We start from the raw sequence: 72,089 nt of genomic DNA on the forward strand, positions 1-72,089 counted from the left end.
TTAATTACGTTAATAAAAGAATAGTTATTGTTACATATATACTTCGTATATTAAGAGTGAAAAAAGTTCAACAAGTTAGCTAGTCTAGGACGGAAGTGATAGTTTTAATCAACTTTTTATTATTTTTAGTAATTTTAAATGAGCCCTTTCCCAAAATAATGTTGGGAAAAGACCCAATTCTATGTATACAGTCATTTTTTATTTAATTCCCACATTACCGTCCACGTTACCGGTTCGAGCAAGATTTTTATTTTTACGATTTTTACAGAAAACCGCTACTTCAAGTAGCGGGTTTCTTACGTAAACCGCTATTTTATCTCTCACTTACACCGCTACTTGAAGTGGCGGCTTCCCTTTTCAAAATACCCAAAAACCATTCTTTCTAACAAGAACACAAAAAAACAGAGCATGCTAACCGAATATGGTCTTTTCCTCAGCTTAGCGTCGCAACCTTTTCGGAGCGCCGAACCTCCCTCGTATCTGCTCTGAGTTGCCGGAAATAACTCGGTGGAGGCTACTCCGTCGGCTGCATCACTTGAAACTCCCTCGGTGCTGCTCTTTGTTGCCCTAATTTCTTTTTTTTCCAAATCACTTGTTAATTATAATGTTATTATAATTAAATTGACATTATTGATATCAATTCACCTAAATTTTATAGTAATATCAATTCCTAAATGAATCTATATTTAGAATAGTGGTCGATCTTTCGGGAGTCAATTTTTGTTTAATTTACCAACCGAAGCATAAGTATTTGAACACATGCAAGTACTGCAAATTTGTGTTCAGCCTTTTTAATTATTTATTTGGTGAGCCAGTTACATTATTTTTACATTGCATTGGTTGATGTTCAATATATTTATATGGCTTATTGAGGAAATAATTTCTGTAACAGAAAAGAAGTAGCGGTTTCCAGTTATAGAAACCGCTGTTTCAAGTGGCGGTTTCTTGTTATAGAAACTACTACTTGAAGTGGCAGTTTTCAAATGAACTGGCAAAAAAAAAATGGTTTTCTCTTACATGCTTATGTGAACGGTAATGTGGGAATTAAAAAAAAAAAGAGTCTTTTGCTAGCATTATTTTGGAAAAGGGCTCAATTTAAATGGTCAACATTATGCATTGGAAACCATGCTAAACATTCACTACTAGAAAATAGCCAATCAACGACGGAAAAAATCCGTCGGAAAACCCTGAAATTCCGTCGGAAATGCCCATTTCCGGCGGAAGGCACCGTAGCATTACATTTTGTAGGAATTTCACGATATTCCGAGGGAAAATCCGTCGGAAAGGTGTATTCCGACGGATGTCGGAGTCAAGTTTGACTAAATTGGGAAATCCGTCGCAATGTTCCGAAGGAACATTTTCCGTCGGTTTGAGTTACCTTCTGACGGAGAATTCCGTCGCAACCAGCCATGCTTCCGACGGAATTTACCGGCGGAACGTTTCGAACCTTGCGACGGATTTTTCCCTCGGAAACTTGGGAAGCTTGTGACGGAAAAAAAATCCTTAGGTAATTTACGACGGAATTGTCCTTCGGAAACTTATGTGCGTTGCGACGGAAATAATTTCCGTAGGAAAGTTACGACGGAATTAGACAATGTAATTGTGTTTTTTGGCGGGAAATTGCTACCATTTAATACCTATACCTCCTGCACCTAATATCACGACAAAATTAAATTATTGATTTTTTTACAAAAATATTTATATATATGTATAATAATAATTCCGTTGTATACAACCATAAAACGTAATCCAAATTTTGAAGTCATATAAACACTACATAAAATAAAGCTAAGCAACTGCCGAAGTACCCTGCCCTGCTCCGCCACTACCCGGGCCGTCGTCCCTAGGTCTCGATGAGGAGGTTGCAAGGTGGAACATGTGTCATTAGGGAAACGACTCATCATCCACTGTTCCCACCTCTCCTGGTTTCTCCTCTCCATGGCTTCCATTTGGGCTTGAATTGAGGCTTGAATCTGGGCTTCCATTTCACTCTGCATTTCACTCTGAAGAGCATGCACCCTGTTTTCCATCTGATCCTACATCTGAGAAACAAGGGAGGGCGTGTACTGCTAGGAAGATGTGGAAAGTCGACCCATCTGGCTGCCGTAGTAAAGGTCTGCACTTCCGCCAAGTCCCTTCACACACCCCTTTTTGTTCCGACCACCCACGGTCTCCCAATACAGCTCATTCGGACTCTTCTGAGTCCTTTGAGTGCTAGCCTGCTCAACCCTATTTTGGTAGGCCTCCTACAAGATATACATATGAAAAGGAGCAAACGAGTTAGTAAGTTATATAAATAAGCTTTGGGTACCATATTCATGAAAAATGAACCAAGTGTGGCATAGGTGACTTCTACTTAGCCCAATTTCTTCATTTCTTAGTGAATGAGCTCCTTTGTTCTCATTCTATATCAATTATACATAGTTTTAGGTGTGTAGAGCCTGAATTGACCCAAAAAAACAAACAAACTAAGTTTTGGGTCCATATTCATGAGAAATGAACCAAAACTGGCCTAGGTGACTTCTATGTTGCCATTTTCTCCATTTCTAAGTTAATGTTCTCATTTATCCTCCTAACATGTCAATTATAGATAGTTTTAGGTGTGTTGGCCTTGAAATGACCATAAAAAAACAAAGAAACTAAGTTTTGGGTCCATATTAATGAGAAATGAACCAAAACTGGCCTAGGTGACTTCTATGTTGCCCGTTTTCTCCATTTCTAAGCTAATGTTCTCATTTCTCCTCTTAACATGCCAATTATAAATAGTTTTAGGTTTGTTGGCCCTAAAATGACCCAAAAAAACAAACAAACTAAGTTTTGGGTCCATATTCATGAGAAATGAACCAAAACTGGCCTAGGTGACTTCTATGTTGCCCATTTTCTCCATTTCTAAGCTAATGTTCTCATTTCTCCTCCTAACATGTCAATTATAGATAGTTTTAGGTGTGTTGGCCCTGAAATGACACAAAAAAACAAATAAACTAAGTTTTGGGTCCATATTCATGAGAAATGAACCAAAACTGCCCTAGGTGACTTCTATGTTGCCCATTTTCTCCATTTCTAAGATAATGTTCTCATTTCTCCTCCTAACATGTCAATTATAGATAGTTTTAGGTGTGTTGGCCTTGAAATGACCCAAAAAAACAAAGAAACTAAGTTTTGGGTCCATATTCATGAGAAATGAACCAAAACTGCCCTAGGTGACTTCTATGTTGCCCATTTTCTCCATTTCTAAGATAATGTTCTCATTTCTCCTCCTAACATGTCAATTATAGATAGTTTTAGGTGTGTTGGCCTTGAAATGACCCAAAAAAACAAAGAAACTAAGTTTTGGGTCCATATTCATGAGAAATGAACCAAAACTGGCTTAGGTGACTTCTATGTTGCCTATTTTCTTCATGTCTTAGCAAATGAGCTCCATTTTTTTTTTATTACATGTCAATTATTGATAGTTTTAGGTGTATAGTGCTTGAAATGATAAAAAAAACCAAATTAACTAAGTGTTGGGTACCATATTCATGAAAAATGAACCAAGGAACTAAGTTTCGGGAATCTTTAACCGCAATTTCCTTAGCTTTGGGGTTTACTGGCACTGTGTCTTTCCCAGACAGATCCTTGAAGTGTGTCTTCAGAAACAACTCAGGAGCTGTTGGTAGCTGGCCCTTATTCTTCGCTGCCTTTTATAGAAAAAAATAGGAACACACGTTAAACATGTCACACCCCCGTTACATTGTAATACACACAAATGCCTTCTATTATACTTGCTTTATAAACAAACTTACCATCCTTTTTGCATGTTGGACAGCCGACAACGAACCCTGAAAGTGGGTTCCTTGGACGGGATTTCCGATGGAATATTCCGTCGGAACTTGAAATTTTCGAGGGAATTCAAATCCGTCGGAATAATTCCAACGAATTTTTCTGTCGGAAGGTACCTATTCCGACGGATTTTTCCAACAACTCCAATTTTCGCCGGAAATTTTGAATTTTCCGAGGGAATTGCGGTCTGTCGGAGCAATTCCGTCGGAATAAAGCCTATTTCTAGTATTTATATAAATAGAAAAGTATTTATACAATTGAGGAAATGCTCAATTAAATTACGTTGTTTTTACCTTGCCTCAAATTATTTTCCTTTTTATTCATATTTTGTAAATTATATGACATAGAATTAATAAAATTGAGTTTACGAGAATGAGTAATTATAACTTTGGAGGATCTAATAAATTGAGAAAGATTCAAAATTGATAAGTATTTTTGTATATAAAGTAGTCCTACAAATAATCTAAATAGATTGTATAATGATGTAAAATAAATCAAACAAATATGTGATATTTCTTTTTGAATGTATGTAGTCTAGAGGGAAAAATATGGATCTAATAAATTGCGAAGGACTCAAAATTGATAAGTATTTTTTTATATATAAAGTAGTTCTACGAGTAATCTAAAGAGGTTGTATGATGTGAAATAAATAAAAAAAATTTTAAGATATGAGAAGGAAAAAAAAATGGTGTGCACAAAGATTTGATCCTTAAACCACTAATCAAAATAATAATGCAATTCACCATCTTAGCTAAAGTCAACATATGTTTAAAAAATGCAAAAAATAAATAATATATTTAATTTAAATTTATTTGTGGTACATTGTGGTACGTTGCTTTAGTGGTACACAGCGGTACGCTTCATTTATCGTAGAATTTTCGCAACCCTTGTATCAGTTTGAACTACGTCCACTTTTAAGTCTTGAATTACACTCCTTTTTCTCACAATAATCTTTTTTTTTTTTTTTTTTTAAATGGTAAGAAGGGGCCTCATTTGAGGGGCACAATAATTCAATTGAGTCCCAAATAAAACCTAGGCAAGTTACAAGTACTTGTACCAAAAAATAATTTGATAATATCAGTAATTAATAAATTAATTAAATCACACTTTCACAGTTGTTAATTTTTATCCTCCATTTAAAACTACCATGCCACATCAACTAGGATGTTTATGTTAGAGTTGAAGTTTTTGTAGTATGTTGTTCGAAGATTGAACTAAATACCGGTTTTTTTAGGGGCATAGTAAATCTCAAACCTTTGTTTTGTGTAGGGTGATCCATCTCTTGATATTGCTTAGATATCGTGCTGATTTTTCTTGGTGGAATTTGGCACTCTTTAGGAAAGTGCTGTGCTTTTTTCTTGTAAGGAACTAGGAATTACATACAAAAATATTTGAATTGATCTTAATGGGAAGATAGGTAACCATATCTTGGACTCTTCCGTCCATCCTTGGGACTTGGATACAAAAAAAGTTGTAGAATGTTTGGATTATTGGGGTTAATTAACATCTTCTGTGTGAAGAATAAAGAGTTGCTCTTGTTTTTTCTCATTAGTATCGGAGCTAATCCTAGATTGTTGATGCTGTGCAGTTTGATTTAATCACAACTCGAACTCTAAGGCAGTTATAAAAAGGTTATTTTTAATGCTTCTCACCTATAATTGCTAACGTTTAGGCTTCTGTTCCCAGCATTTTACGTGAATAGTTGGTGGGGAGCAGCTGCCACGACCAGTTTATTTGTTGCTGCAGCAATCACAGATTGGCTTGATGGCTACCTTGCCAGAAAGGTATCTGTAGAATAAAGTTATATGCTGAGATGAATTTGTTTACTTCCCTTACTTATTGTTGTACTTGGGCGATTTCTTTCAGATGCATCTAGGTACGGCATTTGGTGCTTTTATGGATCCCGTGGCCGATAAGGTACTGCCTATAGGAAGAACCTTTGTAATGTTGTTGATAGTTGAAGTATTTTTTTAGTAGTTTATTGATTCATCTTCTTGTTTAATGCAGCTTATGGTTGCTGCAACATTGGTCTTATTATGTACAAACCACCTAAAATTGCCTTATTCGGAGATATCCCTTGGCTATTTCCAGTACCAGCCATTGCAACTATAGGGAGAGAGGTTTCTTTGCATGCCCTTTGCTTTTAAATTGACAATTTTTGCAGATAATATATATGTGATGTAATTGATTCTGCCTTATGTCTGTGTGTTCTGTTGACAAGTTTGAGCTGAAAATTGGAAACACATACCATGCTTTTAAAGCCAAGCATTCGTTTCTTTGAATTAATGTACTTCGAATAGTCTATCCTGAAGTTCCTTGGAATTCTTAGCTGAAAAATTGATGATTATGGAACTTCCAATTTAGTGCTTTCTAAAACACAGTGGTAAATTGATTGGGTATGAAATCTTAGTTCATGGAAAGAAAAAAAAAAAAAAAAAAAAGAGGGTTGGGGGGGGGGGGGGGTTTATGTGAGCAAGTTATTTAGAGTTGGAGGCTTAGGTAGCATTCCCTGTTTATAGGTTGCATTTCCCAAACACAAAGGCCTTTACAATTTGTGCATTTGTTCAAGTTTCAAGTGACTAAGTATACTAAAAAGTCTTTATTTTACATTTTGTTGGCAATAGAGTCCTGTAGAATGACCGTTCTGTTGTGATTTGTGACTTTGTTTACTTGTCAAACAACAATATATTTTCATGCTCTTCTATCCTTTGATTCTGATCTAAAGCAGTTGCTTGAATAAGCTCCTTTTATTCCATCATAAACTTTGTTACTACCTCTGTTTTTTTTTTTTTTTTTTTTTTTTTTTTTTTTTTTTTTTTTTTTAATTTGCTACAAATGGGTATTTTATGTGAGACATAAAAAAATTCATTTGTTGCAAAAAAAAAAAAAGAAATGGAGGTAGTACTATTTTTGGGGTGTCCTACTTCACATTTGCTTTTGTATGAAGTTTAATATTTTAAATTGTAGTATTTCCTCTTTTCTCATCATCCCATCAATCTTTTTTCTTTCTCATCCTTTAAACTAACTTCCTTTATACACGGTCAACCTTTACACTACACTCAACAACTATTCTTAATATTTGTGCCCAACCTCATGAGGTCCATTATAGGATACAGGGATCATTGCAGTTTCAGTTGGGTTTCTTGCTGCAAAGAAAATTACTGGTTCAGGGTATAGTTTTTGATGATCACAAAGTTTGACTTTTGTGGCCCCAGTTTTATAAGTGTTACCATTATCATTTAAAAAAATTGTTAAGGTACAACAATTTGTTAGTTTTGATTGTATGGAGTATGATAAAAATTGTTTTTTATTTGTCTGATTTAATAATTTTGAACAAAAGTTATCACTTAAGTATTTCCTGAAAGACAGTAAAAAGTTAAAAGGTACAATAATTTGCAGACAGAAAAGAATCAAATATCTTTTGAAGAGTTCTGTCAATAAAATTGGCCATTAAATTTCAATTTTTGGAATCTAGTTGTCATTAGGTATACAATCTTTACATTCTTTTCTAGTCAAATACTTGTAGGAAACTTCCGTGAAGCAACTTTACTTATAATCATATGGTTGAAATTCTGTTAAGAGAAAGAAAAAATGTGGGAATCAAATAGGTTGTTGAGAAAGACTGAAGGACTAGAAGGGAAGATTTGGGTGTGTAGTTGCTTGCATTTGACAAATATTTGTGTTTATATAATCTGTTCTGCATTGAAATTTGCTGAATTGTATTCAATATCACCATTTCCATGTCAATACAAGACACTATTTGCTCTATTTGTGTTTAGCAGCTTAGGGAATAATGCGCAAAGCGAAGCAAATCTCATCTATTTGGATTAATATGTTACGTTAAAAATATATGCCAACGATTATGATTTCTGTGATTTGAGGAGGCTTTTCTTTAAATGATTGTTAGTAATTAACAGTAATTGTGTCTTACTATTACTAGTTTTACTTTCTAGGAGAGTGGGATAACATTGGTTGACCGATGAATAATGCGTCAAATTAAAAGGTGGTCATAATTATGGTAATAATGAGCTGAATAAGGGAAAGTGAGAGGGAAGGATGATTGTTCAACTTCTTGGTCACCAATTAACGCACCCTTTGTGATATATGGTTGAACCTGGCTTTTGTTAGAAATTTTGATCACATGCTTGTATTGTTTACAAAAAATGAATAATCCTCTCTACTGCTTCCTTTTTTTTTTGGCTATACTTATACTCACTTCTACTCTGTTCCCTTTTTTGCAACCCCCCTTTACTTATTATTTTACCCTCTTATCCTACAAAATTTACACCTTACTCTCTCTTTCTCTTCAAGTACCTGTTTCTTACAACTCACCTTTTTCTCACACCCTCTCATTAAAATTTTTTTCTTCAGATTCTTAATACTCCCTCCGCTTTTAGTTATTTGCAACAATGGGAGGTTGCACACATGCCAAGACAAATTTTTTAGAGATTGATTAGTAGTGGAAAAGGGGGTAGTGGGGTATGTGATTAAAGAATGAAAAAGGGAGGGAAAGTTATTCTTTTTTTATAAGGAGAGAGAAAAAGTGAAAAGTGTGGAACCAAATTTAAAATTTGGGGGCAATTTTTTGCCCCAAATTTTTACCCCCCCCACGTTTCCCCCCCCCCCCCCTTTTTCCTTGTTTCAACATGCACACAGAAACATTAAGAGGGAAAATTTAAGAGGGAAACTTGAAATTTCCCTCCATATACAAAATCCTTACAATCCAAATTTTTCCCTCTATTAAATTCTGCATTCAACAGGGGGTATTTAAAGACCCTGCCTTTAACATCAGAATATTCAATGTTTACAAAAGATTAAAGGACACTTAGTCCTCTTCCCAATAGTCAAGTCTAACTAAAATCTAAAAACAAAAAATCTTAATACAAAGTCAGTTGCAGCTTAATCTTCTTCTTCTCTGGTTCAAAACATCAACCCAGTAAAAAAAAAGCTCCCACTCATCATCACCAGACCTGACAGCATCATAAGTACACTGAACATGTCAGGCATTTTTTCACATGATGCATTTTTTAGCATAGATCAGATGTTAAATGAGGAACTCAATATGGGAGACGTTCATGCAGACATGGAAGGGACAGGTCACAGTCAAAGCAACAGCACACAGCATGGGGGTGGATTTTAGGAACCCAAAGGAAGAAAGCAACTGACTGTTCATCAGAAAAGGGAACTAGTAGATGGTTATCTACTCAAGCTGGAGGGGGGGGGGGGGGAGTTGCCAAGAGGGTACTTATCACAACAAGCAAGAAAACTCAATGTGCACAGATCAACAATCCAGAGAGTTTTTACAGACATCAAAAACCAAATGGCAATGGGGAATGTCATAGATGTCAGAAGCAAAAAACTGGGAAAAACTGGACCCAAACCCAAAGAATACACTGATGAGTTTCTGCAGTCAGCACCTTTGTATAAGAGGGCAACTGAGAGAAGCTATGGAGCTGCTCTAAAGATTTCATCTACAGCCATTCATAAACTAAAGAAACAGGGGAGACTCAAAACTCATACAAGCACAAACCACCCAGCACTCACATCCAACCACAAAATAGCTAGGATGAAATGGGTCTTAAATCACATACTGCCTGCCACACAGAATAGGGACCCCAAGTTTATGGACATGCAACAAGTGGTACATGTTGATGAGAAATGGTTCTACTTGAACCCAGAAAATAGGAGGTTTTACCTTCTACCAAATGAGCCAAACCCTTATAGAGCCCAACAGTCTAAGAGGTTCAAAATCAAAGGGATGTTCATGGCAGCCATAGGGAAACCAGTGTTTTCCCCTAATGGAGAAGTACTTCATGATGGAAAATATGGAATGTGGTCATTTGTGTATGAAACTACAACCAAGAAAAAAAGCAAAAACAGAGATGCTGGTACTGTGGAAATAAAAGCCACACAGAATGTAAACAAAGAAGCTATAAGGGCAATGCTAATGACAAATGTTATTCCTGGAATCAAATCAAAATGGCCTTCACATCTGCCCAGGGACATATTCATTCAGTGGGATAATGCAAGACCTCATCAAATTCCAAGGGATGAGAGATTTGAATCAGCCTGTCAGTCAGAAGGATTCAACATTCAATTCATCTATCAGCCAGCATAGTCTCCTGACTTAAATGTGCTGGATCTAGGGTTGTTCAATGTAATACAATCCATACAATACCAATCCTTTCCCAAGAACCTTAAGGAGCTCATTGAAAAAGTGAAAGAGGCTTATGATTTGTTCAATCCAATGTTGAACAAGCACTGTTGGATAACTCTACAGTGTTGCATGGAAGAGATACTAAGGCACAAAGGAGGGAATAACTTTACCCCACCCCATAAAGGAAAAAAAAAAACTTGAGAGGATAGGGATGCTGCCAGAGATACTACACGTGGACAAGAATGTGGTTCAAGAGGCTGTGGATTACCTCAACACTCTATTCATATCAACAAGTCAAGAGAATGTGGAAGATGAAGAGATGCAAGTAGATGCAAACTGAACTGAAGTCAAACAAAGGAAGAAGGTTCTAGTGAGACTGCCACACATAACCAGTGAGAAGCTAAGAACATGAATGCAAATAGTATGTGCTGTGTTATTATTTTTTGTTTATTACAACATGTCAATCATTGGTTAGGTGTCTTTTGTTTTAAGTTATGCAAAGTATTGTTGTTAGGCAGTCTTAACAACCTATAAGTGGGAAATGTACAAGTTTTTGTCAACTTCTATAAGTCTTAATTACAAAGGTGGTTGTTTTTATTTACATGTACATAACAAAACCATCATCTACATGTGCAAAACAGAGACATAGCATCATTCCATCAGATGGTATATTTTTTTTTCATAGACATTGCATAACTGGTTCCCTCAACAACTACCATCTGGAGTAGTTGGAGCAACTCCAAGTTATGAATGTTAGCTGTCAACTGAGTCCCTTCATCAGTTGGAATTTACAGGCACACACAACAAAGTGAGGGACTCTTATGTAACCTAGGGACATATATGAGATAGGGGGACTCATACAGGAACAGTCATGCAGCCCACAAGTTCATCATCATTCACCATAGCACAAACCCCATTGCCAATTGGACATGAAATTACCAATAGCCCATTCACTGCCCACCAACAGCTACCATGAATATCAGACAAATCATACAGCATTTTAAATTTTTAAAACAGGACAACCACCAACTAAAGCTTTGAGCAAACCCACCATAAGGGCAACCAGATCAAAATTAGGGCAACCAGAGCAAAAATAGGGCAACCAGAGCATAAATAGGGCAACTAGAGAAAAATTGGGGAAACCAGAGCAAAATTGGGGAAACCAGAGAACAATTAGGGCAACCAGAGCAAAATTAGGGCAAGGACAGCAAAATAAGGACAACTAGACCACAAGTAGGCCAATCAGAGCACAATTACGCCAACCACAACAAAATAAGGGCAACCAGACCAAAATTAGGAAAACCAGATCAAAATTAGGGCAACCAGAGCACAATTAGGGCAACCAGAGCACAATTAGGCCAACAACAACAAAATTAAGGCAACCAGAGCACAATTACGCCAACAAGAGTAAAATTAGCGCAACCACAACAAAATTAGGACAACCACAACAAAATTAGGACAACCAGAGCACAGTTAGGGCAACCAGAGCACAATTAGGCCAACAAGAGCAAAAATAGGCAACCACAGCAAAATTAGGGCAACCACCATGAAAGACGAACAACAATTAACAATTTAAACCACATAATTGACCAGCATCAAGACCCACAATCAAAATTAGGACAACCAGCATGAAATACGAACAAAAATTAACAATTTAAGACACATAATAGAATGTAGGTAAAGAAATGCGTTACGCTGCTAGATTAGTTTGAGGTAGAGGTGAAAGGGGTGTACGACCCTGCACTTTCAACAGATTCAGCCATAGGGGACTTAGATCTCAAGCGCTTTCTCCCAGTCTTGACGTGGGTGCACTTAGATCTGACCTCACGCACCTCCTCCTTAACAGATCTACCCTCTACAGGGGTTGGAAATGGGGTATCGTCATCATCGCTATCAAGAATAACGATTTCAGGAGCCTTCTTGACGGAAACCTCAACGTCTTTGCCCAGATCTGGCTTCGACGCCTCACTACGCTCCTCATCTGAGTCGTAAGGAGTCAGTTTTGCACCCCACCCATCTCTACGTTTCATATCAAGGTACATAGCAGTACGCGTCCCTATCAAACGTGATTAGGGGATTTTGCTCCCACCAATCACCATCTGACAAGTGGACCAATTAGGTTCCGCCATGTGTCCGTCACATGGGCCAATAGGAGCCTGCCACGTGTCAAGCAATGATCCGTCCACCTTGGACCAATTACGACACGACACGTGTCCTTCCCATGACACCTGGGATAACCGGTCACCTAGGCCCAACTTCCGAGGGAAGCCCAATCAGCCCAAGGTTAACCTAAACCTAGATTGGCACGTTTCCCGAGGTTATAAATACCTCCCTTAATCCTCATTAAGGGGGAGGACAGGCTGATCACGCTAAAAAAGCAGATTACCTACATTAAACACTCTCACCTAGAGAGACCCAATCACTTTAATTTCCGCATTAATTACTCCTTAATCAAGTACTAACTTGACCGTTGGAGGCGGAGCTCCCACCACCAGGAGTCTCCGTTGTTTTGCAGGTACAGGCGTCCGGTTCCAGTCTCGGAATTGTAACTCTCCCGCAGGACATCAGAAAACCCCGAAACATTTGGCGCCGTCTGTGGGGAGAGTACTTCTGAGATGGCATCCACGTCTGTACCGACTCCTGAAGAGAGGCGTCCCCTAGACGACCCTTAAGTTCAGTCGGACCACGATACTGAGAATGAATTTGAAGTTGAAGCTCACACAGCTTCAGACGGGACCCTAAGGGCCCGACGTACCCGTCATACCGAAAGGAGGGAACGGAAACATCTTCATACAGGAAGCGAGCCAGCAGGCGCACCGCCTGTTCGGCAGCAGCCGACTGATGGGTCTGCTCCCATCACAAGGAACGAACTCATGACCTTCATGAGGGACTTCAAGGGAGAAATTCAAGAGTTGATCAAGAAGAAGCCGCCTGCTCTGGACAAGGAGCAGTCGGCTAAGAAACCCTCCACTTCACAGAAGAGGAAGCCAGTTCAAGGGCAAGAGGCGACCCCTCATCCTAAATCTAGGAAGAGGGAGCCGCCTGCCCTTGATTTCACAAAATGTTGTTTTCCTACTCTAGGAAATAGGAAACCTGTTCGTCATATTCAGGCGGACGGGTCGAGGAAAACATACACAGACGCTCGGCTACTGCTAGAGCAGAAGAAGAGTGACCGATTGTCAGAGTTGGCCTCTACTTCAAACTTCCAAGACAGTCTGCGAAATACCTCGATGAGGCATACTCAGTCGTATCATGAGAGTCAGTCAGGCGGCACCTCCCGTCAGTCCGGCTATCATAGCGACCAGGCGGTACCAAACTTACCGTTTGTACCGCAACAACAGTATTTCTTACAGCCACCTCCGTTTGGTGGACATGCAGCAAAAAACGTCCAACCTATGGACTGGCAGCTACGGTTGCTTAGACTTGGCGAACAGCCGTCGGCCTTCTCCAAGGAAATTACTGAAGCCGCTCAGCCAGCCAAAGTGAAAAATGTATTAGTAGGCGCCTATGACGGCACTACTAACCCAGAAGACCATCTGATGGCATTCACCAACCTGATGTACCTTCAAGGGTTGGATGATCCCACTTGGTTCAAGTGTTTCCCAGCAACTCTCAAAGGGATCGCACAACAATGGTTCGGCAACCTACCGACTGGTTGTGTAAATAGCTTCAGGACGCTTGCTTACTTATTCACCTCCAACTTCACCATGAACATCCCTGCGAAGAAGACGACTCTTGATTTAGGAACAATTCAGCAGGGAGAGAAGGAGGGGCTTCGTTCTTACATCAGGCGGTTTAACCTGATGAAAATACAAATTCAAGGGTTACCGGATGAAGTAGCCTATACTGACTTTTTCAGAGGTCTCAAAGACGGGTCGACCTTCAAATTTGATTTGGTCCGAAAGAGGGTGGCGACTCTTCAAGAGGCCTTGATTGAAGCGGAAGCCTATATACAGGCGACTGATTTTTGTAGTACGGGAAAACAGTCGGACGGAAAAAGGTCCGACAAAAGAGAAGGACGACAGAGGCATTCGTCCAACAAAGACGAGAAGAGAAAAGAGGTCTGGGCGGCTGATTCCTCTAAACAGCCGGCCCAGAAAAAGAAAAAAGAATTCAAACCATACTCCCCAAAGTATGCGTTTAACAAGGATAGCCAATTTATCCTAAAGGAAATCAAGGGACGGATCTCAATTGAGAAGCCGGTCCCCATGAAGGGTTCTGCAAACTATCGGAACCAAGAAAAATTCTGTGATTATCATGAAGATGTTGGTCATCACACCAATGATTGCATCAGTCTCATGCGGTATCTGGACCGCCTGGCTGAGCAAGGTGATCTTGACACTTATGTCAAGAAATCAACGGGGAACACTTCCTCAAAAAAGCAGTCGGCCAAAAAGAATGAAAAGGCCGACAGCTCTGATACAGATGATGCAGTCGTCTACACCATTGCAGGCGGCTTCTCAGGAGGCGGCCCCACTATTAGGGGCAACAAAGACAATATCAGGCGGTTAGATGTAAATTCCGTTCACCAAGAACGACCCTCCAAATATTCATTTCCTGAGATTGTCATCACTGAAGAAGATCTAGGAGGGGTAAGAGGGCCGCATGACGACCCTATCGTTATTGAATGTAAAGTGGCCAACCAGAGAGTTGGCCGAATCCTCATAGATACCGGAAGCTCCTCAGATCTCATTAGTAGCAAATGTCTGTCGAAACTAAAATATCAGACTGATTGCATACATCCGGCCTCCCACCCTTTAGTAGGGTTTGGAGGAGGAGTCGTCCACCCAGTGGGACGAGTGGATTTACCCATCCGCCTGGGCGAAAAAGGGGAAGGACGACACATGGTAGTCCGGTTCCTGGTAGTAAAAGAACTCTCGGCCTACAACATGATTCTGGGACGACCAACCCTGAATAATTCCAAGGCTGTTATAATCCCATCTCTTATGTTGCTCAAGTTTGAGAGGGATAATGGAACAATCGGGTCCCTAAGGGGAGATCAGAGGATGGCCCGAGAGTGCTATCTCTCGGATGTCAAACCCACTGTTATGGCCACTGGGTCGAGTGGTGGAAAAATAGACCTTGACAATGTCAAGGAGAGTGCGCCTGTTCAAGAAGCAGGCGGCAAGAAGAGAAAGGCATCCCAGACAGGGGCCACAAGAAAAGACAGAAAATAGCAATCATTGGCAGAGGAGCGGTCGGATGAATTCCGCCCTCAGCCGGCTGGTGAGCATACGGACCTGATCTTTGACGACTCGCGTCCTAACCGAACAGTCAAAGTTGGGACGACTGCTCTGAGAGTCCTGGGTGACGACTTTCACACACTATTGAAAGAATACAAGGACATCTTTGCATTCGAAGTCCATGAAATGCCAGGCATTAGTCCTAATCTGGCGGTACATAAACTGGCAGTGGATCCGAAAAAGAAGCCGGTACGGCAGAAGAAACGTAACCATGGCGAAGAAAGAAGTCAGGCGGCAGCCGCCGAAGTTAAAAAATTACTTGATGCAGGGTTCATTCGGTAATGTTACTTCCCAGACTGGGTTGCAAATGTGGTGCTTGTTAAAAAGCCGAATGGCACCTGGCGAATGTTTGTAGACTACACAGACTTAAACAAGGCGTGCCCCAAAGACAGTTACCCTCTGCCTAAAATTGATAACCTGGTCGACTCAACAGCCGGCCATGCTTTAATGAGCTTTATGGACGCCTACTCTGGTTTCCATCAAATTCCTTTATGGAAGAAAGATCAGGAGAAGACGGCCTTCGTCACTGATCAGGGGCTATACTGTTACACGGTCATGCCGTTTGGTCTTAAGAATGCCCCGGCCACTTTCCAGCGAATGATAAACACTGTGTTCTTTGATCAAATTGGGAGAAATGTCGAGGCATATATTGATGATATGATTGTCAAGTCAAAACTTCAGAAAGATCATCTGTCGGACCTCCGAGAAACTTTCGCCACACTCAGGCGGCACCATGTCATGCTCAATCCCAAAAAATGTGTCTTTGGAGTTGAGTCTGGGAAATTTCTCGGATTCCTTATCAATCAGAGAGGAATAGAGGCGAATCCTGAGAAGGTGCAGGCGGTCATCGACATGCAGTCGCCTCGTACCATCCGAGAGGTTCAGAAGTTAACAGGTTGTCTGGCGGCCTTGGGAAGATTTCTAAGCCGATCAGGCGACAAATGCCTATACTTTTTCCAGGCAATTAAGAAAAAGGCAAGGTTTGAATGGGGGCCGGATGCTGAGGCCGCCTTCCAGAAATTGAAAGTTCACTTGCATTCCTTGCCGAGGCTGGTCAGCCCTTTGCCCAAAGAAGTACTCTACATGTACCTGGCCGTCTCTGATCATGCGTTAAGCGCTGTTCTCCTTGCTGAAAGAGACGGCTGTCAGCTCCCGGTCTACTTTGTCAGTCATGTACTGAAAAATGCCGAGTTGAGGTATCCCTTAGTGGAGAAATTTGGTCTTGCACTCTTCATGGCTGTTAAAAAATTGAAGCCCTACTTTTTGGCACATGCAGTCGTCGTGTATACAGACCAACCTATCAAGCGGCCACTGACCATCATGGAGTCGTCAGGCCGAATGATCAAATGGGCCATAGAAATACAGAGCCTCGAAGTTACTTTCGAGCCTAGAAAAGCAGTGAAGGGGCAAGCCTTTGCTGACTTTATTGTTGAGATGACTCGTCCTCCTGACTCTCAAGTTACAAACCAAGTCTGGAAGGTATATGTGGACGGAAGCTCTACTTCAAATGGTTGTGGAGCAGGCGTCATATGTCAGTCGCCAGAGGGCGACAGGTACGAGTATGCTCTACGCTTCAGTTTTCAGGCCTCAAACAATGAGGCAGAATATGAAGCTTTACTAGCCGGAATCCGCATGTGCAAGGCGGCAGGGGCAAGAAAAATAGACGCTTGTTTCGATTCACAATTGATAGTGAGTCAGTACAATGGCGAATACGAAGCAACCCATCCGGCCATGATCAAGTATTTACAGGCGGTCCGACAAGCAGTCGGCTCCCTTGAGGATTTCCATCTGATCCAAGTGCCGAGATCAGAAAACAACCAGGCGGATGCACTGTCAAAATTAGCATCATCCGCCTCCTGTGATACTCCTCGAACTGTTTTATGGGAAGTAATGGAGAAGAGAAGCATCGAGGAAGACCCTATTGGAATCCTAGACAGAAGCTCAACCTGGATGGATCCAATCAGGGCATATCTGACAAACGGTTCCCTGCCGGATGATCATCATCAGGCGGCAGCACTGAAAAAACGAGCAACCAGTTTTGAAATAATAAAGGGAGAACTTCACAAAAGGGGGTACCTTCAACCCTTCTTAAAGTGTGTTACTCCAGAAAAGGGACGAGAGATACTAGACGATCTTCACTCTAGTTACTGTGCTTCCCATATAGGCGGTAGGACGCTTGCTCAACGGGCAAGGCGGCAGGGCTACTTTTGGCCTACTTTAGAAGCAGATGCGATGGTGATGGTGAAAAAATGTGACAAGTGCCAAAGGTTTGGCAAACTAATTCACCGTTCGGCTACTGACCTCACTACCATTCATAGCCCACTACCGTTTGCTAAGTGGGGCATGGATATTCTGGGTCCATATACGCCTGCTACAGGCGGAAGGAGGTACATACTTGTTGCCGTCGACTACTTCACTAAATGGGTAGAGGCGGAGGCTGTAAAGGGAATCAAGACGAAGGATGTAATTTCATTCATTTGGAAAAATGTCATCACTCGGTTCGGGGTTCCCATGTCTATGGTTTTTGATAATGGTCCCCAATTTGAGACGCCTGTTCTCAAAAGCTGGTTGGGTGACCAAGGAATTGCACACTACTTTGCATCTGTCGGCCGTCCACAAGCAAACGGCCAGGTAGAAGCCTTTAATAAAATCATCTCAGACGGTCTCAAGAAAAAGATTGAACGAGCAGGCGGCCTATGGGCGGATGAATTACCACATGTTCTCTGGGCCATTAGGACGACTGAAAAAGGGGCGACTGGAGAAACTCCATTCCTCCTAACTTATGGTGCGGAAGCTGTTCTTCCAATAGAACACTACGAGCCGACTCTTCGAGTAATGCTATATGACGAAGAGGCAAACTAGGAAGCCATGCGCCTGGCATTAGACTCACTTCCTGAAAGGAGGGGCAATGCTGTCTTGCGCCATGAAATTTACCGCCTGAGAATGACTAGATCATACAACAAAAAAGTAAACAGGCGTCCACTCAAAGTGGGGGACTTTGTACTTAGAAAAATGGAAGCAGTTGGTAGGGCTAATGAGTCTGGCAAACTAAATCCCAACTGGGAAGGACCCTACCGAATCTGTGAAGAGGTCAGGGACGGTACCTACCGTCTGGGAACACCACAACCGTTGCCTCGAACTTGGAATGTAGATAATCTTAAGAAATATTTCTTTTGAATGATGTAAATAGTCAAGGGCTACTTAATAAAAGTTTGCGTACTTAATATTCAATTTTGTACTAAGAGGGGCACGCCTACTAACAAACAGTCGGCTACTCTCCATGTTTAATTTTCTCTTCAGAGGGGCATGCCGTCTGTACCTTTACTGTCGGCTACTCTCCATTGAGTTTTACTCTTTCAGAGGGGCATGCCGTCTGTACCTTTACAGTCGGCTACTCTCCATTGAGTATTTTACTCTCACCATAGGGGCATGCCGTCTGGACATATAGTCGGCTACTCTCCATAAAAGAGGGCCGACTGGTTCCAAACACACGGCCACCCCCCTTATACTTAACTAAAAATGATCAGGGACTGGCCGACCCTGTGCCTAACAGGCGGCTACCCTCCTTTTACTTACCACCTACGTTCACCAAGAACTAACCAAGGCCACAGGCCGAATGATCAGACCAGGCGCCAAGCCAACTGATCAAATCTTCAAAACTAATACGACCTGTCCCAACATCATAGCAGGCGTCCGGCGGCATCCCTCCGGATGAAATTCGTCGCAGAGAGCAGCTCCCTTTTGGGTGGAACATTGCTCTATAAACTAATTACACGGCACCTATACGACTGTCCCCAAGGGCAACCACGTAGCCGTTTTTGAGACAAGGATAACTCTATCACTAACCAAACCAGTGGTAGCAGTTGACATCTGAGTCAGATGACCGCCTGTATTACTTGGGATAAATGCAGGGGGTACCTCTTGAGTTAATAGCCAACAAACATTGGCGAATCAAAAGGATCAGCCGGTCTCCGCCGCCTGGTACCTTTACTACTCAAGCAGGAGTGACGGCGACTGAGTAACTCCAAAGTTAACTCATAGTCACTCTCTCAAACTTAGTATGGAGCCTAAAAGGTATGAGTCTTCCGCCTGTTTTTAGCTAACAGGGGCTCTCAACCACTACTCCTGCTAGGTTAACAACCTATGAGTTAAAAGAAAACGAACATTGGCGAATAAAGGGGAACAACCGGTACCAACCGCTTGATACCTCTACTACTCAGTTACTTGGCGACTAGGTAACAATCATGTTTACTTGGTCAAACCACTTTCCTACTTGGTTAATTTTACAAATGACAGGACCGCCTGCCTAAAGGGGATCCAGTCTTTAAAATGGTTCGAATACTGATTGGATAAATGGCCGACTGATCGTCTAGCTTGGAAACAGACAACCAGTCGTCCAGGGGCATAGGCGGCGTGACTAACTATCCGTACCTGTCTGCAACTATCGGCCATGTAAAACAATCGGTATAGTGTACAATTGGATATCAGAATATTCTATACTTGAACAAATTTGAAGCAAAACAAAAATATTCATTAAAAAGAAGCCGGTCATTAAAGACCGGCAAAATATTCAGAGCCCCGGCCCCCTGGCCGGGTAAATACAAAACAAACGGCACGCAGGCCGTGGAAAGAAGACATAAAGCTTAAGAAGGGGGCAGATCTTCAATATCAGCAGCTGCCGCCTGGTCAGCACTCTTCTTGATGGACTCGGCTTCAGCTGCATCCTTCTTTGATGCATTACCCCCAAGCGGCACAAGCGCCACTACCGGCTGCTCCTCCTCCTCCAACGCGTCCTCCAACGCCTCTTCCTCAGCAGCCGCCAGGATCTCTTGATTATATCTATCAGAACACTGGCGGTACGTTTTTTCCCATGAGGCAAAGTCGGCATTGGGGAAGAGGCGGCCCCAAGTCATGCGCTGGATTTGAGCAGAGTCTTCCATCATCTCCCGGACCAGCTCTTTCTTTTCTTGCTCGGCCTTTCCGAGAGCTCCTGAGTAAGACTCTTCTCCTGGGTCACCAGGCGTACCTTTACGCTCGCCAAGGATTTCTCCAAGGTTTCGTATGAGGACATCTTTTGGCGAAGAGGTCTCAGCTCGGCCTTGAGGCTGTTGATGGTCGCCTCCAGCTCGCTATTCCTCTTCTGGGCCGCCTCTAACTGAGCCCGTATAGCGGCGGTAGCCTGCGCCTGATAATAAAGAATATCAATGGTCAAAACTTCATTTTGGGCAATTTGAAACATTGCCTTATCACAGTCAGAGGCGGCCATAGCTTTTGCAGCCTTTACCTCTTTGTTCTTCCGGTCAAGCGGCTTGCGAAGGCCGTTCACTCGGAGCAGGGCCTAAGTAAAAAGGGGAACAGGCGTCAGTTTCCAAACAAAAAAGGAAACAGGCGTCCTGGAATTCAAATACTCAAAAATATGCTAAGTATACCTCAGCAAGGACCCCTGCAATCCCGTCTAGGTCAAGGGTGCCGACACCCCTGACCGCCTCCCTTTCAGCTGGAGGAACAGCCTTGATCATAGACTTGGCCACCTCAACCAAGTCAGGCTCCTGAGGGCCAGCTGCATCAAGCATAAACAAACGGATTAGACCTAGTAAAGAAGGGAGCAAGTCTAAAATTTACAAGGACAATTTCATAATTCTAGGTGGCCCAGCTAGAGTTTTAGAAGAAGTGGCTGGCTGTTTCTCAACTGCCGCATGTTTCCTGGAAGAACCAGGAGAGCTCGCAACAGTCGTCCTCCGGGCCTTGGGGTCCGGCTGTTGGGAAGAAGAAGCTCTTGGAGCGCCCGTCTAAAAAAGAAGAAGTCAGTAAATGCATAAACACAACTCCAAAAAGAGGGTGAAAGGTTCGAAGCCCACCAAGGGTGCCCCCTTGTTGGGGGAGTCGGTTGAAGACTGTTGCATGATGGAGGCCCGCAACATGGCCGCCGCAGTCTTGGAGGCGGTAATTTTGCTCATAGCGTCCGCTGCAAAAACAAATAGCAAAGTTAATAAGTCATAACAAGAAATGCATGGAACAACAGAGTATTCGACAGGCCGGCTACCTCTTGAGCACCGACTGCTGAGGCCACAGGCGGCCAAAAAGTACTCGTCGTAGAGCCATTTGAAGCTCGGGACGCAATGCAGGGGTACTTGCTCTCGTACCCCTGAAGTAGAGTTCACCTTCGACTCTACTTTGAAGAGTCCTTTATCTAGGATCTCTTTCTTAGCCTTAGGGGGAACAGGCGGCATGCTGCGGCCGCCTGCAAGAAGGGGCGGATTCCTGTTCCACCTGTTGAAGCGCTTGTTCAGCTCTGTGTCTGAACTCTCAATGATGAGGAAGGTGCTCCGCCAGTCCTTCCATTTGTTTGCTTTACCTCTCGTCATGAGGTAGCCCCTGTGGCTCGTCAATTGATACCATCCGGTACCGCCTGCCTTAGGGGTCCGGCTGAGGTAGTTCATGTGGGCGAAAGCCTCGAAGCTCGGCTCCACCCCGTGCAGTTCGCACCCGGCCACATAGCCGAGTACGTTGACCCAGGAGTTCGGGGCTAACTGCCATAACCCCAACTCATACCCATCCAAGATCCGCTGAACAGCCGGATGTAGTGGGAAGCGCAGCCCAGCCTTGATGGCCGCCTCGTAGCAGCCAAAGCAGGCGCTATCATAACTGGTACCAGCCAGCCACACGACTGTGTCTTCTGGATCCGGCACAAACACTAAAAATCCGGGGCCCATTGTGTGGTTTGCGATAAAGCTCTCCACTTTCTCTTGCATGGCCGTGATCCGGCCCCGAGGTACCGTGCAATAGTAGAGGGTATTTTGCTCTCGGTAAGAGGCGGATGGCTCCGCCCAATCGTCCCCCTTCTCAACTGCGTGAGAAAGCCTCGCCTCTTGCAGGCGACTGTTTTTCTCTTCTGTGTCCAGAGAAGCATGGCCAGAAGAGATAGACTCGGAATCGTCCTCTGACGAGTCCGAAGAGGACGACTCTTCCCCTCTCCCGGAGGGGCCCGCCTCCTCTCCTTTAAAAGGAGCAGGAGAGAATGAAGAGTTGTCAACTGTAAAATGGGAAGGGGTCACTTTGACTCCTCCCTCAGAACTGCCGGCTTTCAAGCCGCTTTGTTTCACCTCCACATCTGGCGCCTGGTCAGATGTTTCACTAATCGGCACCCTGTGGGAGGAGCCGTCTGAGTTTGAGATCCTGGCAGTCTTTTTTGTCCTAGCCATCATGCTCTGCATAGACACAGATACAGTCGGACTTTGTATAAAGGGCAAAGATGGGTCCGGAAAAGGGCAGGCGGCACTCCTAGTCCTAGATTCAGCCGTCCCTGGTGACCGGCTGATCACTAACCTAGGTCGTGTCGTGTGCTTTCGTGGTGCCATTTCAAAAAAGAATAAAGTAAAGAGAAAATTAAGAGTAAGAGAACCGACAGTTACCTGAACGAGTGACGATTGATGAAGTTCTGAAAATCCTTTGCAGTCGGCTTGTCAGAGCAGGCGGTAGGCAGAAAGGGTCCAAAATGTCAGAGCAAGTTCAGGGGTCCGAATGTTCTCTCAAAAAGTTCTCAAGTGTGAAAATGACTGAAGTCAACACTCCCTTACATAGGCGAAGTGAGAAGGCGAAGGGTCACTTCCAGAATTCATAATTTGGGCGGGAGAATCTCTCGGCCTTTCGCCGAGTGACACTTGTAGCAGGCCGTCGCCTGTTACAGTGCGACACCTGTCACAGGTAACACGTGACCAGTCACGTGCCACCTGTGAGGGGCAAATGATTAGGGGATTTTGCTCCCACCAATCACCATCTGACAAGTGAACCAATTAGGTTCCGCCATGTGTCCGTCACATGGGCCAATAGGAGCCTGCCACGTGTCAAGCAATGATCCGTCCACCTTGGACCAATTACGACACGACACGTGTCCTTCCCATGACACCTGGGATAACCGGTCACCTAGGCCCAACTTCCGAGGGAAGCCCAATCAGCCCAAGGTTAACCTAAACCTAGATTGGCACGTTTCCCGAGGTTATAAATACCTCCCTTAATCCTCATTAAGGGGGAGGACATGCTGATCACGCTAAAAAAGCAGATTACCTACATTAAACACTCTCACCTAGAGAGACCCAATCACTTTAATTTCCGCATTAATTACTCCTTAATCAAGTACTAACTTGACCGTTGGAGGCGGAGCTCCCACCACCAGGAGTCTCCGTTGTTTTGCAGGTACAGGCGTCCGGTTCCAGTCTCGGAATTGTAACCCTCCCGCAGGACATCAGAAAACCCCGAAACAAAACGCATCTTTCCAGTGCGTTTCTGGCATTTGTAGGTGGCCACAACGTCAGGATCTGCCTTGTTACGGTTAGGGGAACTCATTTTGTAAGAGTTTTGGAAGAATTAGGGACAAGGACACCCAGATCTGCCAAAGTTAGGGTTTGGAATTGGAGAGAGAGTGAGAAAAGGGACGAACTATATGTGAGAAGAGAGAAAGTGCGAGAGTAATAAACGAAAACACAGAGTAATTCTGTGTTAGTGACAGAGGTGAACCCAGATGAACAGCCATCATTAATGGTGGTGGATGAGAGATTCATTGAATTGGGTAGTTGGGAAGATGAATAGGTCTTCAGAATTAAAATGGGATGGTGTAGGATATTTTTTGGTGGGAATGGTTATGTTAAATGGGTTGGGATTAACTAAAGTTAAGTACAATTAGACAATTGCTTAGAATATAATTTGTTTGTTTAAGGGACAAATTTGTAATTTCACATATTATAAAGTTACTAAATTTGGAAATAAATCAGTTTGTTGCAAATAATATAAAGCACCCCGATTTGATAAATGTTGCAGATAACTAAAAGCGGAGGTAGTATATCTACCTACCACGTATAATAACTATGAAGAACAATGTAAACATTAGAGCCTTTTATTTACACCTGAGTACACATAGAGGCAGGTGCCACCAAGGGTGGTTTTTTGCTCATTTGTTTTTTTTTTTTCCTTTTTTAGAGCCAAAAAAAAAAAAAAAAAAAAAAAAAAATAAGCAGAAAATATCCTTGGGTGGACCTTGCTCCCGGGTGCATAAATAAAATTAATCAACAAACAAAGGTAGTCTTTTTATTGACCTGGTGTATCTTTTGGTTCCACAGTACCACATTATACAGTTCTATGTTTGATCTTGGCTCTATGATTTACCCATTCTTGAGTTTCTGTTGATTGATTTTTCATTTTTCCTTCATAGTTAAGCAGGCAGTTGCATTTTCAATGCATTATTTATTAGATACTCCTTAAATTGTTTTTGCTTCATGGATAACTTATAGTGGTACTCTTCATCAGGGTTAGCATAGATATTAAAAATAATTGCTCAATGTCGAATAAATTTTGAAAGTGGGATATAGAGAAATCAAGAGATTGTGTTGGAAAAGAAGATTGTCAGGATAGTGTGAATTTTTTGAGGGATAAGCTATTTGTTAGTTTGTTACGGAGCAGAGACTAAGTATAATGATGTCTTCCTCTGATGATTAGTATACGTGTTGCTTTGTGATTTGATTACTTTTGCATGTTCTTCAAATAGTATACTTGTTATGCTTTGTGATTTAATTACTTTTGTCAAGTAGGCATCTCACTACTAGCATTATTCATATTGTACATCTGTTGACTACCTAACTTTTTGATTTTATTACTCTTTCTAGATAACCATGTCTGCAGTTAGGGAATGGGCTGCCTCTCAAGATGCTAAGCTTCTGCAGGTTTGATATTCTTTTGGCTTTTCTCATCTGTTGAATTACTTGAATACATAGAAATACAATGAGATTAGGTGAACTGATGTATATGATCATGACTGTCACTCTTCCTAGGCTGTTGCTGTAAATAATTTAGGCAAATGGAAAACTGCAACACAGATGACTGCACTTACTTTGATCTTGGCTACTCGAGACAGCAGGTATTTTCTTGCTTGAGTTGCTTCCATCTTATATATATATATATATATATATATATAGTGTATGTTCTAACTGTCATATTTCTGCAGTTTGTTGCCAGCCAAGGGGCTCTAGCAACTTCTGGTGTTGCTCTGCTCTATATATCAGCCGGGCTTGCAGTATGGTCACTAGTAGTATATATGAAGAAAATTTGGAAGGTGTTAATGAGATAAATAGTGATACGCTCAGAGCTTGCATTATGTGATTAATCATACGGCCCAGCCCTAGGTTGGCAATTAAATCAAGGTTGACAATCTCCAAGTCAGTGAGTTGTGCTATGGTCAAGATGCGGCATCGAAGTACAAAATACAACGGCAACAAGAAAGGAGGAAGTTTGAGTCAACAACAAGGGCAAGATGACAAAACTCATTAAGAAGGACTTGAGGAAAGCAAGCAACAAGCTTCTACAATGTCTAATTATGGTTTTGCCATTTTAGCTAATTAGTCACATGAATCTATCCTTAGTCTTAGAAGTCTTGAGTATAAGTAAGTTAGTAAGTTTGGCAATTAGGATTATCCAGAAATTGAATGTATTGTAATTGAGAGTTGTAGCCTCAAGCTACATTGTGAGATTAATGGCCTCAAGCCATTGCTATCCTACTTCCATTAATCAATGAAATACTCAAGCTTTCCTCTTAATTAGTTCATAGTTCTCTTTTGCGTTAACTATTACAACCACTAGTCCATAACAAATTGGTATTAGAGCGGTGTTACTGGTGGTGGTCTAGCGTCGGAAAACACCCACTTGAACCTCTAATTATTATTAAAAAATTGTAATTGAGAGTTGTAGCCTTAAGCTACATTGTGAGATTAATGGCCTCAATGATGTGGTTCTAAGGCATTAATATTGTTATTTTAATTATATTTGTGTTATTTTTAATTTTATTATTAGGTGACCGAATTTATTAGGATATTTTTGTTAGTTTAATTCGGTTAGTAGAAGATAGCTTGACTTTAAAAATTATATTTGCAAAATATTATCTATACAAGTTAGGATAAGTTTCCTAGTTAGATTAGATTTTGTTCTACACTAATTATTTAATACGTGGTTAAGAATTAATAAAAATCAGATTTGAGTTTTGATTATCATATGAAAAACGTGAGCTTAGCTTGTGTTTATGGTTTGTTAAACCTTGCCGTTGTGTTAAACTTTGATTCTTGAACCAAGCCTTCAAGTATTGACTCTCGACCGAGCCTTAGGAGTTCTATGTGTCACAAAAATTCTTTAACTCGTTTTTCCTTAAGAAAAACGAATACATTCAACCATAATCGTATAATAAACTTAATAAAATCCAATAAAGGTTTCAAAATTGTTTCTTTTATTCAAGAAACTCAAAATAGCTGCGTAAATATGCATCACTCAAGCCATTGCTATCCTACTTCCATTAATCAATGAAATACTCAAGCTTTCCTCTTAATTATTTCATAGTTCTCTTTGCATCAACTATTACAACCGCTAGTCCATAACAAATTGGTATTAGAGCAATGTTACTGGCGGTGGTCCGGCGCCAGAAACCACCCATCTGAACCTCTAATTATTATTAAAAAAATAAAAGGTTCAAATACTCACACAGAGTTGCGACACCATAGAGCAGAGGCTCGCAATTATAGAAGAGCAGTTGCAAGCTCGGGAAGAAACCATGAAGAAAACCATGGAGGAGGCTGTTTAAAAGCTCAACGGTCAAATCGTTTTTGCACTCAACAAGAACTAGAGAGGAGCCAAGAAAGAGCGAACCAGTTGAAGTTTGAAGAGGAGCTTTGTGCTCTCGTGGCTACAATACCCAGACCGCAAACCAGAGTTCCCAACGAAGACGAAGCCGAATGCTCTCAAGCAAGGGAGAATTCTACCAAGGAGGTGGTGGTGGAAATCACTGGAAGCACCACAAACTAGAGATGTCGGTGTTCCAGGGGACAGATCCGGATAATTGGATCTTGAGGGCGGAAATGTTCTTTGAGTTTTACCACTTGGATGAGAGAGAAAAACAGGAGGCAGCGGTGATAGCCATAGACGACCCGACACTTAAGTGGTATCAATAAGAGCAGAAACCTCGACCATTGATGGGGTGGACGGACCTTAAAAACCGGCTTTTGTACGAGTTCCGACCGTCGCATTCGGGAAATATGTAGTTGTGGCTAGCGTTAAGCCAAGAGGGGACGGTGGAAGAGTACCATCGACGAAACATTGAATTGGCCGCTCCGTTAACGGGTATCTCCAAGGACCTCATGCTCGGCCAGTTCATTAATGGCCTGAGAGGGGACCTTAATTCGGAACTCCGTATGTTGAATCCCACCACGTTGGAAAAGGCTAAGGAACTGGCTGCGAGAATTGAAGAGAAGAATAGAGTGTGTCTTAGAAGAAAGGGAGGAATGGGGTTAGCCAGAAATAGGCCGGCCCAAACAACCCAAACTTATAACTCTAATAGTGGGTTTAAAAGGGAGGTGGATTGTGCCTCGTACAAAAGTATGGGCTACCCAACCAGACGGCCCCAGCCGAACCTTGGACCCGGCATTTCGAGTCCCTAGGTTCCGTCAATATGGCTGGCACCGTACCCGGAACCACGACCAGCTCTGCTAGCTCACCCAAAACAACCATGACACGGAGGCTCACCGAAGCGGAACTCCAAGAACGACGACGAGCGAAGGGGTTGCGCTGTGATGAAAGATGGGGTGTAGGCCATCGATGTAAGTGAAAGGAGTTGAGTGTACTCTTGACCACCGGGGAAGATGAGGGCAAAGGAAGCGGAGCGTTCGGAGATGAAGTTACTGAAGAAGAAACGGAGGAGCCACCGGTGGAGGTGTCCCTATACTCCGTGGTCGAAAATTCCAACCTATAAACAATGAAGTTAAAGGGGGTGGTGAAAGGAGTGGAAGCGGTAGTGATGGTGAATCCCAGTGCGACACACAATTTTATCTCGATGAAGGTGGTGGAAGAAGCAAAAATTCCGATCACCCAAGGTGGTGAGTTTGGGGTATCCTTCGGAAACTGGGACACCATGAAGGGGAAGGGAGTGTGCCAAAGCGCACGAGTCAAGCTAACCGGCGGGTTGACGGTGGTAGAAGATTTTTTACCACTTAATTTGGGGAATGCGAATGTAATTCTCGGCATCAGTGGCTTAAGAAACTTGGGATGGTCACCACCAACTAGAAGACTCATGAAATGAGGTTCCAGGTGGCCGGCGTACCAGTGGTCCTCACCGGGCACCCGTCGTCATTGGAGAATACGCAAGTTGAGGGACAGGAGAAACCTTGTAAGTGTAAGGCCCTACCAATACGCTCATGTGCAAAAAGATGAGATTGAAAGGCTAATCTGGGAGATGTTTGAGGCCGGAATTATCAAGCCTTCGACGAGCCCTTTTGCAAGCCCGATTTTACTTGTAAAGAAGAAGGATGGGAGTTGGCGTTTTTGTGTTGACTATAGGGCCCTCAACAAGGAGACCGTGCCTGATAAGTATCCAATACCGTTTATCGACGAGCTACTGATAAATTTCACGAAGCTTCCATGTTCTCTAAGTTAAACTTAAAATTTGGCTACCATCAAATTCGGGACAAACACGAAGACACTCACCAGACGGCTTTCCGCACTCACAATGGGCATTATGAATTCTTGGTGATGCCCTTCGGTTTGACGGATGCCCCAGCGACTTTCCAGTCCCTCATGAACGACATTTTACGATCTTTCCTAATGCGGTTTGTGTTAGAGTTCTTTGATGACATCCTTGTGTATATTAGCAACGAAGAGGAACAACAAGAATCACTTGAGTAAAGTGTTGACCAAGTTGGCCGAACATTCCTTGAACGCCAACTTTAAAAAAAATGTGGCAAAGAAAGAGTGGATTACTTGGGCCATGTAATATCCAAACAAGGGGTGACAGGATGAAGACAAAGTCAAGGCTATTCCTGAATGTGCCAGCCCAAAGAACTTGAAGGAGTTAAGGAGCTTTCTTGGGCTGACTGGGTATTATAAAAAGTTTGTGGCCTAATATGCAGACATTGTTAGCCCATTGACTTCTCAATTGAAGAAAGACCCTTTAGGGTGGAATGAAGAGGCTAGCAAGGCTTTTCAACGGTTGAAGGTCGTCATGACTACGACACCGGTATTGGCGATGCCGAATTTTGAGAAACCTTTTGTTCTAGAAACCAATGCCTCCGGGTTCAGATTAGGGGTCGTTCTTATGCAAGAAGACCGACCCATAGCTTATTTTAGTAAGCTACTTGGAGTGCGAGGGCAAGGCAAATCGATCTACGAGAAAGAGTTGATGGTCGTATGTATGGCTATTGAGAAGTGGAAGCATTACTTAATGGGTAGACATTTCATCGTGAGGAGTGATCAACAAAGCCTACGATGTATCAAGCAACAACAAGAGGTCGGGGGTGAATATCAAAAGTGGATGAGGTAATTGGTGGCTTTGACTTTGAAGTGCAATACAAGCCCGGGGCCTCAAACTGAGTAGACGATGCACTGTCAAGAATGTGTCAACCTGAGGCCCAGCTCGCGGCCCTATCACACACTCCACTCGTTGATTGGGCTGAACTTGAGGAAGAATTCCAAGCAGATACATGGTTAAAGGAAATCAAATTGGGCCTTAAGTCCAATAAAGAAGGGCCTAGTGGGTTTACATTAGAAGGAAGAAGTGTGCTGTATAAGGAAGGGTTGTACTCCCTAAATCATCTCAATTTATTCCAATACTCTTTCATGAGTATCATAACACGCCGACTGCCAGCCACGGTGGGGAAGTCAAAACCTACCTTAGGTTGGCAATGGACTGGTTCTAGCCCAGAATACGTAAGATGGTTGGAGAATTCGTTCGTAGGTGTGAGGTACGCCAACGGAGTAAGGTTGTGCAACAACACCCCTTAGGGCTACTCCAGCCACTGCCGGTGCCCACGGCGGTGTGGGAGGATGTGTCAATGGATTTTACGAGGGGTTTCCAAATTCTAAGGGGGTGGACAGTGTATTGGTAGTTGTGGATCGATTCTCTAAATACAACCACTTTATCAGCCTCATACACCCATTCAACGCATTAAACGTGGCCGACCACTTCGTCAAGGAGGTAGTCCGACTGCACGGGTTCCCATCCTTGATAGTTTCGGATCGAGACCTGGTGTTTATGAGTGTGTTCTCGAAGGAATTGTTTTGCCTACAAGCTGCACAGTTGCTCCGAAGTATGGCCTACCATCCGCAAACCGATGGTCAGACGACCGAGATCGTTAACAAGGTCTTGGAGACTTACCTTCGATGTTTTGTGGCCGATCGGCCAAAAAGTTGAGCACAATAGCTTTCGTGGGCAGAATACTCCAATAATACGGCTCCTCATACGACCACTAAGTTGACAACAATCAAACATTGGTTGACACACTCGAAGTGACATTGGAGGAGAGGGATTTGGTTCCAGATGAGATGCGGCTCACTTTGTTAAAAGCTCAGAAGGTCATGAAGGAAAACACCGATAAAGAACGGCGTGACAATACATTCGAAGTTGGGTAGAGGATTTATCTCAAGCTTCAACCATATCGGCAGCGCTCCCTAGCCATGCGGCCGAATGAGAAACTAGCGGCCAGGAACGGCGTGACAGTACATTCGAAGTTGGGTAGAGGGTTTATCTCAAGCTTCAACCATATCGGCAGCGCTCCCTAGCCAGGCGGCCGAATGAGAAACTAGCTGCCAGGTTTTATGGGTCGTTTGCGATAGTGCGGAAGGTGGGGGTGGTGGCTTACAAATTGGATCTGCTGCTGGGGTGAAAAATTCACCCAGTATTCCATATTCCCAGCTCAGGGAAGCGATTGAGTCCGCTTTGACTAACCTGACAGTAAGACATGGAGTTAGTAGTTCGGTCGGAGGAAGTGTTAGAGGTGTGCTTCCAGTCCAAAGGTGCCAAGGTCAGCGTCGAGGTTCTCATCAAGTGGAAAAACCTTCCGGCATTTCCACCATCATTGAGCGTTTTCCGTCCTTCCACCTTGAGGACAAGATGAATCTTGAGTCGGCGAGTAATTTGATGAATCATACGGCCTAGCCCATACTATACCTCACCCCATACAAGTTTACACCCGAAGGCCCAAGGTTGGCAATCCACAAATCAAGGTTAACAATCTCCAAGTCATTGAGTTATGCTATGGTCAAGATGCGCAATTGAAGCACAAAGAACAACGGTAGCAAGAAAGGAGGAAGTTTGAGTCAACAACAACAAAGGGCAAGATGACAAAACTCATTAAGAAGGACTTGAGGAAAGCAAGCAACAAGCTTTCACAATGTCTAAGTATGGGTTTTCCATTTTAGCTGATTAGTCACATGAATCTATCCTTAGTCTTAGAAGTCTTGAGTATAAGTAAGTTAGTAAGTTTAGCAAATAGGATTATCCAGAAATTGAGTGTATTGTAATTGAGAGTTGTAGCCTCAAGTTACATTGTGAGATTAATGACCTCAAGCCATTGCTATCCTACTTCCATTAATCAATGAAATACTCAAGCTTTCCTCTTAATTAGTTCATAGTTCTCTTTGCATTAACTATTACAACTGCTAGTCCATAACACATTAGTTGCTGCCTATTTGGTAAGTTCTACACAGTTATGTGGATCTGAATTGGTCTGTTCATTGTTGGAGACATCCGGATCCCATCTTCCTGATGTTAAGAATGAAGATATTGTGCTCTCTTGTATACTACGCATTCTGCTGAATAATCTTCAGCCGAGTAATTGAAATCGCTTTTTACGGGAATTCTTGTTCATATAGTGGAGTTTTGGGAAGATTCGTCACGGATTGACTTTGAAACTATAACACAGGCCTAATCCCAGTATATTGTTTTATGATTTGGAGATTCTTACAGCAACAAGCATTGGTTCAGATGGTGATAGGTAAGGGTTATTAGTTCTTGTTTAATGGTAGTAATTTATTGAGGAAATTATTTGTTGAACTTCAAAGATACAAACCTGTAATATACTTATATGCAGACTAAACAAAGCATGAACAACTTTGTCTTATAGAGTTTTCAACTTTGTCATATGTTACTCTCTCCGTTCCTTTTTGTTTGTGTGAGGAGGGTGTGCCCATCGTAGGGGATCCTTCTCCTCTATGCCCATGGCCCTTTAAAAGCCTAGGACTTTACACTTTTTAGGGTGTGTTAGGATTTGAATTTCTGACTATTTGGGGGACCTTGAATTATAGTTGATTCTATCATTACGCTTTTTTGTAAGAAACTAATAAGGAGTCGCCAATAAGTTTTATGAAAAATCATAAACTTCGTTCATGCCTTTCTCCGAAGTAGAGTTCAAGAGATATTTAGCATGAATCATAAGTTTACCCATGCCCAAATTGGTCTACTTGTACCAAAAATGAGTTCGGGAGCGAGGGCACTAAAATAACGTTCCTTTTAGGGAGGAATCGCCATTCTATCCCAAGTGCGGCCTTTACTAGCTTTTCCATTTCCACAATTTCATTACTAAACAATATATGCAACGTGATACCTAAAACTAAGTTAGTTGATTTTACTTACACGCATTAATCACATAGGAATTACATTGAAAATATCGTTATTCTTATTTATTCAAATTCATGAAAGAACAAAATAAACAAGATTCGCCTTGTCTTAGGTGATAAAACAATCAATTAATTATTCAATTCTAGTCTTTAATTGACGCAGGAATACTATGTGATCTAATTAATTAATTAAAAGTTATTTTAAAGTGATCAAACAACACTAATTAGTCAATTAAAAGTTGTTTAAACAAGAAAAGAAAAGGTGATTTATCTAAGTGCTCGGGAATTTACCACTTTTCCTTGCTAGATCTTCGCTTAGAACACTTATGGACTCCTTCTTGTTCGGGAACCTCCACCGTAAGAACAAATAATAAAAAGGGTGAGTGTTTAGGACAAGAGGGATGATTAGAACATAAGTTCACAAAGTTTCTGCTGACTTTAGGGTTAATATCACCTCTATTTATAAGGAATGGGTGAGTTTAGGGTTTTGAACATTCTGCCGCAGCAGGTGGCGCGCGCATCTCAGAAGCTCGCGCGCGGCTACTGCGCACAAGTGATTAGGTTGCGTTGCTGAAGGCAGCGTAACTTATTGTCTTGCGCGTGGCTTTATGGTAAGATTCGATTTAGTATTTTCATAAAATTCTGGATCTTTCGCAAGCGCACCCTGGAGGTTACGCTGTTGTCACGCGCAACCTTGCGGGTTGCGCGCGCCAAGCGAGCGCGACTCCTTGAGTTGCGCGCGTATTTTCTTGCGGTAACCTCGGATTTTAACCTGGGCGCCTCTAAATCCGACAAAATTAGGTTTAATCTCGGGTTTAGGCCTAATTACTTATCAGGCTTAGTTTTAGTTAGCTTTGGTTCATTTTGTATTGGGTCAAGGTAGCTGTTTTATGTGTTTAAGTCTTAATCAGCAGTCCATAAGTATCCTTCACGTTGATCCAACTCAAAGATGGTTTTATTTATCGTCATAGCACTTCCGGTCGGGACAGGGGACTAAAAGTAGATGTCTATAGTTTGCTTCACTATTTACATTTATTTATCCCCTTTTGGTCTCCTTTCGATTTTTGGATAACGTACAATCTTCTCAGTTTACCTTTCTTTGCTTTACTTAATCTCTTTTCACCTTACTTCACTCTTTCGTCTTTGAGTTTATTAAGTTTATTTCTTGATCTCTAGGCTCTATCTACCTTCACCATGCTTCCCTTCCATATTGGAATTGTACTTTTTCTCTCATTTTTAGATACCTTTCTCTCTTCTCGTTCAAGCAGTATTGTCAAGTTGGATTGGTAAATTTTCTATTTTTTTAGAGTGAGATTCACATATCCACACAAAAATCGACATCAAATTTTGCTACCAAAACATTGATTCTCATATCTTCAGAGGTACATGGTAACAGATGATGATTAACATAATATAGTTAAAATTACCGACTGAAAACCATCCATGAATTTTTTTTTATACTTTCAAAAGTTCCTAATTAGGGTGCTTTTGGTAAGGAATATTTTAATCACTCATTTAACAAAAATGATAAATATGAGTTTATTATACATTTTCACTCTTTTTGCTTAGTCTCTCGTTAATATTAAGTTGTAAAACACACTTTAAGTGGTCGTTTGATTAACATATGAAGGAAAAATTCTCATAAAATTCAATTTTATGAAAATTAAATTTTGTATAATCAAATTCATAGGAATTTCCTAAACCTATTTGATTAGCAATAGGGAGAGTAACTCTCTACATTAATTTCTATTTTGGCAAAGATTAGGTACATAAATTCCTACATATTATAAATAATGAAAATTCCTATGTAGTGCTACTCAAAATAAATTCAATCAAACAGCTCAGATAACTTAAGACTCCCTAAAATTTATATATTTCAATTTACTAGGGATTTCAATGTGCACATTATGGCCAACCCTTTGAGAAAAATTATTATTGGTGACCTTTATATCCTATGCATTTTTGCGTACACTAGTTGTGGACCCGCGCGCGATGCACGCGGTTCCTCAAGTTATCAATGTATATTCTCGACTGATTCTGTTATCGGTGTTGTTTCTCTAGTGATTTTTTGACGTTTTATCATCCATCAAGATTTGTGGTTCCCCAAGTTATCAATGTATTATTTTGACTGAATTTGTTATCGGTGTTGTTTCTCAAGTGATTTTTTTTACGCTTTTATAAAATATGGTACGTAAGGAAAAATAAAATGGAAATGAGGTTCACAGACAAGTTTTGTCAAAGCAACCTAACCAATGTCGAGCATCTTCACCTCCAGATATTCAACCAGTAAAGAAGTTGAATAATTAGATAAACAGCCACAAAACATGGAGATGCCAAATATCTTTACTACCAAGATTATCAAATTCTAGCAAGCCACTATCCAAGCCTCCTAAGTGACACTATTAGCACATTGTGATATACTTATAGTAATTTTTACCTGTCTCTTTTTTTTTTTTATCCTTTTTTTTTCCTTTTTTTGACAATCAAGAAAACAAAACAGACTACACCCTTCCTAGCTGCTATAGCTAGTTCATGGGCCTCTTTTACTTTGAGTCTACTGACTTTTACAATTACAAAATTATCAAAATTTTTGACAGCCTGTTTAATATAAAGCTTAACTGCTTTATCTCCCTCTTTGCTTTGCTGTTGTCAGTAAAAACCTTCACCAAATCGCTTGAGTCTGTGAGCATAGTGACTTTCCTCCCTGTAAGGTTTGAATTTTTTATTGCCATAAGAGCAGCCATGGCTTCAGTTTGGAGCGGGGTAGAGGCGAACACAGGGGCTTTCCCTCTGTCAATCACTACACCTTTTTCTTTACTAATCCATCCTACAACAGCTTTCCAAGTATTCATCGAAGGTAGATCGTTCCTCTTCCGGGCACCATCAATAATCACAGTGATATGATCCTGACTTGTTCCACTTGAGTTGTCACCATCTGTACTATGCTCATTGCTTTCACCATCTGTAGAATCTGCAGTTATTGGTGTCAATCTTGCTGTTAGGAGATTGCCATTGATCCATATGTTCTTCCAATGTTGGGCAGTGTAGATTATGTTGAGTGGATTACACTGTTTGTTGTTGAAGGTAGCTTTATTTCTTGTGAGCCAAATGCTTCAGAGAACACTCACAAAGTCCATAACACTATCTTCTTTGTTGCTGTCCAGAGAAAAGAAGAGATGAAGTTCTGAATCCAAACCCTGATTTTGAGCTCTATGCCATTGTGCTGCATTTCCATACTCTTCTAGAGATTTCGCAATCTCTAAAAATATGCTCCCGCGATTCATCTTCAAAGTGACATAACCTGCATACATTATAAGCATTAATTCCCCTTTTCATTAGATTATTAGCAGTAGGGAGTGCATTATTAATTTTTTACCAGTCAATGATAACAATTTTAACTCTTACAACATCATCCACTCTTAATACATCCCTGACATAGTGACATCTTGAACATAATCCCATAAAACTTCCGAAACTTGTATTAAGCCAGTAAAATGATATTTTCCTGCATAATATAAGTTGTATACATCCAGATGCCAAAAAATACGGTAAAAAAACAATCACAGTAACAAAAGGCTCAAGCATATATATACCATCAGGGAAGCGCAGATTGAGAAAGGCTCCATAGTCCTCAACTCTTACCTCAAAGATATTCCCTTCTTCGATTTTCTCAGAGTACCAAATTGTGTCTTAATACTGCATCCTCTTGGTAATTTGAACTAACCCCTTTGGCCTGTTAGATGACTTGAAGGCATCCTGTGTCTTCCTTACCTCTCCACGAAAGGGTAATTACAGACAGCTAATTCCACTTGCTTATGATTGATGACAAACCTTGAAAAATTGGGGTATATGGTTTTGTTCTTGCTGTTGATGTTTGCCTAGTACTCTTCTCTTCTCCTTCCATTCTCTCTTTCTCTTAATTCAGTAATTTAGAAAAGAGTTTACCGAACATACAAGGTTGTATTGGCGTTTCCACTTATATATAGGCAATATAGTATGAAAATTAAGCTACCAAATTATTTATTCCATCACATCATGGAATAGTATTTTTATTTACTTTTATGGTTTATGATATTTATATATAGTTTCTACATCAGCCCATATAATTTGCAAAAAGTTTACAAAGCCACATACACCTTCTGCCCACTAATTCAAGAGTTATTTTACGTGATTGTTAGTGCGTTGAGCCTTCACATAAGATTCAATCAAACATATTGATCCAATCTCCTTACACAGGTAAAGATATAACTTCTCCCAGAAAAGGGGGGGAAAGTAGTAGTAAAGATTTAGCATGGTTTGAGAACAGGGATAAGAATGAAATAGCAGTGTTTCAGCAAGATAACATAACCAAATAGCTTTTTTTTGTAAAGCACCAAATAGCTAATCTTACTGGACTTCACCTACAATTACCGAGCAAAGAAGGTAGAGATCCTCCCCTTTTTTCTAAAAAACTATATGGCACCAAAGGCTATTCAGGGGTTACTTCCATAAATATCGCACCCTTGATATTGTTTAGGTTTATTCTAATTGCTTCCAATAATGTATGGAGGAGAAGTAACACAACCACCTAAAAATCACTTATAACATTTTTAGTTCAAGGAAACAACCAAATTGCAAATTAGATTAACCTTGTAGATCGACACAGTCGTCAATCATAACAGAGCAAAACAGATAGATAGGTTTGTACGTCTGGCTATCATACTTTGCACCAGTATGAGTTGATCATGCATAGTACCACACTTGAATCAGTTGCGGGTTTTGCAAGATTTAAGCTTTGTATATTCTTAATTATCTTTCTTTAATCCCACTATACTACTCCCTCCGTTTCACATTAGTTGCAACAGTAAGCTTGGCTCATAGTTTAAGAAAATTATAGACTAGGCTTGTAGTCTTATAATATAAAGTATTGTTAGTAAGAGATAGAAATTATAAAAAAAAAGTAGTGTGGGTAGGGTTAGTAGGAAAGAGAAATAATAAAATATTTGTGGAAATGGGTCAGTGGGAGAGATAAATTATAAAAAAAATGGTGGGTCCTTTACAAATTTAATAGTGTTGCAACTGATATGAAACGGTCGAAAATGAAAAGTGTTGCAACTAATATGAAACGGTTGAAAATGAAAAGTGTTGCAACTAATGCGAAACGGAGGGAATAACATAGTAACACAACATTGTTTAAACACTCTATCATTCATTAAATTTGGTACAATATCAATCATTTTCGGTTATACTGACTCCTTAATTTTATAATCCATATCAAAGAAATATCAAATAAGATAAATTCCGTCAAATGATGCATTAGTACTAAATTACGGTTCCTATCTGATAAAACCCAGCTTATTAAATTAATAAAAAAAACAACATTAACAAATCAGCTTTCTCGTTCACTTACTTCTCTCAAAATAATATATGTATCAAGATATGCTGACAAAATAATTTCTTTGCATATATGCTAAAGAGGTTAGAATACAGATCGTTATAATTTTAGCATCCTTACGATAAAAACTGATAAATTCTAATATCATCAACCTGCAAACTAATCCTTACCAGGGGAGGAAAAAAAAAAGAAAACTTACACATCAATTCAGTCAACTAAATCATATATGTAAAATTTGATAGGCTGACGATTGCAACTTGCTATTTGCCAATGTCCTGCACCAATCAATCACGAGAAATGTCAGAAACTACTTTTTTACCATCTAACCTGTATATTAAGCAGAATATATATGATTACCTAGTTCAAGTAGAAGAATTTTAAGTTATGCCTGCTAATTTAAGAACTGCATAGGACACTAAATTCTTAACTGCGGTCTCTGAATACTGGGATGGTGGCATTGTAGAAATAACAGTGACCTTTGCAGATGTTCGTGCACAAGAAAGTGCCACATATAACTGTCCATGTGAAAAACAAGGGCGCGGAAGATAAATTGATACTTGATCTAGTGTTTGCCCTTGTGCCTTGTTTATTGTCATAGCAAAACTGAACTTTAATGGAAACTGATTCCTCTGAAATTTGAAAGGATATTTCATAGACGGTGAAGGCTGAAACTTGATCCGAGGGATAAAGACACGTTCTCCTTGATAGTGGTCCAATTGCAATTTCACATTCTATCAGATTTGGGTAAAATCTTTTACATATAAGTCGCGTGCCATTGCATAGACCAGAAGAAGGAAGTAGGTTCCGTAACAATATTACCGGACAATCTTGTTTAAGTACAAGTTCATGAGGGCTCATACCTGCTGGACATAATGTGTTTATGAATTCCATTGGATAAACATTGCAATAGTCATCAAGAAGTACATCATAACTCTTGTACACAACTGGTTGTCCTGGAAATTTTTCTATGACAAATGAATTAATTGTATCAACATCATCATTTACTGGTGTAACACTGCCTTTTTTGTAGAGATCGCGGGATCTAGCTCATTTGTGTGTGACTCTGGAAAAGATGATTCTATTAATTCAATGATTGGATTTTCATCAACAGCAAAAGGCCTTGCTATTTGTTCTGGCAAATTTATAAATTCACTGTCTGTGGATTGCAGCTGACCATTACCCAAAGCAAGTAAGAAAGCTGAAAAGGCAGGATCTTCTCTAGCTCTTAGACTTTCGGTTAGCTTAAATCTGATCAGCTTAGGCCATAGATATGAACTAACAATGCTTGCTTCAACAGCCTCTTTCTGTGATTTTTTTGGGACCACAGGCAACACTTGCCGAAAATCTAAAAACAATCACCTTCCCTCCAAATAGAGTGTTGTCACCACATATATTCCGAAGCAATAAATCTAAATATTACAGATTAGATTTGACAGTCATTGATGTCTCATCCCATATGATCATTGTTGTTTCTTTAATTAACGCTGCTAGGCTACTCTGCTTTGATACACTACATGTCAACATGGATTCATTATCAATAGGAATCTTGAATCTTGAATGAGCTGTTCGACCTGACGGAATGTTTGCTGCAGCGATACCTGATGTAGCTGTTGGTAAAACAATCTTATTCATAAGACGAATTTCAGCGTAAAGAGCATTGTATAAAAATGTCTTTCCGGTTCCACAAGGACCATCTATGAAAAAAGCACCAGGTTTTTCTTCAATAACATGTTGCATAATACACTGAAAAGCTTCTTTTTGAGTTGTATTTAAACAACTACGAGTGTCAATACACTCTTGGAGAATAGGTGCTTCTAACGCATCTAAGATGTCCTTGGTTATACGAATCTCATTATCATTCATTTTGTTTAGTTCTCCAGGCCACATCCTTCAAGCGATTTCCCCATGGCTTCTAGATGCTGCTCAATTGATCTGATAGTGAGCTGCTTAATTTTACTTTCCGAACAAGGATATTGCCGAACAAAATCTTCTGATAAAGAAGGTAATATTTTTGCCATAGAGCAGAAGGATTGCTTGGATGACAAAAGATAAGAATTGTTGCAAAAAGACGGCGTAAGGCCATGAGTAGCTGCACTTCACATGGTTCAGACAAACACACATTTGCTGCATCTTCTTCTTCTAAAAGGCCTAGTTTGTAGGCGGCTTCCTGGAAACTTGCACAAACATGGCCCCCAACTGTACGAAGATCATCGAAAGACCAGGGACTTCTTACATTCAACAATTGCAGTCTTAAGAAGAAGCATTCATCTTCCACTGGAGATACAAATGCCATACGGCCTATCACAATTTTTTTAGTCTTCTTTCTCTTGAACCATGCTTTGGTAGAGGTATCCCACCTGTAATGCTCACAAAATTCTACATATAAATAACCCATGCCATTCTCAGTAGCAGCATTCATGGTAAAAAAAAACTCATTCAATGGAGTCCGAGCTCGGTATCCCATTGCCACAACCATATCTAAAGGCTCGTATGGGTGCACACATACCATTTGCCTATTAGGCAGATGCACTGGGAGAAGTAGTACATGAGGGTGCATTTCATATAAATCAAAACAAAAAATTCTCCATGCTGCCTCACACGAAGATACCCACCTGCCTAACTGGTACTGTGTAATTTCATCAGTTGCTTATCTGCCATCTGGTTTTATAGTAAAGGACACTTTATCATGGCCCTTGTATACATACTTATATAGATACTTTACTGCTTTTATGGTGGAGTAAACCTCTACATTAAGATGACAGTCAAAAAGTGTCGAAAGATATGGGTTGTATGGGACTACCCATTGATTATTCAGCTCAGCATTTCTGATCTTTACTTTTTCTCCCGTATCTGTTCTACGATAGCAAGGATAACCGTCTTCGTTGGTAGTGGTTTGATCAACAAATGGCTTTGGATAGCTACTTTTGCATACCAATTCACCTCCTTTCTTCTGCATACAAGAACATTGTGGATTCATTCGACCACAAGGCCCATGCATCATGTGCTTTAATACAATCCTACGCAATGTAGGATTACTTAATGGAGGAATTTCTGCAGAAACATACTTGTCATAATCAGCTGGACTTTTCAATTTGAACTCCGGCTTCAGAATCAATAAAATATGAGCATGAGGTAGCCCCCTTTTCTGGAATTCCAAATACCTACCTCACCAAATACCTTAATCTCCATAATCTACTTCTTCAGAGCTAATAATTTTGCTCTGAATACCCGAGCTACTAAATCTGGTCTCTCATGTGCGATTTCCCCAAGGGTAAGCTCTGCTTTAATCTCTGGCCAACTTGCATTACACGTCATTGTGCTAAATAATCCGGCTTCCCAAATCTGTGAACCAGAGCCATGGCATTGTAGTAACGCCTTTTCAAATCCCTTGGACCACCAAGGAATGTAGGCGGTAAAACAAATCTATGGCCAACATTTGCTGGATTAATCTCTCCAGCTTCAACTGTATCTAGTATGCCTTGATATAGATTAGCTCTAATACTATCTTGATGTCGAAGGAAAAAATCAAGCCTCGTATTTTCAATCTTCACATACATGTCTACAATGTACTGGAGAAATGCTGTTCCTGCCCTTAAAAGCATGTAGTTCGGTTTGATCTGCAACTTATATGCATAATATTCTCTTGGCGAAACAAATTTATAAGCCTTTGTATGTCTACCAGATGCATCTATATAATAAATATAAGCATGGTAATGGTAAGATATGAAATCCTTAGACAGCAGTAACATGGAGCAAAGTATGATTATCTAAACCCTTTCATCTTTAATTCACTTTAAAAAAAATTAAAAAAGGGCTTACGTGTAGCTTCTTGAGCAAGCAAATCTTCTACATTGTGCACAGCACAAGACTGAACAGGGTCAACCTCGGTATCAGCTTGCCTATGTCCACCGTGAGACATTTTCTTCAGCCCTTGATTCCATTCTCCCCGTGGAAAAAGCAAAGGATATTGTAGTGGATAATAACAACCGTAATAATGCTGAATTCTATGAGAGTCAGCTGATTTACCTGATACAAGAATATGTGGGCCTAAACTTTCACTTGAAGAAGTTTTATTAGGCCAAATCACAGCAACTTCATCACAAGCTGGGGCATTATATACTTGTTGATCAAGCACGGTATTTTGATTTATGACAATCTTAGTATCTTCATTTACTTCTACTTATTTCTAAGATCGAAAAAATCTAGCATAAGAATTATCTTTAGACGTTCATTAAAATGTCTGTGACTTCTTGTCAATTCAGGAAAACATCCTAAACGATTCTCAGTCTCATTCTGGCCATCATAAAAATAAAGTTGTAGATACTTAGGGTTACTATCAGCGGGCAAAAGATCAGGGACAAAATGATATAGTTGTCCATGCAATTTAAACACATAAATGCCCTTATATGTATCAGCATCAAAATTCCCTCCTATAGTGCTGAAGGCAAATAGGTTATTATATAACCTTGCATACTTTCTAAAATGCATAGCAATTTCTTCTTGCGAAGGTAAATGCCTTATAAGTTCAAAAGGTATTCATTTGCTGCAATTCGAACATCACCATTTCCACAACAAAAATGCAAAGACTCATAAGCAAATTTCTTAGCATTGCACTTGGAACAATATTGTGGGTCAGGCATTGTAAAAGCTTAGAGGGTAGAGGTTGCCCAACTGTAGCAGGCTAGCAGCTGGAGCTCCTGATATTAATAAAACGAATCCAAAAGGAAAAAGCAACCTCAATAAAAAAAAAGGCTTTGAATAAGACTAACATAAGTTAGAATTAGCCTAAACTTTGGTGCTTTCTGGCCACCTACTACTGATGTGTATTAAACTTCAGTTTTGCCAGCAATATTTATGGGCTTTCTTCAATTCTTCTGCCTTATTTTATTTTTTCCACTTAGTTTTACTTCAAACTAGTGGTTTAAATTTTCAATAGTACTTAACTATTGTGAGAGCAACTCAAGAAACTGTACTAAAGCATTTAAATATACAAATTTCTCACATTACATCTAACAATATATGTGATCGGAAGCTACCCTAACATGCCCATGTCTACACAAAGCATTTAACAACAATTCAAACACATCAATTTCCAAAGTAATAAAAAACAAAAAAGCATTCAAATGAATAGCATTTTATATGTTACCTAACGAGCATAATCTCTAATCCAAACCCCTAAATTTTCAGCGGAAACTAAATCAGACCCATCATCCCTCTAAATCTTATTCATCATTGTCATCAAGACCCACTTAAATGCAAGGATATTTACCATTGAATTAAAGAGACGAAGAGGGTTATTTACCCAATTATTTTCAGCTACTCGTCGCCGATGATCAAAACTACTGCAGCAAGCTAGCCTAGCGAATTCACCACCCCTACACCACCACAAGCACCCCCTTTAGCTCAAGTGCCCACTTACAGATTATTAATGGACTTAATATTGCAGGAGAAGAAACAATTAGTTGACGACAACATGAGCAAGGAAGAAAATGGAGAAGAGAGAATTAGATGATACTATGATTGAAGGCTGGCCCCTTGTAAGTTTTATTTTTGTGTGTAAAGTTAGCATTCTAGATTGTAGTTTAGTGGTTGAGCGCTCTAAAATAAGCATAAATACTCCATCCGTGTTTTAATAGAGTGCATCTCTGCGCATAGTTAACTCTGCAGTGCTACATTATAATGTACAATTATATATGTATAATGTACCATTAAAGTATAATTTGTCTTAATAGTACTTTTTGTGTACTATTATGCATGTAGTTGTATTTTTTGCCATCTTATAGGTTGAATATTTTCCCTTAAAATACTTAGACCATTCTCAGCAGTGAGGAGAAAAAAACCCTCTCAATCTCTCTCTACCCACTTTCTCACTCTTCCCATACAATTTCTCTCATTAAATGTTTTTTTCACCACAGCAATGAGGAGAAAAAAAACCTCTCATCACTTTTTTTTTTTTTTTTTTTTTTTTTCTGATTCAATGAAATGCTTAAAAGAAACCACCCAACCAATGCATGGTAGTGGGCCCTCAACCAATGCATGGGACGCGTGTCATCGAATGGAGGAAGCTGCATGCATTTTGGCTGAGCTTAATCAGGACATGCGTACAGTAGTGGGCCCTCCTCCTCCCACTATTCATCTTCAAAAACAACAAAAGCAGTGGGGGCCACATGTTACTGTTCATCACCAAAAGCCCTAAACTCTTGAGGGTTTTTATTTTCACTCATCGGTGAGTGTTTTTTTCACTCACTGATGTAGTGTTCGGATTTTTTTTTTACACCCTTATTTTTACTCGTGAGGGCTTTTCTCCTCACTGCTGGAGTGCTCTTAACACCTGTCACCTATTATGCATGTAGTGGTACATTTTTTCATCTTATACGTTTGCTAACAAATAGCAGTTACGCGCTAAGGGTTAACCGTTTTAATAAATGTTACAGTTTGACTTTGTCACTATTCACGTAGTGGTTTTGACTTGATTAATTTACTAAAATATAAAAAGTAAATGTTATTGTATGATACATTGTTGGATTCATTATAATGTATACTTTCATAATATCAATTTTTCTATAATTTTACTAATATATAATTAGATAAATCAATGGTCAAAGTCGTGTCTTGACATGCGTGTTTGGTCATACTGTAACACTTATTAAAACACGGAGAGAGTATAGGTTAAGGATTTTTAACTATTTACATATAGGTGATAAATGTGTTGGGAGTTGCGTAGCTTTACAATGTTTGAACAGTTGTATGATGTGCATAACAATAAATAATTAGATAAAATTGCTCCTAGGAAAATTATTCATCATGTAAAAATCTATATAAATAAAAAGAATAAAGCAAGTTTAGGAGAGAAAATTCCCTCCAAAAAAGATTTTGCTCTAGTATAGAGTAATAGATTAAATATTGTTTAAATTCCAAATAGGAAAAACAAAAGGGAATAGAAAAAAAGTAAAAGTTGGCTTTAAATATTGAATAAACAAAACTTTTTATTTAGAAGTAATTAAACAATTTAGGGAATTAAGAGACAATTTTAAACTTTGAAAATCAAATGAGAGCAAATATGTAAAGGAACATTTTTTAGGGATATAAATTAATGTCCAAAAAATTTTTTAAAACTTTTTATAAGGTAGGAATTTAAGGCATACGGCAGATACCACTGATATATGATGGACTACCACAACTTTGAATGGATTTTAAGAGCATTTATACAAGCAACACCATTAATAAATATTGGCACCATCAAAATACTTTGTAATTATCAAAAAAATAATCCAGACCATTTCGAAAGGATTTTAAGGAGCATTTATATAACATCATTATGAAACATTGGACACCACAAAAAAATTAAACCTCAAATTGTCTATTATAGTATCCTTTGTTTTTACATGCAGATCTAATCAGAGGATTTAAAGTCAAGCGAAAATGATTAAAAAATCAAAATACGAGTTTCTCGCCTGATGGTCATATTGGATGATGAGGTATTATATCTTTATAAATCATTTACATTTATTAAATTTTTTAATAAATCTTTTTAGTTCATGTGATTTAGGTAGCTTAATCAAGTCATTAAATTAACTTGATTTTTTATTTTTAATTAGGGTGATCACATTCATGCCTCAATTAAAGCCAACTTTGTTCAACAATTTCGTTCAAAATTGATTGAAGGGAAATTTTACTCCATTAGATACTTTTCAGTTGTTATGAATATGAAGCAATATCGCACGCGTTGTCAGCGACAATAAAATAATGAATAGCATTTTATATGTGATCGGAAGCTGCCCTAACATGCCCATGTCTACACAAAGCATTTAACAACAATTCAAACACATCAATTTCCAAAGTAATAAAAAACAAAAAAGCAAACTCAAATGAATAGCATTTTATATGTTACCTAACGAGCATAATGTCTAATCCAAACCCCTAAATTTTCAGCGGAAACTAAATCAAACCCATCATCCCTCTAAATCTTATTCATCATTGTCATCAAGACCCACTTAAATGCAAGGATATTTACCATTGAATTAAAGAGACGAAGAGGGTTATTTACCCAATTATTTTCAGCTACTCGTCGCTGATGGTATTATTGGATGAGGAGGTATTATATTTTTATAAATCGTTTAATTTATTAAATTTTTTAATAAACCTTTTTAGTTCATGTGATTTAGGTAGCTTAATCAAGTCAATAAATTAACTTGATTTTTATTTTTAATTACGGTGATTACATTCATGCCTCAATTAAAGCCAACTTTGTTTAACAATTTCGTTCAAAATTGATTGAAGGAAAATTTTCCTCCATTAGATACTTTTCAGTTGTTATGAATATGAAGCAATATCGCACGCGTTGTTAGTGACAACAAAATAATGATTCAATTTTCCAAAATACTATTGTTCGTGCGATTGGAGACGATGAAAAAATTTCAATGCATAGATTTGATTTTATACAATTACAATTTTTAGATCATTCACTTTTATTAGAGGGAAGAGATATGGGTGTGAACAAAGTTTGTGATTCTATCGAAATAGAAGATAAATAGTATACATGTTTTGTTGCATACGTTTATGTATATATATTTTTTAATTTTCTTATCAAGATATTTATTAAGGGATAAAAAATTATCCTTAACAAACAATAGCAAATTAATCAAAAATATTATGAGTATGACTAATTATAAAAGATATGTTTTGTGTGACTTTATGTATAAAAAACCGTGGAAAATTAGGATTTAAATTATTAAAAAAATAAAAATTATCTTGTAAAATTAATGGTTTTATCTAATATCCGATTTATAAGATGTTTTTTTCATAAAAATAAATTAAATCAACAAAAAACTTTACCTTCTAGAAACATTTATGTGAAATTTATGTCAAAAAATTTGAATAGACAAATAATTTGTTAGTGATCAAGAGATCACAAGAAATATACAAAATGATATATAGATTTGAGAGCTTAATTTCAAGTGCAAAAAACAACATATAATGATCTGAAATATATTTACAATTTTTTTTTATTTTGAAAGATATCATATTATTGTCATATCTATTAACTATTACTAAAACAAAACATTGCTGACATTATCAACTTTTAAAGTATCCTACGTGTCATCTTTATGTATGATGTCATTAAACAATTTTTTTTAAATCTACAATGTTTATTTTTCAAACAAAAATTTATTGCCACTCTTTTTTATTACATAAATGAAAAAAAAAACTATTTTTTTATGCATAATAATAAAACGATTTAAATCGTGCAACGCACGAGTCTAATCTAGTTACTAACAATAACAAATAAAATATAAAACAATAATAAATAAAGTCGCATTATAAATTACATTTTAAAAAATTATACTTTTGTAATAGCCAATAACATTTTAACTTAAAGTCTATAAGAAAATACTTTTGTTCATATTTATGTAAGAAAAATCGTGTATCGCAAGGGCTTTTATCTAGTATAATATATTCGTAGTTTTACGTAATTTGTTAATTTTAATAATTTTTATATATAATTTGTTTCATGTTAATTGAAGTCACTAATAAAAAAAATTAGGAAGGGGTTAATGAGATAAAAAGTGATACGCTCAAAGCTTACATTAGTTGCTGCCTATTTGGTAAGTTCTACACAGTTATGTGGATCTGAATTGGGTGGTTTGTTGCTGGAGTCAATCCCCTATATCAATGCTGAAATACAAATCCAAGACTCCGATTTGCTCCAATGTATAAAAATTATTTCTCAATTGAAATAAGGTTTTGCGATCGAATGTTTTACATGCGACCGGATAATTGCAGGCCCATAATCTAACCTGTCGCAACCATTTACATGCCTATTGCCATAGTAATTAAAATATTAACAGCAATTATATGCGCATCAATTCACATCCCAAAAAGAATAGATTAACAGACCAGTTGTTATCAGACTACACTGGAGCGATTAGTTCCAGTACATGAGATCGTGCTTCGTTGAAATCAAAGAGCAAGTCTTCACATAACAGCCACGACCGCTCAAAGTTGATATCTTCATGTTGTGCACACCACAAACACACATCAGTAACAATGAATCCGTAAGAACCGCAAATATATTTTCAAGCAACCTTTAACTTACCAGCTTAAGTTAAAAACCTCTCCGAATTTCTCTTTATCGCAGCTAACATATGGATTTCACAACTGAATCTGAAAATGTACCAGATTTACAGTATTGATCAAATGGATACGAAGTCAAAGCGGAAAAAATCAAATGGATATGAAGTACTAAAGTAATATTGACTCGGAAATTCATGCACTGACACCTCACCCTGGTGATCCATACTCAAAGAAGTTCTCACACACCCATTTATGGTACCTGTTTCCCATTTATGATCCAACAACGTAAATACTTCATCTATTGCAGAAGCCTGCAAAAGTCAACTTATGTTATGTAATTGAAATGAAGATTCTGTTAAAGTATAAACAGCCAATGTATTAATTCCATGATAGTCACATCAACTGAATGTACACCAGCCACATCCGACGTTGAAATAGAGTCTATCACTAAAATTTCTCCCCGATTTAAAGAAAATGCTATACACCACCAATGATGATCCTTAAGAACAGGAGCAAACACCTACAAGGAAAGATATGTAAGATAAACAAAGACAAATTAATGAAAAGCTATATAAAAATTCAATGTCAGACCTCACATAGGTTAACAAGTTGTGAAACAAAAAAGAAAATAAATAAAATCGATTTTTGTTAATTTTGCTGGTAATAAAGCTAGAGGAATTAACAAAAAGTGAAAGAAATTAGAAGATTTAACTGACCATAAGGCTATCAGCTAAATACACATTAGACTCTGAGTTGATATGTGATCTGTCACCTGGTCACCCAATACCCATCATCAAATAGCACAAATCTAGATTACTGCGAAATGCTTCTCAATTCACTCTTGTTCAGATCATTCAAATTCTACTCTTAGTAGCTAATCATCGCTAAATGGATCATGAATCAAAAAGTCTGGAAGATTTTCAAGAAGATTAATAACAACCTATGTTAGTTTTTCCATATTTTGTTATGGGTGTTTTGAATAATTTGTTCATTTTTCTGTTTGTTATGTTATTACTCCAAAAAAAGACCTGTGAAATTATGTAAAATGGGTTACATGGGTTATGCTATCACATGGGTGTGAGGGGGAAAAAAAGAATAATACTTGTAGCAAAATGGACATGTTCTCATATTTAGGAATGTAAGATTGAAATGGATTAGATGTCTGCTTACAACATTAATCCTATTTGGTGAAGTGCCAACCATTTGCTGCGTATAAGTGCATGTCGCCTTTTCCAAGTCAGAGCTAGATTTTCTTTGCAATACACGAATCTGTCAAGCCATTTTCAAATGTTCAATCAAATCAGATAACACTGCACATTAACCGTATACAAAACTACACCACTACATTCAAATCATACCGCAAAAGCCGGATCCATCATATAACGCTTGCTCCGACCTTCAAACTGTGAACTCCACACTTACTCGTACATTTTTCCAGCGACACGAGAGTACTATAGACAAAAGAGACCATGATTTTCATCATCAGATACTTCCGGACTACGTGGAGTCCTTGGATTTCTGCTTTCAGTGTTCAAATTCGCATTATTCTCGCTTTCCAGCCTCTCTCTCTTTCTCAACCCTCTCACTGTCTTCCTTTTGCATCTTCTCTCTCTCAACCCTCTCTTTCTCCTCCTTCTGCATCCTCTCCCTCTCAACCCTCTCTCTCTCTCTTCCTTCTGCATCCTCTCTCTCTCTCTCTCAACCCTCTCACTCCCCTCCTTTTGCACCTCTCTCTATCAACCCTCTTACTCGATCTCCTCATTTTGCAACTTCTCTATCTCAACCCTCTTACTCTCCTCCTTTTGCAACCTCTCTCCCTACCCTCTCACTCTCCTCAATTTGTAGCCCCTCTCTCTCTCTCAACCCTTTCACTCTCCACCTTTTGCGTCTCTATCTCTCTTTTCTCCTCCTTTTGCCTCTCTATCTCTCTTTGTCTTTGCTCCTCATCAAGCCTTTCTATCTTTCTTTGTCTTTGCTGCTCCTCAAATATGTCTCTCTTTCTTTGCTCCTCAACCCTTTCTCTCTCTCTTTGCTCCTTAACCCTTTCTCTTTCTCTTTGCACCTGCTCAAGCTTTCTCTCTCTCTTTGCTCCTGCTCAAGCCTTACTCTTTCTCTCACATCATGTTCATCAATCATGATAGGAGTCCCAACTGAAACATTCTGAAAATAATAACATCCAACAAATTACCAGAAGGACCTTCACCTACATCATACATCAAAAATACATCAACCCTCTCACTTATAAATGTCATGAACAAGCAACAAAAATACACAAAATTAAATTCATAGTCAGTAACAATATTATCAAGGTCACAATAATATCAAGAAGAATTACATTACACATCCCAGAATTTCAACTATTTTACCTGCTGCCTTTTTCCTAGAGTAACCATAATCTTGACGCCTGAAACGTTTTCCCCCTTCGTTGCTGCAACTTCATTCTCAACATCTTCTTGCACATTAGCATTTACAGCTGTCATAAATGCTTGCATAGTCTGTACACATTCACAAGGGAGCCCATTACAAATCATTCAGGGAGAAAATAAAAATATTTGAAATACGTACTATAACCCAAATCACACACCTCATGAACAATACGTGCTGATCTCTTCACTAGCATAACATTTGGTACATTCATTTCATGGGGACAGCCATATGCAACTTTCACAGTCTAAAAACAACAGGTAAAACATGTCAGTAAAAGATCTAACAACCTATATTTATTCACTGAAATATTCCTGCCAGAACACTCACTCCCAATTTGCCAAAATCCCCTTTTTTTTTATAACGATCTTCCTTCTTCGCCATGTTCAACTCCTTGTCGGTCCATACTTTTATTTTGTAAAAACACACCCCATTTCACAGGGGTTCTTCTCAAACAATCAGATACATGATCTGCCATACTCATTCTCAAAATTAATACTCCACACCAATGAATTAAACAGATAATAAAAACAACAATATGTGAACAATCTATACTTACACAAAGAAATATAGTGCAACCTCCACAACCTTTGGCAAAACCACAAGGGTAAAACCTCCAAGCAAAACTTGCTATAGTCTGCATAAGTTGCTCAATCACAAGGGTATAGCGTACACCAGTCATAGTTCACCGCATCATCAGCTGCAATTGCCGCCGGTAATAAGTTGAGCACAACCTATGACATGTCGTAGGACATAGTATGTCAGTAAAGGCAAGCAACAAGAATGCTATCTTAAAATCTCCCACGCCCTCCGCGCGTCGCCGCTGCACTACTAGAAAATCAGTCTTTAGTATCAGAAATTAATCGATACTAAAAGGTTGTTTTCCAATACCAAAGGTCATTAGTATCAGAAATAATTACCGACACTAAACCAATACTAGTACCTTTATGGCTAATGTATTGGTATCGGTTCTTCAAAACGATATTAAATGGGGTACCTTTAGTATCAGAAATAATTACCGACACTAAACCGATACTAGTACCTCTGTGGCTGATGTATTGGTATCGGTTCTTCAAAACGATATTAAATGGGGTACTTTTAGTATCAGAAATATTACTAGTATCGGATAATTAGTAACAAAATTTTTTATCCAAATATCATATCATGTGGTATCAAAAATCTTCTGTAACTATATATGTATATGGTGTCGGAAATAATTGATACTAAAGGGTGAGTTAGATCTTTAGTATCAGATTGGATTCTGATATTAAACAATCACTACAGTGTCTGTAATTACTGTTACAATAGTTTTTCCTAGCTTCAAGAAGTCCCTTTAATATTGGAAATTTCCGATACTAAAGATAGACTTCAAAACAACAAAACTACTCTAGTATTGGAACGTTCAAATACTAGAGAGTCTTTAGTATCAATGTCTCTAATATTGTTATTAACCAAAGAACCCTGTGCAACTAATTTATATATGATTCAAAATTAAATACATAATTAAAATACTTATACAAAAAGAATTTTATTTTATATCTATAAAATATCTATACTGTCTCATAATGTAGTTAATAGTACAAAAGTCAAGATTTTTTAATCAAGGTCCAAAGGTGAACAAAATGAATCTACTACTTTAACTCAATTGTTCAGACCGTTTCTTTATTTTATAATTTATAAGTTGCAAAGTTAATACCAATTGAAACCCATACCTTTCATATCTACACAACCCATTTCTCAGTCAAGATATGATTAGTGAATTGTCAAGGTTACTAAAAATCCCTCCACAACTTCACTAAGAGTAAGCACAAACCTAATCTAAAGATATCTAAATGAACAAATCCAATCATCTACAAAGCTATACAACTAATGTACTAGTGAGTTACAGAACAAAAAGTTGTGCACAACCCAGCCAACATGCCTTCTTTAAAGCATTTTATTAAGTAAATAAGGACTCACAAATACTGAAACCAAATTATCTCCAACATTGACATGTTATCAGATAAACAGAGCATAAGCTTCAAGATTGGCAGGTTATCAAACAAATAGATGCACAAGACGCTTTGATGGCTTTTCTAGACAACTTTATACATCTCAGGGTCAACTTGACTTGCCTAAATCAAAGCCAAAATGTAATGATAAATGATTAAATTCCTTATGATATCTAACAAATGATGAGTGAATAATACATGATTACAAGGATTATACAATTAAGTTATCTTGTATCCTTTTAAAAGTGATTTAGACTGTGAGTATGATTACACTTCACAAAGAGGTCAAACAATGACAAACGTGCAAATTTCAAACCATCGTTTACCATTTAAAAACTCAGATATGTTACCTAAGTACATAACAAGAAATAAATTCAAAGGCACAACAAAAATAAGCAGTCCAAAGTCTCTAAACCAGTAACTTTAACCAAGTACCCAATTATTTTTTCAAAAAAAATAAAATAAAAAAATACACAATTACATGAATGCTTTATATTATATCAAACAAATTGCCATTAAATAAGATGAATAAGTAATATTGTATACCTCAATACCAAGGCTTAACCAATATAAAGTCATTAGCAGGTCAAATCATATACCTTCAAATATAAGGTTGTTCGTTCTTTAATTTCTCTCCTTCATTTTGCTCGTTCCTCCTACTCTATCTCCTTAAAGTAAATCCATTTGATCCCCTCCCCTATTTTTTTCAATAATAATCAAACATCTGCACCAAAATTTTATAAAAAAAATATTAAACATCCAAAACATATATAGGAAACAGGTAGATAACTAAGTACCAAAATTTAAAGAAATTATCTATTTCATGGGACATTGAAGTTTGAGGCAAACCAATAGATAATAGAAATGATTAATTAAGTTTAACACACCTCAAACTTTTTAGAATGAACATATTATTAGACTTGCAATGGCCCCAAACTATATTAAGCAAAAAATACGCATCTCTGATAATACAACGTATTTTTCATTAAGATTCATCCAACCTGCGGCAAAATTGAAGCTTAAAACAGCAAAAACAAAGAAGTGTTTTCACATTTCTAGCAATAATAATTAATTAATTTACTCAATTTTATCGTTTCCAAAATCCAAATTCAAATCTAAATCTAAACTCAAATAGATTAAAAATTCTTCATTGAATCCTTATTTCACAGCTCTAACAATAACCAAAACCCATAAAATTGTTCAATTTTTTCAATGTTAAGCTATGATAAATCGAAATTTTCAACAGAGTTTTGTTTCCCTTAACGATGGAATTAATCAAGAAACTCTAAATGCCTAATTTACGAATCTCTTCATATATTTATATAAGTTAACCATTTCAGACCAAATAGGTTAAAAGTAAAGAGAATTCTAAGTAGATTAGTGAGTTAAACTTACCAAATTCCACCGGTGAATATTAGTTTAGATTTTGGTAGAAACTGAATAGCAAACCCCATTCGATGCGTAGAAATTGAGTAATAATGAGCTGCAATTGCTATTTTTTCAGAAAATGAGAAATAATTAAACTTCGAGCGTAATGAGTAATTCGTGAATTTGAGCAAATTGGGTTTTGTTGTAAACCCTAGCTTCGTGAAATGGAGGGAGGAGAGATAATAGTGCTCAACTGCTCATACTACCAAGGTGAAATTTTAGAAATGAGGTAGTATTTCAAATTTTAATTTCCCGAAAATTTTAATGTACAGCCCGCGCCAAATTTGTAAATTTTTCATTAGATGTATTAATGGGTTTTAGAACCGGTTCACTTCACCTTATTTTTGCTCAATTAAAATTATTTTAACTAAACTAAAATTATTTTTGTTGAACATAAATTATTTTTACCGAATTGAAATTCAACAACAAAAGTCATACTCCTGTATACAATGACCTCAAGAAACGCACATTTCAGCCTACAAGACACTACTATGTATGGGAAGTGTGGGTGTTTGTGTTTGGGGTTGAGGTTGAGGCTCATTGATTTCTAACGACTTTTTAGTCCAAATTCACACAAAAGTCGTACTATAATCCAAACATGCTCAATAATCCAAATACTTTGCATAAAAGTATGAAATAGAGTAATAAAGTAGCGAAGTAAAGAGTTACACATACCACAAAAATGGTGCTCAATCACTCCAAATTGGCCCAAGAACACCTCTTTCAACTAAGCTTCAAGATTGCAAAAATGGTGGATTTTGGGGTTTTAGGAGAGAGAAAGTATGAATTTTGAGGAAATAATGGATGGAGAAAGTGATGGATTTGGTGAAAATTCAAAGGAAAATGAACTTAAATTATTTTTACTGATTTTCAATTATATTTCTTCTTTATAGTTACTAAATTTTACTAAATTGAAATTATTTTTATTGAACTAAATTTATTTTTATTGAAATGAAATTATTATTTACTAAATTGATTTTATTTTTACTTAATATTATTTTTTTAAGGTGGAGTGAACAGGACCTTAGTATCGGAATAATTTGTTAATATAGGTGTCTGTTTGTAATGTTCTAAAAAAAAGGGTGTCTATTTGTAACAAAGTTAATTTCGATAGTAAAATATCTATTAGTATCGGAATATTTGTGATACTACTATGTCATTAGTATCAGATAAAAATATTTCCAACAGTAAAATCTAGTATTGAGATTGCGTCAAAACCCAAGAAGTAGTGTAAAAAAAAAAACCTTGTTCTTTACTGGCTTTTTTTCATCTTGTTCATTTTATTCATTTTCTGCATTTGCTAAGGTCTGAGCTTTGATATGATGTTTGTTATGGTTGTGTTTTCCAGATTGTGGGGGGCTCAAGCTTTGAGGGATGCTTTTAGGAAGTACTACTTCATCAATTAAGCTTTGTGGGACATGAGTTGTTTAACATTGTAGAGCACTAGGACTTTTAAGCAATTAATTGATTTTGTAGCCATGAAGCTTGTGCATACAATTTTATTGTTATTGGCTTAGTATATTATATGTAGCATATTAACTATTCAAAATTATGATTAATGACAATTAGATATTATATTAAATTCCTTCTTTTTAAATTAAACAAAATAAAAAACAAAGAGGGCGAGTTTAAATGTTGCCCTTTTAAATTTTGAACAAAGAGGGCGAAATTTGAACAAGAAGGGCGAATATGTTTATTTAAGTTGTATCTTATAGGGCGATGAAATGTATTTGCCCTCTTTGACTCTGATCAAAGAAGGCGAAATTTATTGCCTTCTTTGACTTTGATCAAAGAGGATGAAATGTATTTTGCCCTCTTTGATTCTGATCAAAGAGGGCTATATTAATTGTCTTATGTGGTTCTAATCAAAGAGGGCGAAATTTATTGCCTTCTTTGATCTTTAACAAATTAAGAGGACGAAAGATTGTAGTTGCCCTTTGAAGGTAATAGGGCAACTTGGGGGCGATACTAAAATCGCCCTCTTTTCTTATTAGGGCGAAATTCACACCTAAGAAATCGCCCTCTTAGATCTTATATCTTGTAGTGTTAAAATGTTCATTTTAACAACAATGGATTCTCAAATCAAAAAGCAACACTCTATCTATAAGCTGTCATTTCGATACCGGATATGATGTTACTTGTTTATTTTAAATCCCTATAAAATTACTAACAAATCCTTGACATGTATTGATGTGTTTAATATTAGAACATGGAAGACTCTCACTCTCTTTGTTATTTACATTTTAAAGTTTTTGGAATAAGTCCATATACATAAACACCTCAAAATTAAAGATCGTGCTAAATTTCGGAATTCAGAAATCATATTATACCCATATTATTTAGGGAAATTCTCATTGATAACCATGTCAAATTACACATTCTCAGTGGTAACAAATTTGGGAAATTCTGATTAGTAGCCATAAAGAATTGTACATTCTCAATGGTAACAATTTTTTTTCAAAATCTCTAATATAGCATTAGTAATTTAATTGTTCTCTAATATAGAATTATTTTACTAAATTTGACCTAATTAACCTAAAATGACTAACCAGGGTTAAATAACTTAAAATTAACTAAACTACCCCTTTCTAATTGAGTAAATGCAAAGCCCCACCCCCCCCCCCAATTGATTATTCAATCAACACATTTGAACTTCTGCTCCTCCATTGAGTTGCGACGAGTGCTGAAGCATCGGACATCAATCAACGATTTTCAGTCGAAATCTCTCAAAGGTGCTAAATTTCGACTCTTGCAAGGTATTTCATCCTTTCTTAACCCTAAATTTCATATTATTTTGAATTTTTATGGATTGTTGTTATAAATGCCCTGTTTTTTTAACGGGTGACTGTGGTTGAACTATCGGGGGATTAATGTACTAAATTTTTGGGTCTTTCACGAAATAATTTTTTAGGGTAGTAGAATTTTTCAAGAATGCCTGTGGTTTTGTTGACAAATTCTTATCTCTTTTTTAGGGTATTCGAATTTTTTCACTGAATGTTGCAAGTAATTATTAAATGTGTTAAATTGTGACCGTGCTTAATTGGGTTTGAATTCAACTTTGTAGTTTTGTTTTTTAAGGTATTTAATATTTTTGTTAGTTGTACTGAGATATGTATTTTTCTATATAAATGCCGACTGGGTGATGAAATTGTGTTAAAGCTTCAATTTAAAAGTAGTGATGTTGATGTAGTTGTAGAAGAAATTGATTAGATAAGCTAAGCCTTGCTTATTGATGTGATAGTTGATTACAAGGATAATGCTGTTAAAAATAATGGTATTAAAATGCCTAAATTCCCTACCTTTAGATATGTTTATAAGATGTAATACCACTACCTGGCCTTAATAATGATAAGGACTTAATGAATATATTCATTAACTTGGCTGGTAAGAGTATGATACACATATGGGTGTATGATGAGGATAGTCCAAGTCAGATATTTAGAGATGCTAAGGCTTTAGGGACAACTAGGAACAGATGAAAGGTGTGGCAAAATCAGTTGGTATCACAAATTCTAGTTATAGTGGAATTAAGAGGCATAATGATGTAACTGTGGTTCCTTGTATACCTAAATTAGATAGACCCTCAAAGTTTACACCTAGGTGAAGCAAAATGTTAGTATCTAAGGCAACTCGTGTTGAATCTAATGATGTAGACTTGGATGCAATGGGTGATTTGACTCAAACTAGAGGTTCTATTAAAACTAAAGAGGGTGTGAGAACAAGAGGAGGGAGAGGTATGGGAAGAGGTGAAGGTACATGGGGGAGTATTGGGCGGTAGAGTGGATCGAACTGAGGAGGAAGGAGGTGCTGGGGAAGACTTGGATTCATCTAGTGATTTATCTTAAATAGGAGGTACTAGAGAGAAGGAGAGGAGGAAGGGGCCAAGGAAGAGGGAGAGGTAGAGGAGGGACAAGAAAAGGGTTTGAATATTGGTTGGGACTTAAGTTTGGATCAGGAGTTTCATTAATACCTAAAGTTGCCATAGGGTCTTCTGAACCTATTGTTGAGCTTGAAACTCTAACATAGGTGTTAGAGTTTTTAGGAGGAGTCTAAGGAAGCATAAGCAGCCAGAACAAATAAAAATGGTAGATACTGAACATATTTCATCTTTATCTTCTAAAGCATTGGTGTTAAGGAAAAAGATGTTAAAAACAATTGCTAGGAGAAAAGGGTTGATGACTGCTAGTAGTTCAGTTTCACTCTTTGATGGTGGAACAATAGTTTCATTAGTACACCTTGATATTGATGATGATGAAGAAGATGATCCATAATTCAACTTCTCTTGCCAACACAATGACACAAGTGATGATGAAACTTTAGTTGGTGAAGATGATTTACGAGTGTTGTAGATGATATGGTTGTAATGGAAAACTATGATCCATATATATGTAGATGATGTGTGGGGATATGATGATATGCAAGATGATGGGGAAGGTGATTACTTTATAAAGTTGTACAAAAATGGAGAAATGTTTAACAAAGAGGAAGATGGGAGAATGGAATTAAGATCGACTAAGGAAACTATTTGTGATGACAAACAACATTTGAGAGGTGTGGTTGGGGACTAATGTATACAATGTGGGTTTTCTGTAGTTGTTGAAAGGCAAGCAGAAGGATGTTAGTGGAGGTTACATGCCTCAAGATTACCAAATGAGTTTACTTGGGCTATTAAGTCCATTAAAAATTAAATGTTGTGCATACATGCTTGGGTTTAGAGGTCAGAAACCCAATGGTGACTACAAAATGGGCAAGCATGGTTTTAATATAAGACATAAGGGCCAACAATAACATTTCTGGGAAGGCTTTGAATGATTTACTATGGAACAGGTACAATGTGTAGATGGCAACCAGTACACTGTATAGAGTTAGAGCAAAGGAATTAATAGAGATACATGGTGGCTGTGATGAATCCTATGCATTTTTACCTAGTTATTGTGACATAATAAGAAGAACTAACCCTGATTTTGATGATAGTTGTCTATGGAACCCTAAAACTCATGTTGATAGGCCGCCATTAGCATTTGTCACAATTTTCACTTCTTTTAAACCATATTTGGAGGGATTAAGGGATAAGATTAGGGGGTTAGTTGGAGTTGATATACACACTTGATAGGGAATTATGGGGGTGTTCTTCTATCTACTGCTGTACTAAATGGGAACAATGAGTTTGCTTGGGGAATAGTGTCCAATGAAGATTCGGACACATGGTGCTTCTTTGTGCATCATTTGAGAGACTTGATTAGATAACCAAGAAGAGGAGATGACTGGTGTATCATCTCAGATAGGCAAAAGGTTTGATTCTTAAACTTTTAACTTTTATTGTATTGTAAGTGTTCTGTATTACATTTTCGTTAGAGTAAACCTAATTCCTAACTGAACACGGAATTGAAATTGCACTTGATAATATATGGCCAAAAGCTGGTTGGAGATATTGCACCAAGCATTTAGCTAGAAACTAGAAGAAAGGATTTCCAAGACCACGTATGCTTTCTCTGTTTTTGGAAAGCATGTGGTGCCTACTCTGAGTTTACTTTTAAGAAAGCAATGGAGAAACTCGATAAAGTTGGAAAAGGAGGTAGACTGTGGCTTGCAAAGCTTAGGGATCAAGCTAGGTGGACAAAGCATAAGTTCAATGTTGCAACAATGTGTGACTCTAATAAGTCTAACTTTGTTGAGAGTTTTAATGCAACTCTTGGTATAGAGAGATGTAGACCTATCCTGACACTTTTAAAAGGTAAATTTGTTTGATGAAATTTGTTTTAATAAGGTAAATTTGTGTGTACTAGTTATGATAAAATGATTGAATTTTTGTGGTAGGTATTAAAAGAAATTCCATGGTCAGACTGGCTACAAGAAGGAAAAAGTGTGCGGAATGGCCTAGGACTGACTTATGCATGTCCAAACATTGTGCAAAGAGTTCCAAAACTTTGTCAGAATTCAAGAACTTGTCATTCCTATATGTCTTCTGCTGGTGAGTTTGAAGTGTTGGAGGGAAAGTCCTACCTTCTGGTGAGCTTGAACAACCAAACCTGTGCTTGTGGTCAATGGCAAAATTTTTGGAATTCCTTGCAGACATGGAATAAGGGGCGATATTAGATTCAAATCTTGACCCTCGTGCCTTTATGGATGAGTGGTTTTCTACTAGGCCACAAGATACAAGGCAGAATATGTGTAGGGAATTTTTCCTCACCCTACTGTGGGTCATGTATTTAGGCATGCCGACGATCCTAGGAAAGAAGCTAGAGAAAAAGAATCGCCTACAAGTTTTAGGAAGTTGTAAACCATTCATGATTGTGCTTGTAAATCGTTCACGATTGTGTAGATTACACCCCATTCACAATCACAGAGATTTCTAACTCCATAGTGGTCTAGAAGCATGACTGGATGTTCGGGGATGATGATACGAACTTGACTTTCAAAGAAGTCAAACCCGCCATAAAATAAGCCTCTACTTGATCCTTATGGGCATTCATGTGCGCTTTTCGATCAACATACATACATCAAATTAATCCTAAACCAGTTTAATCTACATTGGTTGATTATTAATGTACAATTACATCTAATACTTGTGATCACTAGAATTAAAATCATGTTGAGCCTATAATCGATTATTAATTATCTTTTAAACGTGATTTCAATTTCGAATTCCCATTAAACCTGCAAAAGGGGCATGATCAAGCAACAAATCATTGATAATCAAGCAACATATAATTATCATAATAACCATCATAAAAATATCTTTAGTAGTAAGATCCTAGGCATGATACTAAATAGATTAATAACAATCCTAGCATGTTACTTATAACAAAATCAACATGTTATCCTAATTAAACATGATTTCTATCCAAAAAGTAAATAAATTACTTACTTTAATGCTTTGACTTTTTTGCTACAAAAATAATACACACGTTAGTAAACTTCAAGAAAGTAAATCAAATAAAGTAATTAAATTAACTAGGAATAGAAATATAGATTTGGATCTAAACCCTCAGAAATATCAACCTTTCACGCCGAGGTCGAAGATGATGCCGAGTATGCCTTGGAGTATTAGAATCACGCAAAGGAAGTATGGTGAATATTGAGGTGTTTAGGATGTGTGTTTAGGCTATAACAGGAAATTTAAGAATTCCGGGCTACCTTGGTGCCCCGTCCCGGACTTTGTTTCGGCTGTGAAAACTTTGTTACATGTTTTACACTTAGCTTGGATTTCAACTCTACTTAACAAAAAATAATTCCAAACATTACTCTTTCGGTTTGTCTTAGCGGCCATTTCCTCTTCGGTACACCATTGTTCTAATGAGTTTGGAATTTGGGGATTAACAATTCCAACATTTTCGGTTGAATGTTCACTAAACCCGGCGGTATATGTTTGGTTCATTTGGCTAGTTTGATAAGCAAAATCATGTGGTGAGTTGAAAAGGTGAGGTGAGAATTGGTTTGGTTGAAATCCCGAACTAGGCATATTCCAAGGTTGCATATTGCTAAATTGATCGAATCCTCCCATGGTTGAGAGTTGGGGGAAGGGGATTGTTGAAGTGTTCGGAAAGGTCGGGGTAAGGGGGGTATTGAAGCTTTTGGATTTGGTGATTCCCTCGTACCACTAGCATGTTTTGATTTGGCTTTCCTAGAGGAGGAGGAGGAGGAGGGGTTCGGGTTTGATGCCATGATTAATAACAATAATAATAAAAACAATAATAAGAATGAATAATAATAGTGACAATAACAGTAGTTATAAAAATAATAATAATGACAATAATAATAAATTACTAACAATAATTTCTTGTATATCTCGGCTCCCCACTAATTTCTTTTACTCACTATTATATGCAACATATACTATAAATGGATGCTTTCTATTATGTGCAACAAATGTTGTTTTTTTCCATATTAGTAACTATTTACTTATAAATTAATAACTTCAATTACATACTTAAAACAAAATTAATTAAAAAATAATCGTATGTAATTAATCTTATATAATTTTAAGAGAATCAGCTGATTTACCTGATACAAGAATATGTGGGCCTAAACTTTCACTTGAAGAAGTGTTATCAGGCCAAATCACAGAAACTTCATCACAAGCTGGGGCATTATATACTCGTTGATCAAGCACGGTATTTTGATTTATGACAATCTTAGTATCTTCATTTACTTCTACTTATTTCTAAGATCGAAAAAATCTAGCATAAGAATTATCTTTAGAGACGTTCATTAAAATGTCTATTACTTCTTGTCAATTCACGAAAACATCCTAAACGATTCTCAGTCTCATTCTAGCCATCATAAAAATAAAATTGTAGATACTTAGGGTTACTATCAGCGGGCAAAAGATCAGGGACAAAATGATATAGTTGTCCATGCTATCTAAACACATAAATGCCCTTATATGTATCAGCATCAAAATTCCCTCCTATAGTGTTGAAGGCAAATAGGTTATTATATAACCTTGCATACATTCTAAAATGCATAGCAACTTCTTCTTGTGAAGTAAAAAGTCTTATAAGTTCAGGAGGGTATTCATTTGCTGCAATTCGAACATCACCATTTCCACAACAAAAATGCAAAGACTCATAAGCAAATTTCTTAACATTGCACTTGGAACAATATTGTGGGTCAGGAAATTGTAAAAGCTTAGAGGGTAGAGGTTGCCCAACTGTAGCAGGCTAGCAGGTGGAGCTCCTGATATTAATAAAACGAACCCAAAAGGAAAAAGCAACCTTAATAAAAAAAAGCTTTGAATAAGACTAACATAAGTTAAATATCTATATATATATACTTGCAATTGTTTCATAGTTACTTTTCCGGCTTCTTTTTGGTTGCAAGCTTGAATCTTGCCGCTCACTATATATACACTATGTTACTAACAATTTACGGCAACACATTACATTATCAGTGCATGATGTTTATCATACCTTATGTAGCCGGACTGCAAACTTGATGACCCAACTATCCTCATTCTCTTGCTACAGTGAGTTGTAGATCTAAGGAAATCAAGGATCTATTAATGTAATTAAAACAAAAGCAAATGTTAAAGAGTTTATAATTTATATGCTGTAAATGAGTAAAATAAGAATAAAAATCCTTTGAAGAAAAAATTCGCATAAACCAGGTTTCATCATCTTCTCTCATATAAAATTAAAAGCAAAATAAACCATAAATTCCTAGTTCCATTTTGCTTGGTTAAAACAAGAAAGATCTTCTTTACCTATTTTAGGCCACAAAATTTCAAAATTCATTACAAAAACATCAGACCACCTTTTTTTTTTTGTTATTATTATTTATCATCAATTTTCATAGATTTATTAGTGGTTCTTTGAAGTTAGAACCAGCCTAAACTTTGGTGCTTTCTGGCCACCTACTACTGATGTGTATTAAACTCCATTTTTGCCAGTAATATTTATGTGCTTTCTTCAATTCTTCTGCCTTATTTTATTTTTTCCGCTTAGTTTTACTTCAAACTAGTGGTTTATATTTTCAATAGTACTTAACTATTGTGAGAGCAACTCAAGAAACTGTACTGCAAACTAACATATAAATATACAAATTTCTCACATGACATCTAACAATATTTTCTACACTAATACAAAGGAAAAAAAAAGAATCATAACAGCAAAATCATAGTCTTTTGTAGTCGTACACCAAACAGACAAAAGATCTACCACACTCGTAAGATTACCTCCCACAAGTCCCAGCCTAGTACGACTTATACAAGTTTGTAACGAATTAATAACACCCAATCAACACGTGATGTTTTTAGCAAGATCGTCCCACCAAAAATTTTAAAGATGAATTGATATATGTGATCGGAAGCTACCATAACATGCCCATGTCTACAAAAAGCATTTAACAACAATTCGAACACATCAATTTCCAAAGTAATAAAAAACAAAAAAGAAAACTCAAATGAATAGCATTATATATGCTACCTAACGAGCATAATGTCTAATCCAAACCCCTAAATTTTCAGCTGAAACTAAATTAGACCCATCATCCCTCTAAATCTTATTCATCATTGTCATCAAGACCCACTTAAATTTACCTGATTTTTCAAGGATATTTATCATTGAATTAAACAGACGAAAAGGGTTATTTACCCAATTATTTTCAGCTACTCGTCACCGATGATCAAAACCACTACAACAAGCTAGCCTAAGGAATTCACCACCCCTATACCACCACAAGCACCCCCTCTAGCTCAAGTGCCCACTTACAAATTATTAATGGAATTAATATTGAAGGAGAAGAAACAATATTTAGTTGACGACAACATGAGTAAGGAAGAAAATGGAGAAGAGAAAATTAGATGATACTATGATAGCCACGGGGGGCTAGTGGAGGCCCTATTGGCAATCCATTTATGTTGAAGGCTGGCCCCTATAAGTTTTATTTTTTGTGTAAAGTTAGCATTCTAGATTGTAGTTTAGTGGTTGAGCGCTCTACAGCAAGCATAAACACCCTACAGGTCATGTGTGAGTCTAGGGGGTAAAAAGGGTAATTTACCGTTTCTTAAGGAACAATAAATTTATAAGTTCTCACTTTTAATACTCCATCCGTGTTTTAATAGAGTGCATCTCAGCGCATAGTTGACTCTGCAGTGCTACATTATAATGTACAATTATGTATGTATAATGTACCATTAAAGTATAAGTTGTCTTAATTGTACTTTTTGTGTACTATTATGCATGTAGTTGTACTTTTTGCCATCTAATAGGTTGAATATTTTCCCCAAAAATACTTAACACCTGTCACCTATTATGCATAGTGGTACATTTTTCCATCTTATACGTTTGCTAACAAATAGCAGCTATGCGCTAAGGGTTAACTGTTATAATAAGTGTTACAGTTTGACTTTTTTCACTATTCACATAGTGGTTTTGACTTGATTACTTTACTAAAATATAAAAAACAAATGTTATTGTATGATACATTGTTGGATTCATTATAATGTATACTTTCATAATATCAATTTTCCAATAATTTTACTAATATATAAATAGATAAATTAATGGTCAAAGTCGTGTCTCGGCATGCGTGTTTGGTCAAACTGTAACACTTATTAAAACACGGAGAGAATGTAGGTTTAGGATTTTTTAACTATTTACATATATGTGATACATGTGTTTGGAGTTGCGTAGCTTTACAATGTTTGAATAGTTGTATGATGTGCATAATAATAAATAATTAGAGAAAAAGAATAAAGCAGAGTTTAGGAGAGAAAACTCCCTCCAAAAAAGATTTCGGTTTAGTTATATTGTTTAAATTCCAAATAGGAAAACAAAAGGAAATGGAAAAAGTAAAAGTTGGCTTTAAATATTGATGTTTTAGGGTTTTCTGTGTCCCTCGGGAAAGTTACAATTCCAAGACTGGATTCTGGGCGCCTGTACCCGCAAAACAACGGAGACTCCGGTTGGGTGGAGTTCCGCCTCCGACGATCAAGTTAGAACGCGTTCGGATGATGTTAAAGTGCGGAAAGTAAAGTATCTTCTCGGATTTCGAGATCAGGAGTATTCTCTAAGGTGAGAATTAATTATCTGCAATTAATGATTGCTCAGGTTTTTTGTGAATGTTTCTCGAGGTGGGAATATCTCCCTATTTATAGGTTCTTAGGATGCGTGCCACCCTCCTAGGTTACGGAAACCAAGGAATGGTGGGCTATCCCGGGAATTGGGACTTGAAGGCCGTGTTTTCCCAATAATTGGGGATGCCACGTGTCAGCCAAGGAGAGGTTCATTTTGATCCTCTCTTAAGGTGACACGTGTCACCTTCTGATTGGGCCACGTGGCCTGGGGGGGTATTTTTACCCAAAACATTTGCCCCTCATAGTTGTGACGTGGCGTGCCACATGGCGCCTATGACACTTGTCACTTAGGCATTGGGGAACAGTTTTAACCATTCACCTTCTAGGGAAATTACGGGGATGCCCCTGAAATTACCTTTTCATAAATAGGTTTTTACCCTTCCCATTTTCAGACATTTTCCGAAATTTAGAAAGAAAGTCAACCGTTTCTAGAGAGAGATCGTCTGACAACCGCCTGTGTACCTTTTAGACGATTGCCTTCCTTTTCCATTAGATACAGCCGTACTACCGTCTGTGCCTTTAATAGACAGGAGAACTTCTGAGAACCGCCTGGGTACTCTCCAAGCAATTCTCTTCTTTTTCAAGGGGGTACATCCAGTTAACCGTCAGTACATCTTGCAAGCAACTGCTCGATTTCCGCCTGCTAGTTACAGCCGGTCAACGCTTGACTGCATTTTCAGCACATCTTAGAGGTATCGTCTCTCCCCCTCTCAGCTCTTTCATACTTTTTCCATTTGTGTACATATTACTCCATAAATGGATTCACCAACAACACACACGACACAACCTAGTTTAGTAGGCAGTCGGTCCCCTGGTACGGCTGAGTCTAGGACTGGGGGGCCGCCTCTGGGTGCTTGGATCACTCTTGTTCATCTCCAAATCTAACCGTCTCCGTGCCTGTGTAGGACACTATGGCTCGGACTAGATGGACAGTTGTTGATCCGGATTATAGGGAAGAGAGCGCAGAAGGTGCGTCGCCTAAGATAGAACAGGCTGAAGAGGCAAGGGGATCCCCTCCAGGTGCACCCAGCACTCCTAGTGACGGGATCCTTGAATCCAAGGATGGAGACGGTGAAGGTGCCACCTCTGTGCCTAGCTCTAAGGAGGCGGATGAGGCTATCCTTGAAAGAAGCGGGGACGAGTCCGCCTCTGGGTCTAGCTCTGAAGAGAGCAGTAGATCACTATCACCGGTTGAGGATAGTGAGGCTGAAGAGACGTTAAAATGCAACAATGAGGGGGATCCATTCCAGATCCATGTTTCTGCAAGAGACAGGGCAAACATGGAGAAGCACCTGGAGGTCTTTAAATTAAAACGTCCTCTTGGCCAAGGATATGTCATCCGGGTGCCGCCTGAATTGGGGACCATTGCTTGGAAAGATGATCAGCCAAACGCCAACTACTATTGGCTGCTATGAGGCGGCCTTCCTAGCCGGTCTCCGCTTCCCCCTTCATGACTCAATCAAGTGTATCCCGTGAGGATACGACCTAGGTGTGTGGTAGTTAACCCCAAATTCTTGGGTTAAAATTCTGGGCTACATCGCCGCTTGTGAGATGCAGGGTCTCCATCCCGGATGGGAGGCTTTTGCCCACATGCATTATCTGAGCCGTAGCCCAGGCGGCTGGAGAGCGTGGTATACATTGACCACCTACCCCAACTATTTGATGACCTTAGACAAACCGTCTAAGTGGTCTGATTGGAAGAACCGGTTTTACCTGGTTTCTGGCCCCAAACGGCGTGAGAACTTTGTATATCGCACTTACAACAAGAAGCTTGATCTACTGGGTCAGAAATGCAAGCTTCCACAGGTCCCGGAGAGGACTATGAAAAAAAAAATAGAGCCGTGGTTTTTTGAACTTACAACCACCACTCTCTCATCCGGGCAATTAATAAGTGTACCCAAAAACTGGGTACCCAAACACGAGTTTCTGAGAGACGAAGGGTTCTTGTCCGCCTGCGGTTTAAGCACCATGTTTGACAGACGTAATTTGAGCATGCATCCGGCAATGTTTTGCCGTCTTTATGGTTTCTAACTTGTGAATTTTTTTTTATCTGACAGACGGTGTTTTTTGCAGAAACCGACAGAAGGATGCTTCTAGAAAACAAAACGCCTGCTCGTTCTGCAGTAGACATCTGCAGAGAAAATGCGGGGAAAAAAGAAAGCCGCACTGGCTAAAGGCCAGGTTTAAACCGCCTGCCCCAGATTCTCCCCTGTTGCCTTTCTTATATATATATATAGACGGTGATGAACCGAGTGTATGATTAATGCCTGGTTCCGACTATATGTTTAACATCTGGTTCGTTTTTCATGATGGTGACAAGGGAGCTCCTAGATCCCTTTCCAAGATTATCAGACGGAGGCCAGGTGACGAGGTCACCAGCTCTAACAAATCCAGAAAAATAACTTCTGCTCAAACGGCTTCGAAGCTTCCGCTTGAAAAGGGTCGTCTGACCGTTGGGGGAAAGAGTATCAGAAATGTTAGTCTGGGGATAGACTTTTCTATCCAGTCGGGTGCCTCTGAGGTGCCGAAGGGTGGCCAGTCACCCAAAGCTGCAAGCGGTTCTGCAGCGGCTGTAGGCGATTTGAGCCCATAGCCTTATCCCTAAGGTACTGTTGATCCCTTCAACTCTCCTTTTGAGCTTGGTTGGCCCATGCGGGTCAAGTCACATTCTCGGCTTCAATTAGAGGGTTCTTCAGGCAGCTGGCAGTCTATTGGTGGCGCCTATGTATCTTTCTCACCATATCTATCTTCTGGTGCAGATCAATCCCCCCGGTGGCCGGATGTGGAGTAGTTCTCTAATACCATGCTGAGGTTTATCCCAAAGGAGGACAAGGAGGCCATCCCTGGGATTCATGCGTTCAACGTTGAACGCATCCTCACTATGCTGTCTGAGGTATAATAATTTTACTCACATTTTCCAAGTATATTGCCGGTTGCTTTTCTAACACCGTTAGCATATATACAGACGATCCTACAAGTAGAGGGGCTGAAAAAGCAGTATGCTCGGAAGCAGGAAGAGGTAAGGCGAGCCATAAAAGATGCGTCTGAGACCACTGATGTTGCTCAGTATCAGTTGATGATTCATGAACTTGAGACTAAAGCTGAGCTAATGTCGTAAGCGGATTCCATCAAACAGCTTACGGTTGCCCTTTCTGAGGCTAACTAACCTGAAGGCCTCAAATCTGGAGGCGGAGCTCAAAAGCGCTCAGGCAGGCCTCAAATCCCTGGAGGAGACTAACAAGGAGAACACCACTCTTAAAGCAGACGTCAACCGTCTGAAGAAAGAGATGGCCGCCTCCCGGGATAACTTCAAGGCAACCTTGGAGGCTGAGCAGAGCCGGCTCATTGAGGAGAATGAGCAAGACTGGGAGGACCGGATGAAGATGGCCTGGGAGCTTGTGTATCTGGATGCTGAGTATGACGTTTGGGACCTGGCCTACAGATACGCAGATATTGTTCTCTAAGCAAGGGCTGAAGGGAAGCCGGAGCTTGAGCTGTTTCAGAAGTGGGTAAAAAAAGAGCTCCCAAACGGCGAAGAGGCTGCTGATGGCGCAAAGGAGGATGAGGAGGAAGAGCAACATGAAGATGAAGCCCAAGTGAACTCTGCTCCAACTCCGCCTGCCAAGGATGCTCCTACGGCCCCGCCTCAGTAATTAGCAGCTTTTGGTAGTTGTCTATATTTCCGGCCTGCGTGTCGAGTATTTCTTGTACTTACTTGACAATTTCTTTTTCCCGGATGTAGATCTGGTTTGACAATTACTCTCGCGGCCTTTTGGTTAGTTTTAATTATATGATTTGCCGATTGAGTCACTTTTGCCAAAATTTTCAATCTTTGCAATTTTTCGATATGCACATATTTTGCCTAGTATATAGCCTAATACATCCGGTTTACCGGATGCACCAGGTGTATTTGCCCCTGGACGGATGTACGCTTGGTTTTAAAAGTGGGTTGATTAGCCTAGAAATTTTTGATACGTGAAAGGGTATGACTAATTTCTAGGTCAATCAATCACCAAGGTGATTGCCCCAAACCAAGCGGACAGTCGTCCATTGAGCATCCAGACTGAATGTCAAACGGTCATTGACCGCATCTGAATCAATACTTAGAGAATTCTAATCTAAGATGGAATGGCAGCCGAATACCGGCTGGTGTCAATAAGACATGCGGTTTTTGCTATGCCGTCTAGGTTCCATCTTAGATTATTCATGTCAACCGGCTGTGAATTAATCCTCATGGGGTTAACCAGTCTTTGCCAATTGTTTTCTACGACGTGTTCACTCGGATGGGCTTCGCCGGATGTCTTGCTCTTATAGGATCAGACGAAATATCGTCTAGTAGTAGACGGCTATTGGCTATGTGTAGCTGCTTTCACTAGTAGAAAAAAAGCAATAGGCAACCCCCCTATGGCAACGGTTCATGAAAACCGTTGCCAACTTAAGTGAGCGCCATTTAAAATATCAGAATTGGCAACGGTTAACCGTTGCCAATTTTTTATTTTTTTTTTAAAAAATATTGATTAACATTGGCAACGGTTAACCGTTGCCAACTGCGTTTTTTTTAAAAAAAAAATAAAATAAAAGGTTCATGAATGGCAACGGTTAACCGTTGCTAATTTTCAAAAAAAAAATTGCGGGTTTTGTCACTGTTCATCAACGTCTTCAATTCATTCAATTCATTCAATTGCAAAAAAAAAAAAAGGTTCTGCGTTTTCCCTCCTTCCTCATTCAACTTGCTCCCCTCTTTCTCCATTGAAGTGGCCTGGTGATGGGCGTTGGAACGGTCGTACATTCCACACTCAATCAAACACATTTATTAACAAACACCTTACAAACCAAGAATAATGACAAGTAAGAGTTCGGTCCACAAGGAACGGGATATGATTGCCAAAGATCTTTACACTTAAGCTAACTCGAAGTCAATTGGTGAATTGGGGTTCGTCTAGAAGACAAACAAACTTGGTTCTAAATCAATGAATTAAAGATACTAGGGAATGAGATCCACTCAACCAAGGCAAATAGGCAAACGGGGAGTAAAATAGACAAGATATAGCAAGGACTATATGTAAAATCAACCTCATGCAATTAGAAAACAACTCACACTACTAAACTTAGATTCCTCATTAGTTTAGCAATAGATGATACATAATCAAATTACAATAAGTAATGACGTACTCAATTTACACTTCCATGTCAAATTAGGCATATCATACTATCAAGCTCCTTAGTCAAGGGTAGCTAAACCTATCATGAGGAACTAACAAGCAATCTCATATAATCAATTTAATTGCAATTCAAACATCAATGCTTCTCCCACATTTGCATAGTTAACCCAAAAGGTCGAGCTTCACCCAACCCCTAGCAAGAAGACTACTCACAACTCATGTTTATCAACATGCAATCAAGAATTAGGGTTCTAAATACTTCAATAATTGGGGAAAAGTGGTTAACAATTGAAATAACTATCATCCAATAACAAATTACCAAGAACTAGGAAGATTTAAATAACATGCAAATACCAAATAAAATCTGAAATTAAAAGGAAGAAGGTTGGAGAAATTACTAATTGAAGCTTCAAATGTTGAATACAAATTGCCAAACTTTGAGAATAATTCTTGAATTTCACTAATACAATGATTTGATTTGATGAAAACTAAGCTAAATTAATCCTAAGGAATGTTTCAAACTAAGAGAGGTTTTTGAAAACTAGGCTACTGTCCCCCCTTTTTCTAAATGAGCTAAAGGGGAAGTATTTATACTCCCCGAAACACATAGGGAAATCCGTCAAAAGAAAACGGATTCCCAGCAAGGAGCGCCCGCTCCACAATGAGGAGCGCCTGCTCCTAAGCTGGGAGCGCCCGCTCCTTTCGGCTGCACGCCCTCTCCAGAATGCTTCAATGAAGGATCAGATTTGAAAGTGTCAGGGAGGAGCGCCCGCTCCTCACATGATGCACGCCCGCTCCCCTGTTCCAGCAGCATGGGCAGATTCAATCTTCAAAGGGAGTAGCGCCCGCTCCATGAGAGGTGCACGCCCGCTCCTAACAGCACCTGAACTTGGGCAGAATGTGGCTAGAGTCGAGGAGCGCCCGCTCCATGAGAGGTGCACGCCCGCTCCTAACAGCACCTGAACTTGGGCAGAATGTGGCTAGAGTCGAGGAGCGCCCGCTCCATGAGAGGGGCACGCCCGCTCCCTTGGAGCGCCCTCTCCAATCTTCAATCCTCTTGTCTTAAACACGATTCATGCACTGAAAGCCTGCCTAATTGAGCTCATAGACCTGCAAAACATGGACAAACACAAACCAAGAGGGGGGGAAAGCCGAGAAAAAACATTTTCATTCAAAATTGGGTTAGAAAGAGGGGAAATGATCGCAAAATCGGGTTTAAATTTACACAATAAGTGGTCAAATAAACCACTTATCAAATCCCCCCAAGCTAGCCAAATGCTTGTCCTCAAGCAATTCACATTGCCCAAAAACAAACCCAAAGATCAATTTGCTCAAAGAAAAGCACATGCATAGATATGAGAATCCTTAAGCAATAAAACTCGAGCATGAGGTATATGCCTAAGATCAACCACGGTCATGACTAG

At 38.7% G+C, this 72,089-nt stretch overlaps 2 protein-coding genes and 3 long non-coding RNA genes across 15 annotated transcripts; 3 read left to right on the forward strand and 2 right to left on the reverse strand.

Annotated features, from left to right (window-relative positions):
• Window positions 1-5,472: 5,472 nt before the first annotated feature.
• On the forward strand, window positions 5,473-5,919 carry LOC110706056. The gene is made up of 3 exons (XR_002508218.1): window positions 5,473-5,603; window positions 5,686-5,736; window positions 5,827-5,919. It is a non-coding gene; the product is annotated as an uncharacterized LOC110706056 (long non-coding RNA).
• A 3,226-nt stretch (window positions 5,920-9,145) lies between these two features.
• Window positions 9,146-9,937, forward strand: LOC110705971. The gene has a single exon (XM_021883895.1). It carries the CDS (start codon window positions 9,146-9,148, stop codon window positions 9,935-9,937), a length of 792 nt encoding a protein of 263 aa, XP_021739587.1.
• Window positions 9,938-24,846: 14,909 nt separating this feature from the next.
• LOC110706055 lies at window positions 24,847-25,805 on the forward strand. The gene is made up of 3 exons (XR_002508217.1): window positions 24,847-24,932; window positions 25,041-25,126; window positions 25,214-25,805. It is a non-coding gene; the product is annotated as an uncharacterized LOC110706055 (long non-coding RNA).
• Window positions 25,806-34,912: 9,107 nt separating this feature from the next.
• LOC110706057 lies at window positions 34,913-43,744 on the reverse strand. Of its 5 annotated transcripts, none has more exons than XR_002508223.1 (3): window positions 38,366-43,713; window positions 36,277-38,283; window positions 34,913-36,139 (listed from the first exon to the last, which is right to left on the reverse strand). It is a non-coding gene; the product is annotated as an uncharacterized LOC110706057 (long non-coding RNA). The 5 variants fall into 5 exon arrangements; XR_002508222.1 differs by having other exon boundaries at window positions 34,913-35,935; window positions 36,011-38,283; window positions 38,366-43,712; XR_002508221.1 differs by having other exon boundaries at window positions 34,913-38,283; window positions 38,366-42,034; window positions 43,311-43,706.
• A 3,976-nt stretch (window positions 43,745-47,720) lies between these two features.
• On the reverse strand, window positions 47,721-54,835 carry LOC110706058. Of its 7 annotated transcripts, none has more exons than XR_002508225.1 (11): window positions 53,893-54,835; window positions 53,097-53,221; window positions 51,066-51,240; window positions 50,837-50,977; window positions 50,667-50,753; window positions 50,449-50,577; window positions 49,441-50,285; window positions 49,253-49,351; window positions 48,294-48,602; window positions 48,105-48,172; window positions 47,721-48,017 (listed from the first exon to the last, which is right to left on the reverse strand). XR_002508225.1 is itself a non-coding variant. In XM_021883965.1 (7 exons), exons 3-6 carry the CDS (start codon window positions 51,186-51,188, stop codon window positions 50,039-50,041), a joined length of 543 nt encoding a protein of 180 aa, XP_021739657.1. In that variant the 5' UTR covers window positions 51,189-51,240; window positions 53,097-53,221; window positions 53,893-54,835; the 3' UTR covers window positions 48,183-49,351; window positions 49,441-50,038. The 7 variants fall into 7 exon arrangements, 1 of the variants encoding a protein (XP_021739657.1); XR_002508229.1 differs by having other exon boundaries at window positions 48,342-48,393; window positions 48,480-49,351; XR_002508226.1 differs by having other exon boundaries at window positions 48,294-48,393; window positions 48,480-49,351.
• Between the last annotated feature and the right edge of the window lie 17,254 nt (window positions 54,836-72,089).

The sequence above is a fragment of the Chenopodium quinoa genome, unplaced genomic scaffold (assembly GCF_001683475.1).
Source record: "Chenopodium quinoa cultivar QQ74 unplaced genomic scaffold, ASM168347v1, whole genome shotgun sequence".
Classification (NCBI taxonomy): Eukaryota; Viridiplantae; Streptophyta; class Magnoliopsida; order Caryophyllales; family Amaranthaceae; genus Chenopodium; species Chenopodium quinoa.

What these genes read in the sequence shown, in the direction of transcription:
- LOC110705971 (XM_021883895.1), top strand. Translation starts at nt 9,146, where the DNA reads ATGGGGAATGTCATAGATGTCAGAAGCAAAAAACTGGGAAAAACTGGA.
- LOC110706058 (XM_021883965.1), bottom strand. Translation starts at nt 51,188, where the DNA reads ATGACTGGTGTACGCTATACCCTTGTGATTGAGCAACTTATGCAGACT. An exon ending in GTTGCACTATATTTCTTTGT is followed by an intron (nt 50,754 to 51,065) that starts GTAAGTATAGAT and finishes TGTTGTTTTTAG; the next exon opens with ACTGTGAAAGTTGCATATGG. An exon ending in CTCTAGGAAAAAGGCAGCAG is followed by an intron (nt 50,243 to 50,448) that starts GTAAAATAGTTG and finishes TATTATTTTCAG; the next exon opens with AATGTTTCAGTTGGGACTCC.